This window comes from Ictidomys tridecemlineatus, chromosome X, assembly GCF_052094955.1.
Source record: "Ictidomys tridecemlineatus isolate mIctTri1 chromosome X, mIctTri1.hap1, whole genome shotgun sequence".
Lineage (NCBI taxonomy): Eukaryota > Metazoa > Chordata > Mammalia > Rodentia > Sciuridae > Ictidomys > Ictidomys tridecemlineatus.
Window position 1 is genome coordinate 15243382 of NC_135493.1, and position 72089 is coordinate 15315470.

The following is a 72089-nucleotide window of genomic DNA, read 5'->3' on the forward strand; positions in this document are numbered from 1 at the left end:
TACAGTGATGAGTTACTAGGTCACTTTCAGTAAATACTTGAATAGGGGTAGCTATTTCAAAGCCATTGTTGAGCTTGTTTCCTTAGACAAAAAAAAAAGAAAAACTGGCAGAGAAATGTCAGACAGCTGGCCTGACCCTCTGAAAGAAAATTGAGTAAAAGGGTTATTGATGAAATTAATTTACCACCACATAGATTCCAACAAAGGCTGATGTGATCCTAGAAAAATCAACAGGACCTTCTGCAGAAAAAAACTGAATGCAGACTTGTGCACAGAATTTAAAAATCAAAGGTTCTTATGGTACCCCATCCATAGTTTTCATGTATCAGTTTAAAAATAAATCTAAAGTGTAAAAAATAAATGAAAGGTTTCACATTTCAAAAGGAATTTGAAGCCAGACACCCAGACCACCAAAGAGTTTACACAGTGAGTACTAGGTGTCAGGAGCTGTCCAAGGTCACCTCCAAAATCTTTGCCACCTTTACAGTGAGATATGTTCCTATTCATCTTTGTCATAATAACCTCCCCTGGACTGGAAGGCCTTGAGGAAAGATAATGCTTGCTTCATCTTTGGACCTGTACAATGACACATAGAAGGAACTTAAGGTGTGTCCACTACATAAAGGGTTCATTACTTGCCCAAACCACTTAAACTTGTTTCTGCTCCTGTAATTTTAAAAAATTCCCTGCTAATCAAAGATGGATAGCTTAGGAGAATAGAAGGGCAGTTAGGGATCAAGACAATAAGGGCCTTGCATACCAAAGAGTTTGGATTGTGTTCTAGTTATAAAGGGAAGCTATTAGAGAATTTAAAGTGGAGAGAGGCAAGGAGTGTAGCAGAAGTGAGATGGTGAAGGCATGGATTAGGATGGATCATACCGAAAGAAAAGGATAAAAGAAGGGGGAAAGGGCAGTAGAGATGGACAGTGGACAGGTGCTGTAGGGACCTCTAGATCATGGGGCAGACATGGAATTTCATACTAAGTACAGTGGGAAGCTATTGGAAATTTGAGAACAAGGGGCAGATGTGACCTGTTTTTTTTTTTAAACTTATTTATTTTATTTATGCAGTGCTGAGGATGGAACCCAATGTCTCATGCATACTAGGAAAGTGTTCTACTTCTGACCTATGCCCAAGCTCTAGTTTATGTCCTTACAAAATTCTTCTGGCTGTTGTGGAAAAAATAACTGTAGGGAGCAAGAGTAGATAAAGATAGAAAAGTAGATTAAAAACTGTGAAGTGCAAGGGAGCTGCTCACTGACTTAATAAAAGCAGCTAAAGTACAACTACTTCTATGATATATGGATATATTGCAAAGCATTTTTTCTCAACTGATCTGAACATATGATTCAATAGTTTAATAGGTATATTTACTTGTGCCAGGAATTGATGAACCTTGAAAAATGACATTTGGTCATGTAGATACCAACTTGCATCACTCTGAGACAGAAATTTCAGAAAGCCATTTTAGAATATTCTCTAACAGAAATCCAGATCTAAAAAAACCAACATTGCTCATTTTTTATTCACTTAACCCACTCCCTCCAAAAGATTACAATATAGTTCATCCTCAGGGAGCTTCTTGTTTGAATTTACTTAGGAAACACCAGCTTATGAATTAGACTAACCTACATTTTCTTCCCCTGTGCCTTGCTGGAGTCTGGGTCTTTTTAAACATGTTTTAAATGTGTTTAAACATGTGGATCTCCACCTACCTACAAAGTCAACAGGAAGGGAAAAGAAGGATAGCCATGCAAAGTTGTAGCCAGACAGCCTAGGTGACAAGTGACCTCTCTCATCCCACCCTTGATTTAACATGTCAGGACTTTCACTGACAATACACTGGAGCCTGCAAGTATCTACAGGAGAGTAGAGGTTGGGTACTGTTTTTCATGTGGAGCTCGAATGAACAGGGTTGTCCCATTGGAAGTTCAGAGGGTTTTCTAGAATTCTGACCAGTGGGGCTGAAATGTCCGATTCCAGGAAAGTATTGATCCATTGTCTGGATGAAGGGAGGGCCTCAAGGGGAACTGGGGAAGGTTGGAGAGTGGAAGGGTATGAACCAAGAACAGATCCAGTGGCAGACGTGAGAGGACAAGAGGGGGTCATGAATGACCAGGGGGGATTCCAGAGTTTTGGAACTTGGGGGTGGTGGGACTGGCTCTGAGAGGCCTTTGATGTAGTACATGGTTGAAGTAAGGAGAAAGTGAAGGTCAATGGAAGTGAGAAGAAGCTCATTGAACTCTGAGCCCCAGGTATTTGTAGAATCATCACAAGGACACACAGAGGATTCCAAAGATTCTGACAAATGGCAAGGACAGAAAGATTATGAGCCAGAAGTCAAAGAGACAGAGGCAGCATGAATATTCCAGAGGCTTTTGAAGATGGCTAGAATGCTGGGTAGCAGGGGACTGGATGGATAGAAGCTGAGATGCCCAGATATGCCCAGCTCCAAGTCTGCACCCTGAATTTTATAGTGCAAGATACTGGGAAACTCTGTCCTGCCTGTGATTCACCTTATCTTTCCCCCAAAGTTGGAGGGGAGAGTCAGGTGAACTGTCAGGAAAGTTTCCAATTCCACAAGCAATTCCAGTTTGAGAATTTACTTTTCCCCTACTCTAAAGCCTTCTGTTTCCAATGGAAATACAGTGTAGTAGTTTTGCACTAGAGCTTGAAAATCAGGCTTTTTTTTGTTTGTTTGTTTAGCTTCCAATTGTGTGCTATAAAACAAATTAATTTTCATTCTCTGTGCCTGTATCTGGAAATAGGAGTCATAGACAGCAGCTATTTCATGGGTCCCTTCATTGACTCAGCAAATATTTGTTGAGTGTTTACTATGTATCGGGCATGGTGCTAGGTTCTAAAGACATAGCAAAGAACAAAGCAGATGAAAAGTCTGGCCCTTATAGATACAGATACATTAAAAGGCGAGTAAGTAAAATACACAAGATGTTAGATGGTGGTGAATGGTATCTATGCATTTATGGGAGAGGGCTAGAGTGTTGTGGTGGTGGGGGGTGATAGCAATGTTGCACAGAGCAGTCAGAGAAGGCCTTATTGAAAAGATGATCTGAAATAGATGAAGGAGATTTCCTGTGGATATACAAGGAAGAAGCCTTCCAGGCAGAGGGAACCACAAGCATGAAGGCTCTGGGTGGGATCATTCTGGCCAGTATGGGAGCAGCAAGGTATAATGCTTCAAGCTTTATGTGTAGCCTGGCATGGAGAGGTCCTCCAGCAAGGTCGGAGTGTCCAGGAAGTAGTAACAATATCAGGACTGCTTGTAGCTATCTGATCTGGCAGCGCAGATTAGCCTTCACTCCTTGGTAGAAGTGGAGGCATTGTAGCTGCTTTTCTGACAAGTAGCTCTTTTTGTCTTGGGCACAGTGAGGACTAAAGAAATTTGAGCCAACCACTTCTGCTGCCTGGGCTTCTCTCATTCTGCTAGGTGCAGGAAGCTGGGGGTAGGGAATTAATGCAGGGAGTTTCTAAGGGTTGAAGGGAGACAGATAAAGGGGCTGCATGATGCAAAGATGAGCCTCAAGCCTACTGTGTAAGTATGAGGAAGATAAATAGAAAAAGAATAAGTGGAAAATGGACCAAGTTCTTAATCAAATGCCAATTACTGACCCTGAGGCTTGTAGCTCCTGGGGAATATTTCTGTAAAGGAGATAGAAAGGGAAATGGAATGAATTTAGGTGTGTGTGTGTGTGTGTGTGTGTGTGTGTGTGTGTGTGTGTGTTGCAGTCTGGCTGGGCACAATAACTGGGAGGTGACAAGCAAGTCGAAGGTTGAAGCGGGAACTGCTTTATTGCGGGGAAACTCAGCGGGAACTGAGCGGGAACTCAAGGTAGCGGGCACCCAAGGTAGCGGGAGCCGCTTTATTGCAGAACAGCAGAGGTATATATACCTAACTGATTACACACAGCTTGACTCAATTAACATCATCTAGATACAGTAGTCAGCCAATAAGGAATCCTCTCCATCTTAATGGCTCAGTGGTGTTGCCTCACAAACCACTCCTCCTGGCAAACTGCCAGGTGCCATCTTGACTTGATCACAGCCCTCAACATGTGTGTGTGTGTAATGAGCTATTACCTCATGGGTTACAGAGGCTAAAAAGTCCCATGGTTCATTATCTGTAAGCTGGAATCAAAGGAAAACCAATAGTGGAGGTTCCAGTTTGAGTATGAGGGTTTGAGATCAAGGCATGCTGTGGGCAGGGGAGATCAATATCCCAGTTCAAGTAGTTGCACAGAAAAGGGAGGAATTCTCCCTTTTCCATCTTTTTGTTTTATTAGGCCCTCAGTGGATTGGATAAGGCCCACTTCCAATGGGAAGGACAATTCACTTTACCAAGTCTACTGAATTAAATGCTAGTCCCTTCCATAAACACCCTCATGGACACACCCAGAAATAATGTCTAACCGGATACTTGGACATCCTCTGGTCCAGTTGAGCTGACACAAAAATTTCACTATCATAGGGGGCTTTGCATCAAGAACATCTGGTGCGGGTGCCTTTGTGCTGGGCTTCTGTGTGGGGTCAGAGATGAATAAACACAAGAGAGCCCAGTTCTAAGCACTCTCCAAACAATGCCTCATTCAGTCTCACAACAGCCCCTTGAAGTAGGTGCTATCGTTTCCCATTTTACAGATGAGGCAGTAGAGACAGAAAGATATTAAGTGACTTACATAGGGTCCTATAACTAGTAAGTAGCCAAACTGGGACTCAAAACAGTCTAACTGATGTTGGTACCTAATGCTTTTCACTGGAACTTTCTTATGTGTAAGGGGCCGGTTTGGACTATGTGACTGCTTTTTTTGTTTGTTTGTTTGTTTTTGGTACAGGGGATTGAACTCAGGGGCACTTTTCCAATGAGCCACATCCCCAGTCCTTTTTTGTATTTTATTTAGACACAGGATCTCGCTGAGTTGCTTAGGGCCTCGCTTTTGCTGAGGCTGGCTTTGAACTTGCCATCGTCCTGCCTCAGCCTCCCCAGCCACTGGGATTATAGGCATGTGCCACTGCACCCAGCTCTTGACTGTCGTTTGAAATTCATCATTCATTTCCATTGGTTCCTGGGTACATAGAGGCTTGCCTGGCCTGCAGCTGGAGTTCTGAGAGGCTAAGGTTTTAACAAAGAGTTCTGACCTGAAACAATGAGAGAGGGGTGCTGCTACGATCTGAATATTTGTGTCTCTCCCACATTTGTATGCTGGAGCCTAGTCCCTAGTGTTGTGGTATTAACAGCTGGGGTCTTGGGGAGGTGATTACATCCTGAATGAGACTGTGCCCTTATAAAAGAGGCCTAAGGGAGCTCTTGTGCTTCTGCCATGTGAGGGTATAGCAAGAAGAAGTCTCCATCTATGAAAAAGAGAGTGAGTTGTCACCATATACCAAATCAGCCAGTGCCTTGATCTTGGACTCTTCAGCCTCCAAAACTGTGAGCAAAACATTTTTGTTGTTAATAAATTACCTGGTTTAAGGTATTTTATTATAGCAGTGCAAATGGATTGTGATAGGCACTAAGGCCAAAAGAATGACCAAAGTTGGAAATTCACAGGAGAGCAAAGAAACAAAATATGTCCAGAGGGTTGTGCATGAAAAGAAGCCAGCAGAAGGTATAGAAATTGGGGATACAGATGAGGCAGATGGGATGCAATGCATGCCAGCTAAGAGCCCAGAGAAGTGAAAAAAGAGGGAGACTCTTGAGGCCTGAACCCCTGCTAGGGGTTGTGTCACTTAGGAAGTGCAGAACATTTACCCAGCAGCACATTGGGGCTTAGCCTATTTCACCCTCAATGAAACTCTGAAAGTTAATAACATCATTTCCTAACATTTTGAGGGGGCACTCTGAGGCTCAGAGACATAAATGACTAAGTCAAGGCCACATAGCAAAGAAATTCTAGAGCTGAGAACTAACTCAGATCTGGCTGACCCCAGAATCTAGGTCTCCACTGGCCAACCTTCCTGATCTGTGCGTGGAAAGTACACATTGGTGAGTGGTCACCAGTGTCTCAGAGGCTGAGTGGCCAAGTAAGGTTCTACTGTCTAAAATATCTACACCATGCATGTCAGGATTCTTCTGTCCTTAGCCAATATTTCTCCAGGCAATTAAATCTACATCCCAAGGAAAAATATTCTAATTTATAATTCTAATTTGTAGTCAACCAAAACTTTCAGAAGAATCTATAGAGTTCAGCTCTAATTTTGCATAAGTGTTTAAGTGTAGCCTGAAGGAATACTACAGAGATTTTATTCATTTATCTCCTATATTAACTCATTTATAGCCTGTAGGAAGTATAATTAAAAATGAAGTGTCACAAAAAATTAATTTTAAAAATGAAGCAATGTTAGAGAGATATCACTTTTCAAACCCACTGATGATGGAAGAAAAAAATATGTCAGAAGTTCTGAAAACAAATGAGGATAACAAGCACTTGGCCTAAGGCTAAATACATCAGCAGGCTAGGTGGCTTAGAAGTCTGAGGTCTCAGAGGATAAGCCCAGACTCACTAAAAGTCCTGTTTTCAGTTTGGCATTGGTCTTGCTGGACAACCTTGGCAATATTTTGGACAAGCTTGGCTGAATGTTCTCTATTTGTCTCTCCAGATCCACTTTGCACACTTCTCTACCTTACTGTCTGCCCCAAGAAGCTGGCACACATGAACCCATCACCTGACTCCCCGATCCTCTCTGATCGCCAGTTGGGTTTAGTCAATGACAAGTACTGGCAGATGATTGAAGGGCGTAAGGAGAGAGACATTGGTGTCTTGATTTCCCTGGTTCCCTCACTGCCTGGGCCACATGCTGGTCATGCCCATGTTGCTTTATGAAAAGCCACACCTCCTGTTGCAGTACCTCTACTGCAGCTACGCCTTTAGTGGATCTTGTCTGTAATAGCTATGTGGTAACTGTTATGTGGTAGCAGTATGTGGCAAAAGCTGTCTGCTTTGACTAGTTCCAGGGTCTTTGCCACCCCTTGTGTTTCCCTTTATTCAACCAATAAACACCTTTGTAACTAGACCCTTCCCTAAACTCTCCTTAAATTACCCCTTTGTGTGTGCCATCTCCCCCTCCACACACACACACACACTCCAGTCAATGTCATGGTGAATACACTGACTCTGTGGGGCTCAAATTCTTTTTAGATAATGGTGTTTTGTCTTCCATTCTCAGGGAGAGTCAATTGCCCATTAAATGTTTAGAGAATGTTTTTATGTTCCAAATGCCCAGAGGATAAATAAGAAAGGAGAGATGTCCATGGTCCTATTAATAGGAGGAGATACTATTTTCATCCTGGGAGGGGAAAAGACTTCATTCCATCTCACCACACTTCAGCATTTCCAGTAGGGACTCCAGAGCTGGGGGTAGCCTGGACTGACTCACCAAGCCTGGGTTCTAGGATGGCAGGTTCAGTGCATGGTGTAGTATAGAGTATTGTAAAAACTGAACACAAACTTCTCTTATGGGAACCTTTATGTGAAAATTACAGCTATAATTCAATGTAAAAAAAATCCTGAAAACTTGAGTTATATGAAAAAGTGTATTAAAAGACCTAAGTATATAGCCTAGCATAAGTGAACATTTGGTTACTAGCAACAACAGTGACAATAATAATAGCATTGACTAAAGGTGGTACATAAAGGTGATTGCAATATGGAAGACAGTGTTTGAAAGGACTTTGCACGTCTTAACACAGAGAATACTCATAGCAATCTTATGAAGTGGATCTTATTATTAGCTCTGTTTTCCAAGTGATGAAACTGAAACATGAGTCTATTCATTTCCTGGGACTGTTGTAGCAAATTGCCACAAACTCATTATGTTGTATGAGATAAAATTATTCTCTGAGAATTTTGGAAGCCAGAAGTCCAAAATCAGTTTTATTAGATGAAAATCAAGATGGCAGCAGAGCCACACTCCCTTGGAAGTTTCTAGAGGAGAACCCATTTCTTGCCACCTCCAGGCTTGGTGGTTGCTGGAATTCCTTAGTTTGAGGACACAGCACTCCAGTCTGTGGTCATTCCATGAATGATCACATTGTCTCCCCCTTTGTCTGTGCCTAATCTCCCTCTACCTCTCTTAGAATACATGTGATTGCATTTAGGGACCACTCAGTATACTCTCAAGATTATATCAAGATCCTTAATTTGCCTATTTATTAATAGTGTTATTTGATTTTTTGGTGTAACTTTTTGAGCTCTTTATATATTCTAGATATAATCTGTCAAAAGGGTAGCTAGCAGAGATTTTTTCCCATTCTGTGGGTTTTCTCTTTACATTCCTAATTGTTTCCTTTTTTGTGCAAAAGCTTTTTTAAATTTGATGCTTTCCCATTTATGAATTCTTGGCATTATTTCCTGAGCTTTAGGAGTCCTATTGAGAAAATCATTGCCTGTACCTAAAAGCTGGAGTGTTGGCCCTATGTTTTCTTCTAGGACTTGCAGAGTTTCTGGTCTAATTCCAAGGTTTTTGATCTATTTTATGTTGATTTTTGTGCAGGGTTGAGATGAGGATCTAGTTTAATTCTTGTGCATGTGGATAATCAGTTGTTCCAGCACCATTTGTTAAAAAAAAGATGCCTTTTCTCAAATGTATGTTTTTGGCATCTTTGTCAAGGATCAGATGACTGCATATACTTATTAATTCTGATATACTATGTGATTTGGGACAAATCATTTCACCTTATCTTCTCAATGCTGGTGAAAATCCCTGGCCCGTGGCACATGAAAAAATAATTATTAAGATCATCAGGGAGGATGTGAAGGTACAAAGGAAGCTTTCTGTTTATCTCAGCCCATAATAACCATTCAAGACAAATACTCAAAGGAACAAATGCATGCATGAATGATAACACAAAGGCTGAGGAATGGAGCTCAGTGGTAGAGTGCTTGTCTAGCATGTGCAGGCCCTGGGTTCCATCCCAAGTACTACAAAAAAAAATGATAGCACAATATGTTCACAAGCCCTTTCTACTCATCTCCTTTGACCTCACAATAGGCTGACAGGTAGGTAATATGGACTCTTTTAACTCAATTTTATTCAGGCAAAATGACCTCAGGACTACTAATAACAATGCAGTGTCAGCGGACATTATGGCATGCCAGGGACTACGCTAAGCCCTTTCTGTAGGTGGGCAGTGAGTAGGTTGCATGAGATAATAATATAAGTGAATGAATTAAAAAGAAAATGTGGGTCTCTTAATGCTCAGAGCTCATGCTATGCAGAGGATGACCAAAGGCTCTGGATGTTCCTACTAGAGTTGTCTGGTGAACCTCATTTTTGTGGAATGTCAGGCCAGAGGTTGTACTTTGGGGCTAAGAACTTTTGTGTCAGTTCAAATGCATGTCCCATTGTTTGACATAAGCTACTACATCTCTCTGAACCTGTTTCCTTCTCTGTAAAATAAAGATGGTTGGCTCCTGCTTCACAGAGCAAAGGAAAAGATGAAGAAATGAAGCCTGTATACATACTTTGTGCAGGTCATGTCTTGATATGGGGTTCAGCAGTTACTATGACTATTGTTATTGTAAATATTGTTACCATAATTATTGTTTATTTTCCTCCATGGCCAACTTGTATATAGAGACATCACCACCTGAGTGATCTTGGATAAAGGTAACTTTCTAGTCAAAACCCAGAAAGACCTGATATGTCATACCCCAATCTATTCGTCCATCCTTTATTTCCCGTTGAAGGTTGGCTTCATTTCCCTAGGTTCAGTTGTCTTCAGGGGTGCCAGCTAGAGGTGTTCCAATGCTAGGCTAACTCTCTCTTTCCCCTGTATGCCCAACAACTCCTGCTTCCTGCCCAGTCGCCCACTTAGACACCATCCAAGGAACCATAGAGTTCTGGGCTAAATCTTCTTCCAGCAAAGAGCTGAGTTGGAAGCCTTGACTGTCCAAAAAGAATTAAGTCATCCTGATGCCCATGTGTCTTGTGCTGAGGGTAGGCCTGCAACCAGTCACTTCTACAGGACTTGGGTATTTGTCATGGGCATGGCTCTTGGGGCCCTTATTTATATCTTGTATAGTGCACCCACCACCATCCCTGCTGTTTCACAGGAGATGAGGCCTCTACTGGGACAAGTGAATCACCTTGCTCATCACCCTACACCGTCACCAGGCTGGCTAGGGACCTGGCCAGCTGTACAGTCTGGGAAGCTTTCCAATTCCATCTTTTAATAAAAAATCTAAGCTGCAAACATAATGCAGGGTGCCAAGGGAAGAGGATGTCTGTTCAAGGCTACCTTTGAAATCCATCCTGACCTTTTCTAATATTTTGTATATTGTATTTTATATAATGTAATTAATATTGCATAACAATAATAGTAATGTCTATTTAAGACTTGCTACATAATGAACATATGTTATATGCATTATCTTATTTAATGTTCACATTGACCTTATGATCCCTTTACAGATGCGAAAATGGAGGCACTTCCCTATGGTCACATAGCCAGTAAAATGTAAATCCAGAATACAAAGTCAAAATGCAAAATCCAGAGCATGTGCTCTTGATTATTAACCACTGACATGAGTTGAGATGACTGTGCCAGTTACTCTTCATTCCTTTTTCCCAAATGCATTTATTTTTATACTAGTGTTTGAACCCAGTGTGCTTAACCACTGAGCAACATCTCAAGCCCCTTTTAGACAGGGTGTTACTAAGTTGCTGAGACTGGTGAACCTGTGATCCTTCTGCCTCAGCCTCCTGAGCCCCTGGGATTACAAGCCTGTGCCACCAAGCCCAGCTTCTCAAATTTTTTTTTTAAAAACTACTTGTGAAAGGTCCTCAGTTTTCATCAGAGGCAGGCAGCATCACATGGGACTCTTGCTTTTTCTCATCACTTGTCCTTTGACCTTGCTTCCAAGTTCCCCTTTGAGTCAGGACTATGGCTTCCATTTACATGATGTGTGACCTGGACAAGACCACATGGCTGAAGAGTGAGGAAAAAAAATGGACCTGAAATGCAGCCTGTGTCCTGTTCACCAACTGACTTTTCTTCAGAATTGGGATCTTTTTCTAATTCACAGAAAGGTGCTACATTGGCTAGCCCAATTCCTCCTGCTCTGGATTGTGCCATGAGTAGTCTGCCACCATATTTTTCTATGTTTGGGTTTTTACAAGTAGCAGATTAAGTTATGGTGGCATAGCAGTCATTCATTTAAAAACTATTTATTGAGTCCCTATTATGTTCCATGTATTATCTGGATTCTAGGAATACGTGAGGAGATAAGATTGTCATGGAGTTTACAGTCTAGTGAAGAATACATGCAATCAAAAAAAAGAGCTAAATATAAAAGTACAAATTATTATAAACTATGCAAAAGAAAATAGTTTGATCCTGGCCTGTAACAGTAGCCACGGCTGTCCTCACCATCGTGGCACACAGAAATGGTGCCAAGATCTGTGAAAATCTGGTGGATGATTGTGAGGTTCATTCAGAATTATTGATGGTAATTTATTCCATGCAACAAGAGTGGCGGCTGGATGCAGTGGCACACCGCTGTAATCCGGTAGACTCAGGAAGCTGAGGCAGGAGGATCACAGGCTCAAAGCCAACCTCAGTAACCTAGTGAGGCCCTAAACAACTTAGTGAGACCCAGTCTCTAAATAAAACATAACAAAAGAGCTGGGGATGTGGCTCAATGGTTAAGCACCCCTGGATTCAATCCCCAGTACAGAAAAGAAAAGAAGAAAGAAAAGAAACAATAAATAAATAAAAGAAAGAAAGACTAGTAGAGTATAGGAAGGGGAACAGGGGGAGGGAGGAGAGGAGGGAAAGACTGGGGACTGAAATGGAGCAAATAATTCCTAGCATGTGTGACTATTTCAAAATTAACTCTAACATTATATATGACAATAATGCACTAATACAAACATAAAAAGAAATAAATAAAATGACAAGTAAATATAAACTCTGCAAAGGAAACTATTTAATTAATTATGGGAGAGTAAAACAGGAAAGGCCTATGGCCAATATGTGGTCAGGGAATACATCCCTGAAAGAGGGATGTTAAAATGGAGAATAAAGGATCAGTAGGCTATATCTAGGTGTAGAATGGAGACAACCACATTCTAACTAGAGGTTACAGTGTGTGTGGGGTAGGGTGATAAGCAGTCCTGGCCTGACTGAGACTAATGGATTCCTGAGACATGAGACTTTTGGTGTACCACTGAGGAAGTCCTGAGATAACTGGCCTGAGTTAGTAAACATAGTGGGAAGACTCTATGGTAGGAAAGAGTTTGATGTGCTCAAGCAATTGAAATAAATAAATAAGGTTGTTAGTTTAGGATGCAACACATGAAAAGTATGAGTTAAAGGTAGTGGGCAGGTGGAGTATCTGGCATGTAGAGCCTGGGGCACTATGGGAAGGAGTTGGGCTTTTCTCCAAAGGACAGTTGCTAAGGGGTTTTAAACAGTGGTATAGCCTCATTTGAAGGGCATGTTTTTTTTTTTTTTTTTAAAAAGCTGCTGTGTGGAAAATGAATTATAGGAGTACAAGAATGGAGTTAAGGAGAACAGTTAGGAGATTATGACAGGAATCAGGTGAGAGGTGATGGTGGCTTGGATCAGGGAGACAGTTGAAATGGTAAGCAATGGGCTTCAGAATATAGAATAAAGAGAGTACCAGCTGGGCTCAGGTTTACCTCCTGCAAACAACTTTTTATCCATGGGCATTTGTCAAAAACAATCATCAACTGTTTAATGAAACTGGTTCCTGGGGTAGCTATATAAAATTTGGAACAAATAATAGAGTGACTAAAATGTTTTTATTTAAAAGCTATGAAATGAGGTGCAAAGGACATGGCTCAGTGGTTGAGTGCTTGCCTGGGATGCATGAGGCCCCAGTTTTGATCTCTAGCATTGTAAAAATAAAAAGTTGTGAAATGAGATGCTCATAAAGGGCTTTGAAGAAGTCCAATGTACTTGTGGGAATCTAGAAGGCCATATACATGTGTAGGACTGTGGACATGCACAAGGTTGTGCAAATACTTATACCAAACCTAGGAAGAACTTCCTTATTCACCTCTAGTTGACTTGGAGTGCTGAGCAAACAGGAAGTGAAGACTAATGTACAGTTGACAACTTCCTGCAGGAATGTTGAAGGCTTGCTCCCATCATGTCCATGCAGCTATTCAACAAAGACTGAGAGAATTGATGCTTTTCGATATTTAAAGAAATCTCTGTGCAACCATTAGACGTCTACCAGGCTTACCAAAAAGAGACTTCAATAGTCACACATCACAAAGAATACAGACTTTGTTTTGAAAAGTCATCAAACAACAACGATAACAATAAAGAAGAACAACAAACCCTGGTGAAGGGAGTTGGAGGAAAGCAGAAGACTCCCATGTTTCAGAAATGAGGAAAGGAAAATATTTCAACAAAGAAGGGATGATTAACCATGCAGCACGCTGCCAAGAGGTCATATAAGATGAGCTCAGACAAATGACATTGTAGTTTTTAAGTTACTAGTGACTTTGATAAGAGCAGTTTCAGTTACACAATGAGATTGGAAGCCTGATTGGTGTGGATTGGGGAAGTCACAGAGAGATAGATGTAGAAGAAAGACTATGCTTCTGCTTGACTCTATTTCAACAGAGGCCGAAGCTTTGCCAAGTAGAGTAGGTGAATAGTATAAAAAGATTGTTGGATGTTTTCAGATCTTGTAGAACACAATCTTCACAGTCTCGATTCTACTTGCTGCCTTAGCTGCAGAGATTACTAGCAAATTGGATCCTTTCTTTCAAGTCCTTCCCCTTTGCATCATAATTTTGATCATTTGTAAAATGATGGCTTGAAGCCAGGTTGACATATCCTGAAGTCAATCGTGTGACTTCTTAATTGTATATTTGTTTGGTGAACATAAAGAATTTTGTGGTCAAATATGATTGGGAAACACAAGGCTAAACAAAATTAAATAGATTCTCTTTTGACAGGATTGCCCAGAACCTTTAATAGTCTAATATGATTTTCACATCCCCAAGAGTGGGATACAATATATATATCATTTCCTAATATAATTAAGAAGTTCCCAGATTTATTGGATGATCTATAAATAGCCCATGAAAACAGCATTTCAAGAAACATGTTTTGAGAAATGCTCAATCTCTAAGGACTCTTCTAGAGAAAATTTCCTTTGACTCTTATACTAATATAGGTATAATACATTCATTAATTTATGCTTGAATCAGTTCAAAGTATCAAAGTTATTACAATAACAACAGCTGTGATTTTATTGCATGCTTAGTATGGATGAGATGTTATAAAAAGTGCTCTATATGTATAAAGAGGAAAACAAAATACCCTCTACCTTCTAATTCTAAAACTTCTTTTTGGGAGGGGCACTGGGAATTGAACTCAGGGCCACTCTACTGCTGAGCTCCACATCCCCCTGAAACTTATTAATTCCTCCTAGGCCATCAGTTCCAAGCTTCAGTCAGACACTTGCTTATTCACAAAGCCCAATTCTAAGCTTGAGGACTAAGGGAAAGAGACCACTGAATTACTCTATATAAAAAAGTGGGGAGTTGGACTTGGTGGCACATGCCTATAATCCCAGCAGCTCTGGAAGCTGAGGCAGGAGGATCCCAAGTTTGAGGCCAGCCTTGGCAATTTAGCAAAGCCCTACACAACTTAGCCAGACCTTATTTTTAAATAAAAAGTAAAAAGGGCTGGGAATGTGGCTTAGTGAGTAAGTGGCTCTGGGTTCAATCCCTGGTACAAAGAAAAAAGAAAGAAAGAAAGAAAGAAAGAAAGAAAGGAAGGAAGGAAGGAAGGAAGGAAGGAAGGAAGGAAGGAAGGAAGGAAGGAAGGAAGGAAGAGGGGAAATCTGGTTCCTAGGTTTCCAAGACAGAGAGAAAAAAGTGCAGAGAAAGGTGAGATTCATGGAGGAGCTGCCAAAGGACTTGGAAGGACATTTTCAATTTTAAGCTATTTGCTGTTCTGCAATGCCTTCTTTTCCTCTCCCAACCTTCAATAATACACACACACACACACACACACACACACACACACACACACACACACACACATACACACACACACAGGCTTTGTGAATTGGTGCTAATATTTTGGGGTAGTATTGTTGATGTAGAAATAGAGTTTGAATTCCAAGTTCACACCTATATAACACCAATATGAAGAACAGAAACTCACAGGTGGGAGGAAGCTAGGGGTAGAGGTGACCCCACAGAAATGTGCAGCAGTCCTGAGGAGGGAAAATGGGAGTTTGAGATGTTATCATCTATGTCTTAAGTTTAAGAAGACATCAGAAGCTGAAACCGGTATTCCACAAGCAGGATTTCCTTCAGTTCTCACAACAGCCCTGGGAGGTTGGTACCATTATTTATCTCTACTTTTCACCTGAAGAAACTGAGTCAGTGGCAGCTCAGACACATTAAGAGACTTGTCCAAAATCACACAGCCTGGCAATGGCAGAGTCATGATTCCAGACCAGATCAGTTTGACTCAAAAGTTCATGAATTTAACCACTTTCCAAATTGTCCCCCAAAAGGGATCATGCGTAGAGCGGCAGTGGCATGAAAGATGTGGTATCTGGTTTGAGAGTTGGCTCACTGACTAAGCCACAGATCCCCAACTGCCAATGGATCCTTTCTTAGATAGACAGCACAGGAGAACTCGGGTTTCTTATGGGGCTATTATGAGCATCACAGGACCCACCATAGCCACTATCCTTGTTCTTTTTTTTATTTTTTAAATTTTTTTAATTTTTAATTTTTTTGCTTGTTCTTATTTAAAAAAATCCATATCCCCTATCAAGTCTTATTCTTTTAGTCTGAGTCAGACAATAACTCCCTGATGCCCCAATATAAAATTCTCGAATGAACCAAGTGTCCTTCTCCCCTGCTATGCTGGACACTTGCCTCAAGGATCCAGCATTAACCTTCTGTGCATCCACAGTGGCTAGCAAACGTGGGGCTTGGCATATGTTGGCTGAATGCAATTACATTTTAGCTCCTGTCAGGTTGAGACCCCACCCCAGTCTGGCACACCTCACTTTCTGTTGATATAAGGGTACTCAGCTTATTTTTCTTAGTGGGGACACAAAAGGGTGGATATGGAGGCCCGAATAATTTTATTTTACTTTTAATCTTCAGGGGCCTAATTCTCTGAAATCAGCTCTTTGGTCTGAAAGGACAAAGCTACCTTAAATAGAAAGTCAGCCTGGTATAGCCAAGTGTCATTATATTAATATGCAAAGCTACCAGTCAGCTAATCTCCACAAACCATTTGTTTCCTTAATTGCCCTCTTAGGGCAAAAGTGAAAAAAAATAGGGAAGATGAATAACAATTTTATTTAATTCACCCTTTCCATTCTCCCCGACTCCACTTACTGATGCAGTTCAAAAGCTGGCAATTTTCAGCTTAAACTGTCTAACCACCTCTCATCCAGACTCCACCGCCCCCCAGCCTCCCTCACTTGCATCAGCATCTGTCTCTCTCTGTCTCTGGGCTCTGTCCACTGACCCCACTCAGAGCAACCTCTTAGGGCTCTGAATCTCAACAACATCTCCAAAGGGGGAGAAGGGGATACCAACAAAATGACATTAGGAAGCCCAGTTTAAGTCCTGAATTTCCCAGACAACTGGAGAACATCAAATTCTGAGCACTGGCTCTGAAGTAGCAGGCAGCATTTGAACTGTGCCTCTACCACTTATTAGCTCTGTGGCCTTGGACAGGTCACTTGAATTCTCTTGGCCTTGGATGCCTAATTAGAAAAATAGGGCAGGGTAAGTGCCAGGACATAATAGTATCTGCTGCTGTGTAGGGCTGTTGTGAGGACTGACTGAGAGAGAGTGCTGCTTAGTGACTCTAGCTGTGGTCTTTTTTTTCCCTGGTTATGTCAGGTAACTGCCAATGGAGTCCTCTTTTCCCACTCACTGCCCAGCCAGACCACAGGAAGCAGGGTGGTTAGAGGTGTTGCAGATGGCAATTTGGGTGGCTGAAAAGAGAGAAGGAGTAAACATAATGATTTCCATGAACTAGCCATCTAATACCTTATTATTCCCCAACTCCAGTTTCAGGAACTTCTCTTTTCTAACTCCAGAACCTGACCTCTCAGCAGCCAAGACTTTTCCAGAAGGCAATTTGCATCTTAAAATATCAAAGCTGATCCTCCTAAAATGGCAAATCAGAAGAAACTCCTCCATAAAGGGCCTCATTTGAGCACAATTTACCCCTCCAATGTACACTTCAAGGGTAGCTCGGCCTGAGGAATGGGGCCCTAGACTCACTAATGTGTTATGTCCTAAGAATTATGTGTATATGAGCACAAACCAGGAACTCAACATCAGGAAAGGCCTCTGGAAATCATGGAGTCAGAAATATGCCTGCAACTAGTCTATGGAGATCCCACCATTTCTTCCTAAGGGTAAAAAGTCTTCATCCTGAGGGACAGCCTTCCCACAGACTCATGGACTCCACAATTTCTGTAAGTGGGAGTGTTAGTGTTCACCTTGACGGGGATGTTGTAAATATTAGGTAACATAAATTATATTATCAATAAAGATTGATTCCCTGCCTTTTCTCCTGACTCATTCTTAAGGAAGATCTTGCAAGAAGATTCCCACTTATGCCAGGTGCAGGGGTACATGCCTGTCATCCCAGCAGTTCAGGAGATTGAGGCAGAAGGATCATGAGTTCAAAGCCAGCCTCAGCAATGACAAGGCACTAAGCAACTCAGTGAGACCCTGTCTCTAAATAAAATACAAAATAGGGCTGGGGGTGCTGGAGTTGTGGCTCAGGAACAGCATGTCCTTGAGTTCAATCCCTGGTACCAAAAATTAAAAAAAAAGAGTCCCCACTTATCTGCAATGGATCAGCAGTCCTGGATTTGATTCCTGGGTCTATAATTTATTTCCATGTGACTTATTTTTCAGGGTTTTAGTTTCCTCATCCATAAATTTGGGCTGATACCAACAGTTACCTTACAGGCTTATGAGACTTAAACAAGATAATTCCCACAAAAGATCTCAGCACAGTATTGGCACGTGACAAACACTCAATGAAAGTTTTCTTAAAGTGAACATGACCATTTGTTTTTTGTGTTCCTGAGAAATTACATCAGAGATCACCAGTCACATTTGTTTTCCCTCTCTGAGAATTTTCTATCATTTTTATCTGTGCCACTGTGCCTACTCTTGCCAGCTACTAGGTGGAGACAAGTGAATCCCACTGTTTGGGTCATCCGGCCCTTCCTGTTCCAGGAGCCATGGTCAACACCAGCATTTGGGCAGCCATTGCAGATGCTGCCACAAATCTCTTCACAATGTGGAACTGTAGCCCAATTCACCCACAGATGACTTCATTGGGTTTCATTATTGGTGCTCAGGGAATTGGCTTAATTACAATTTTTAATGATACACATGTTCATACAACTTCTGTATTAGCTGCCATCTCTTTGAGTGCTCTTTAGTATGTAATAAACATTACCCGTCACTGAAGCACAGATCTGATTTCTCATCTTCAATACATTAGGATCATTTACAAACCTCTGATTCCATTGACATAAGGAGGCTAAGCTGAGACCTTGTAGTTGAGGACAGAATGTTCCGTACCCTAACCCATTAACACCAGAGCATGGCAACCTTCTGCTAGAGGCATCTTCAGACTTGAAATCTATTCTTGGAAGAGGGAAATGGGGGCTTTGCTCTCTTACTCACAGGTAACTGTGATGGGCGAATCTAGAGGCAATACCTGTGCATTTTGAATGTGACATATCTTCATTCAGATGATACAGCATCAGCATTCATGCACACAGAGTAGTGGTGATTGAATTCTGTCCCTGAATTAAAAAAAAAAAAACACTGGTTAGAAACTCAGATCATGAAGGATCTGCAAACCCATTCTAAAAATACGCAAAGCCAGAGAAGCAGAACTACTGCACCTGATTCCTGCTGTACCACCAGACTTTTTGTGGCACGGAGAATGATCTTCTTGGTGATGTTTCTGCATAACATGGGAACACGACATTTTTAAATTAAAGCAAAGTTCACACAACATAGAATTCATCATTTCAAAGCATGCAATTCAGTAGCATTTTGAATACTCACAATAATGTACAACCACCAGTTCTACCTATCCCCCAAATATTCCATCATCTTAAAGGGAAACCCAACATATATTAAGCAGTCACATTGTATGTTCTCTCCCCCATAACAGTCCCTAGAAAACATTGATCTGCTTTCCATATCTATTGATTTTCCTATTCTAGATATTTCATTTAAATGAAATCATACAATGTGTGACCTTTTGCGTATGGCTTCTTTCTCTGAGCATGCTTTCAAAATTCATACATGTTGCATCATTTATCAACACTTCATTTCTTGTGTTCAATAAACAATAGTCCATTGTGTGACCATAATGCATTTTGTTGATGTATTCAACAATCAGTGGTTTCTGTGAATAGTGCTGCTATGAACACTTGTTTAAAGCCATTTGAGTATCTACTTTCAATACTTTGGGATACATAACCTGTGGAATTTCTGAGTCATATGGTAATTTCATGCTGACTTTTTGGGAAAACACCAAACTTACTTCCAAAATGGCTGCACCATCGACAATGTACAAGGATCCCAATTTTTCCTGCATCGTTGTCAACATTTGCTATTTTAATTTTTTAAACTGGTAGAACATAAATGTGTGAGTTTATTTCTATATTCTGTTTTATTCCATTGATTTGAATAACTATGCTATACCAGATAACTACTGTACCTCTATAGTACATTTAGAAATTGTCAAATGTGAGTCATCTAATTTTTTCCATGTTTTATTTATTTTCACTATTCAAGGTTTCTTGCAATTCCACATGAGTTTTAGGGTCATAGTTTCTTTTAAAAAATCTATTAGAGTTCTGAAAGGTATTGCATTGAATCTGTTGATCACTTGGGTAGTATTACCATCTTACCAATATGGAGTCTTCCAATCCCTGAATGCAGGATGACTTTCCATTTATTTAGGTTTCCTTTATAATTTCTTTCAGGGATCAGGATTTTGCAACTTTGCACAGGGACTTTAACAAAACTGTGCTGAGATGAGTTGGGTCATCTCAACACAGAGTCAGTTGGGCTGGGACTGGCACCTTCTTGGATCAACACAGGCCAAGTTTAGCACACGCTGCCAACAAGAGTGGATAGGCATGAACATCAGAATGTTGATGATGTTGACAATTTTCAAATGGAGAAAAGGATGTTTAGGATGAAAGTATGGTGTCTTAAGAGATAATAGGTTTACTATTCAGCAGATACCAGTTACCCTTTGTGTTGGTTCCAAGGTAATGGCTCTCAGACTGGGGTCTGGTGCACTAAGGCTGGTCTCAGGTAAGATACATGGTGAGAACATCAGCACATCTGGGAGAACTTCCTAATTATAGCTAATAAACAAATTGAATGCTGCCCCAAAGAGATCTATGTAGAGTGAAACTGTTCTTTCCATGTATCCATTCTTCTGAGGCATTATGTAGAATAAGATGGTCCCCAGGATCTTCTGTTCCCCCAACATGCCTCACAAAGAGCATCTTCTGAACTATGTACCAAAACCACCAGCTCTGCCATTTAACTGCTCTATGGCCTTGGGGATCATTTAAATTCCTTAAGATTCTTTGGTCTTCTGCAAAACTGGAATTTTTGTGATCTTCCTAAGTCACACGGCTGTTGTGATATGCAAACAAGAGGCAGAAGAAAGAGCTTAGGAAACTCATAGTATCAATTTAAATATCAGCAATCATTGTTGTCCCCATTGGGGATCTCAGCCGCCCTTGGGGGAAGATTTTAACCATCATGGGACCAATCTGCTAAAGAATGGATTTGTGTGCGCACAGAGCTCAGACTACAGGAATCAGACTGGAAGAAATTTTAAGAGAGAAATTCCTTCTCTCTCTCTCTCTCTCTCTCCCTCCCTCCCTCCCTCAATGGGGAAGATACAAAAGAAATAAAGGAAGGAAGGAAGAAAGAGACAAAGGAAAGAAGAAAGAAAGAGACAAAGGAAGGAAGGAAGGAATAAACAAAGAAAGAAAAAGAAAGGGCTGAACCAAAGTGAGAGAGGGTCTGTAGTTTTCCTGTAAAGAAGACCAAGATACAGTAAGCAAACAGATATGTACTGAGTGTCTATTGCATGCCAGGCACCTCATGAACCCTGTCTAGTAGGATGTATAACATTCCATGGGGTATGAGATGATCAGTCTGGTTTGAAGGCTTAAGGTTACTTAGGAGAGTACAAGATGACTAAGACTCAGGCCACGTCCTTTATGATTTAGGAACATCAACTAAGTAGGTAATGTAGGATCCAAATGTATCCGTGTCTATACATACACGAATACATACACAAATACAGTAACATGCAGCAGAAAGTTACATTTAAAATCACCCCAAATCCATTTACTAGAAGAACCTGGAAGCAGAATACAATGCACAATTCTTCAGAAAGTACTCCTGCAGAGAAATCAGTACTCCTGAGTCTTCTGGGTTTCTTGTTCCAATAAGGCAGAGTAGGAAAGCCTTTTTGGGGAGAGTATTTGATTTTAATTTCATTTATGTGTTCTGACATCCTAGTTGGGGTGCAAGTTGGGTAGAAAAGAGAAAATAAATAGCATATGAAAATAAAATGTTACATTGTTAATAATGCTACAAGGAAGAAGAGGCAGGTTAAGACAGACATAGTTTGATTAAAAGGAAGTCCCACTTTATTTAGGGTGTTCAGGGATGATTCTGACGATGATAAGGCATTGAACAGAGACCTGAGGAAACGAAGGCTCAAGCTATGCAACTACTTGAATGAAGAGTCTTCCAGGCAGAAGTTTTCTTCAATAGCCATTCTGTTCCAGTGTTGATCCAACTCTTGATTTTTTGTCTTTCTCTTTCTCATTTCCTCTCTCTCCATTTGCTCCCTTCACCAAATGGTAGGTTATTTTTCTCTTGATCTTTAGTGTTTTCCCCTGTATGTCATTTGCATTCACACTATGGCTTCTCTATATTTTGCAGCTCTGGGTAGCCCCTTCCTCTCACCTCACCAAACTCCTGTTCCTGGGGTCTAATCCTTTCACTTGACTGATACCCGCTCTCCCACCATAGGAGGTCACACACCAGCGCATATCCTTGTTTAGTTTGTTCAACTACTAAGTAAATCAAAGAGACAACTAAGACCATAGGGACAATGTTTAGCCCATCCATGGAAAAAGGCATTTCGAAGCAGTGCAGTATCACCATATTATGGGTAATTCACATGCTGATTTATAAATGCTTACCCTTGATGGGAACAAGGAAGAGCTCAATATGGATGATCTGGATAAGTAACTGGCTGGCTGCTTTGATAGATGCTTATAATAAGAAAGGCCACAGAGAAGACAACTGTTATCAACTTCACTGAGGTTATACATAATACATAATAGCACTGGCCTTGACAGGGCAGACTTTCGTTGGAGCACAGAGGAGGGAGACTTGACAATGAGACAATTTTCAGCAAATATTTATTGAACACCTATGATAAGCCAGGCACTTTTACTAGACCCTGGAAATAAAGCTGTATGAAAGTTACAAAAAGTCCCTCACCTCTTGGAGATTTCCTTCTAGTCATTTCTGTCTAACAGGAGAGCCAGGCAATAAGTACATAATAAAATAGATATATAAAGTAATGTCAGTAATACAATATTATGAAGAAAATTTAAGAAACATGCAAAGATAGAATGGGAAGGGGTACTATTTTAGATAGACTACGAAGGGAAGGGTTTTCTTTCTTCTTTTGGTGGGAGGGTATTGGGTATTGAACTCAGGGGTGCTTTAATCCTGAGCTACATCCTCAGACCTTTTTTTTATAGGATCTTGTCAAGTAGCTTAGAGCCTTGATAAGTTACAGAGGCTGGCCTTGAACTCCTGCCTCAGCCTCATTGAGTTGCTGGGATTACAAGCATGCACCATTGTGCCTGACTACGGAAGGGCTTCCTAAAGCAGAAAACTGAAGGATGTGACAGAGAGGGTCACTCAAATATCTGGGGGAAGAACCTTCTAGACAAAGAGAACAATAGCAAATGCAAAAGCCCTGAGGTGGGAACAAGCTTTGTATGGTCAAGGAGAAGCAAGGCCAGTAGGCAGAGCAATAATTTTCAGTGAGGCACTAATGCCCCCTAGAGGAAATTTTGAAAATGTAAGTGGACATTTTTTTAAAAAAATGTTCCAGTGATGGGAGGAGCCAATGTGGAAGATGAGAGGTGGTGGCGGGAAATATCATACTTCATTTTGTTTGGAACATTACTGAGAAATGTGGAGAAAAAGAGACCCTTGTACATTGCTGGTGGTAATGTAAATTGATAGGACCATTATGGAAAATAGTATGAATGTTTTTCAAAATATTAAAAAGCAATCCTACTTCTGGGTATATATCCAAAAGTTATGAAATCAGTATGCCAAGGTATTATCTGTACTCTCATATTCATTGAAGAATTATTCACAATAGCCAACTCATGGAATCAGTTTTGGTATCCAACAATAGATGGATGGATAAAGAAAATGTGGTATATATAAATAGTGGAATACTATTTGACCTTAAAAAGAAGAAAATTCTGTCAGTTGTACAACTTGGATGAATCTGGGGGACATTTGCAAAATGAAGTAAGTCAGGCACATAAAGACACGTATTCTGACTCACATTTGGAATCTAAAATAGCCAAACTGATAAAAGCAGAGAATAGTTTAATGGTTACCAGGGACTTGGGGGAAGGAGCTGAATGGGATTAGGAGAAATGCTGATTAAAGGTTACAAAATTTCAGTTGAACAGGAGGAATAATCTTTAGTGATCCATTGTACAGAATGGTGACTATAATAAATAATAATTCATTCATGTGTTTTTAAAAATTACAAAAAAGAAATGTTTGCTCATTTTTAATAAAAAAAATCTTATCACTGGTAGTAATGCTGTTCTATGTACTTGAATAGCCCCCTAGAGTGTGCTTGTAACAATCAGCATTTTGATCTGGCACTTTGACTATGAAAGAAATAAGGTCAGAAAAGGAATAGAGAGGCCAGACCATGTGGAGCCTTATAGGTAATGTCAAAGACTGGCTTTGACTCTGACTGAGATGGGAAGTTGATGGAGGGTTCTGAGAAGACTGGTGACATTGACTTTGGGGTACAAAAATGGGAGCAGAGAGAGAGAGAGGTTGGAGGTTCTAACACATAGTCCTGGGAAGAGATAATAGAAGTTAAAGCAAGGTGGATGCAATGGAGGTAGTGAGAGTGGTTGAATGCTGTCTATGGGTACCTGCAAGTACAGCAAAAAAAAAAAAAAAAAAAAAAACCAACTTGGAGAAGGCAGATATCAAGCTGGGCCTTGAGTGGATGAAAGAGGACACTAAGGTGAAGACGGGAAGGTGGGGTTGTGCATAGTATGTCTTTAGGACAGGAAGAAAGTCATAAGAAAGTAAGATTGTAGTGGAAGCTGGAAGAAGAGGAAGAGTGGCCAGGCAAGATGGCGTCCTATCACCTTCACAGGCAGAAGCCCACTAAAGCCCAAGCAAAAGAACTTTGAAATTGAAACCCTTGAAGACTTCAGAACGGGACTATGAGCTTTTTGGCAACAGGGGCCCTGCTTTCACCACTTGTCACTGTGCTTCTAGCCCAGGGGTTACACAAGGTAAGACATTGAATAGATGAAGTAATGTGTGATAGACCTTAGGGAAGTTAGTTTTTGTAGAACTAATTGTAAATGCAATTATTTTCAAGATTTACAGGACATTTCTGTGAAGTCCTAGACTTGGTTAGAAACACGAAAACAAGAAATCCAATTAACTCTAGAAATGTACAAGAAATATACAATGCTTGTCTGGCTGTGCTTTGCCATTTCTGCAAAGATTGCTTGCCTATAAATGTCAGGACGAGTCTTCTCAGATGATCAAACGGTCAGAAGTTCCACTTTATGATTCTTTCTCCTCATCAGGATTCTTTGCATGACCACATTTCAGTAAGCCTCCTGAACCTTGTCTGGAGCCCATTTGTGCACTTTCTTATAAAATCCAATTTTAGTAAAGTACCTTGCTAAGTCAGTTGAGGAAGAATTCCTCACCCTCTGTGTGTGATAGCACCCAATATCTGATTGGGTTCCTCATCCCCCAGGTGATGTTTGATCACCTGGCCTACCTTCAGAAAGAAAATTATTAGGCAATTTAGCCAGAGTCCTGCTTCCTGATGTTGCCTTTCAGCATTTTTTCATTCATTGATTCCCACCCTGCTCTGTAGCTATAAATTCTCACTTACCTTTGCTATATTCAGACTTTACCCTAATCTCTCTCCTCCAGTGCAAAATCCCATTGCAGTTTTCCCTATACCTATTATAATGGTCTTGAATAAAATCTGTTTGTCCTTTAAGAAGTGTCTTTGAATATTCTTTCTTTAACAATATCCACACATTCTCTTTAACTGCATTGATGCAGGAACAATATCAACAACAAAAATCAACTTTTGTAACACTATTGATTAAAAAAACTCTATTCAATGAAATTATGGTCAAAAGAGGTTACCATTCTTTAGATTCATCAAAAGTATGAGAAGAATCTACGTGATGAGTGGATCATTTCCATAAATTGAGAGCAAAAATCTGAGTCAGGCTGTCTTACTTTCTTGAAATAGATCAAAACCCTCCTGTGTATGGTTTGCTATGGTGCCATCAAGTGCTTGAGCTGCTGAGGTTTTCTCACTATCTAGGCACCCTTCCCTCAGGCTGCACCAGAAGCTTCTTAACTTGGGGCTTAAGATACTAATGAATACTTTTTGGCAGTCCATCAATTTTGGAGGCAAGCCTATCTAAGAAATACAACCAAACTACTCCACCACTTTCACCCTATTAGTAGGTACACTCCCTACTACTACTCTCATCAGTGCCACTACCCGAGGGGAAGGAAGAAGAAAACTGAAGCACTCTGATAGCCTTGGACCATCATGCTTCTGGAAATTCCTCCCCATAGCACAAATCCATTAGCCAGTAGGAAAAAGGTTCGAGCCATATTTGGATAATATGAGTGATAGGCACTGCCTTGTAGAGGAAGCCAGCATAGCACAGAGAAACTATCCATTAGTCAAGCACTTCTATTTCATTGTTGTTTCATTTTATTCACAGCCTAGGTACCTAATTTGGGATTTCATTATTTAGTCACATAGATCCTAAGTTATAGGCTAACCAAGTTACAGATGATAAATTCTCCCCTTCATGTATTTGACAAACTATTTTTTTATACTTTTGCCTATATGGGGCAGGCTCTGGTGATATAATAGTAACCAAGATAGACTTGTACACTCACAGAAGTGATAAGAAATAAGCACGTGTGATGAGCACTGTCAAATATCAAGAATACAGTGCCATGCAAGTCCACAGAATGGGGACCACATCTTATCTAGGGTTCAGGGGGAGTTGCTTTCAGTGAAACTTTGGCTGAGCCCTGAGAGATAAGTAGAATTCAAATGGATGAAGAGGAGAACAACCACACAATATGTTATGTGGAGAGAAACAACAGGTGCTAAAAGATGCTTAGCCAGGGCTGGGGTTGTGGCTCAGTGGTGAAGCGCTTGCCTAGCATGTATGAGGTCCTGGGTTCCATCCTCAGCACCACATATAAATACATAAAATAAAGGTCCATCTACAACTAAAAGAAAATTTTTAAAAAGATACTTAGCCCAATTTTGTAAAGACTATTTTATATATGTGTATATAATTTTTTTTGTGTATATAATTTTGTAAACACTATTTCATATATGACTGAAAGACTAATCAGAACAATATTGGAGGAGGAAAAGTTTATTTGGAGGCTAGCAGTTTCACAGGTCTCAGTCCACAGACACCAGGCTCCATTCCTTGGAGATCAACATAAGGTAGAACATCATGGTGGAAGAGTGTGGTGGAGGGAAGCAGCTCACATGATGATTTCAGGAAGCAGAGAGAGACTTCACTCCCCAGATACAAAATGTCTACCTCATAGCCATGTCCCCAATGCCCACCTCCTCCAGCCACACTCCATCTTCCTCCAGTTACCACTCAATTAATCCCATCAGGAGACTGATTCACTGATTGGGTTAAGGCTCTTCTAACCCAATCATTTCTCCTCCAAACCTTCTTGCCTTGTCTCACCCATGAGCTTTTGGGGGACATCTCACATCCAAACCATAACAATACATATTATATATATATATATATATATATATATATATATATATATATATATTTCTGAATTTTCCACTCCAAAACCACATATAAATTATATATATGTAAATGTGTGTGTATATATATATATATATACACACACATATATATACACATATGTACATATATATATATATGGGTTTAGAGTGAAAAATCCAGAAGGACATACTCCAAATATTAATAGTGTTATTGCTAGGTAGTAGGTTCATGAGTTATTTTTAGTTTCTATATAACATTCCATATTTTCCAAAATTCCTACTATCAGTATATTTTACACTTGCAGTTAGAAAGTAAAGTTTGATCATATACAAAGCAAACCTGCCTGCCCCAGCCATTCCAACCCTGCTGACACAGTGACTCTGTCCTCCAATGAACTCGTTCCTCACAACTGCTCCTTGATTTCAAGCTGCTGCTGGCTGACTCACCCCTGGTCACTTACTGGAATCCTCTCTTGGGAGCCATTCTGTAGCTCCACATGCTGCATCAATCAGCCTGTCGTCTCTCCTGTCTTCTTCCATTTTCTGAGCCCCAATTTCTTTCAACAGCCCTATTTTTCTTTCCTCCCTGTAGAATTGCCATCAGATTCCACCAGCAGGCTTGTCACAGAGATTGCTTGAATAGTAACTCTTGAATGCAACAAACACCATTAAAATCTATTCTCCATCACGAGCACTTCCGGCTCAGCAAAGAAAGCTGCTCTCAAGTCCATATGATTTTGAAAGATTTTCCCCTATAATCTGTGGCCCACTAAGAATATTTGCCCATTTCTTTGTTAGCTCCTCCAGCTAATATTTTGTTTCCAAGGCAGTAACAGATTTGAAGCCTTCCTCCCAGGTCTATTTGACATCATGGCTACAGACAGGACCAAACCTCAAGTCTGGTAGGCTCACACAGGAGGATGTGCAGAAGATGAGCTGCACCTCTCCCTTTTCTTTTGCAGTCAAGAACAGCCCACATTTGGCTATTCCAATTCTCTGGTTTCAAGTGCACTGGGTTGTCTGGAAAGTTGCCTGGAACCAGCAAAAAAGAGGTAGAGGCAGGGTGGAGGCAACAAGCTCACTCTCACCAATAGGACTCCCTCCATATGCCCATTCCCTGCTGCCAATCCCTAGCGCACTCCCAGCCCTGTGTTTGACAGCTGCACAGCTGCTGAGCAATTAAGCCTTATCATTCAGACGAATTTGCAAAGGGACAGAGAGAAAGACTGTCTCCTCCTGCTCAAGCCATGGTCTAGGAAGTTGTGCAGAATTATTTTATGGGAAGCCAGAGGCAAGAAAGGACAGAATACTAAGTGAGTTCTTTTAGAAACTGCTGAAAGTTTATCATAGAATCAAACAGTCCTAAGTTGGAAGAAGACTTTCATAAATATTTTCACTGTGACTTATGATGCTAATTTGCTGTCTCGGAAAGATAGGAACAGAGTTATGGTCTGTTGGGCCCTCACTTGATGAATAGAGGTGTTTATTTCTCAGGCTTCCAGCTCGGCAATAGGAGGCTGCTTCAGACGCCATGAGATGGATAACTCATAATGATAGCTACAAGCACAATCGACTACAGGTAAGTCAGCCAAGTCAAGGCTTACCACCCTTCAGCTGGCTAGCATGGAGCCACAATACCAGTGCTTAATGGTGTTCAACTCAACTGGCCACTCTTATTTTCCAAGGTACTCCCCTCACATTGTGATCTTGTTGAATCTCAACCTCTTTCTCTTCTTCAGCAATCTTTGGGAATGTATGGAAAAGGAATAGATATGAAAAGATTTGTGCATACAAGAAATGGACTGTTCCAAATGAAAACTCATAATTTTGGGGAGAGGTACCGAGGATTGAACTCAGGGGCACTTGACCACTGAGCCACATCCCCAGTCTTATTTTGTATTTTATTTAGAGACAGGGTCTCACTGAGTTGCTTAGTGCATTGCTTTTGCTGAGGCTGGCTTTGAACTTGATCCTCCTGCCTCAGCCTCCCGAGCCACTGGGATTACAGGCATGCACCATCATGCTCACTGAAACCTCATAACTTTATGCTGAAGAGCAATGATGGTTTGAGTTTATATTCACAATTGAGGTTTTCATTTTTTTCATGAAAAGGGACATTTACCTCATGCATGTGCTTGATGTTAAATGCTGCCTCTCAGAGTAGTAACTTTAAAATTTTGATTACCTTTGGTGAAGGAATTTCAAAGACTTGAAATATTAGCTGGCTCATCCAGCAGCTACATTTGTGACCTGTGAAAAGTTATTAAAGTTAAAATTGAAGAATGGAGATTTAAGGGGGGCTGTTTTCTAACTCTAGACTGATTTTCCCATTGATTTTTTTCAATCTTTTTTGGAGGTGAGGGGGCATAAAGGATGAGTGTATCAGAATCCCTAAAGAAGTAATAGAGGTCATATATAAAATAAAATAACAGTATTCCTACCACTTTCAAATATCGACAATAGAATATCAAGTTTTGAAAAATCATACTGAATGGAGAGACTGCACAGAAGATATAGCAGACAATACAGGAAGTCTGAGGAAGAAAAGGAAGTGCCTCACCCATATCTATGCTCTTGATACCAGGAGAATACATGGCAGGCTACTGACAAGTCAGCACAAATCAATCCACACCACTGGAAACACTCTCCTGAGTGCAGAAAACTAGCAGGGCACACTTTTGACTCAAAGTGAGTTACTGGAACCATAGCTATCCTGTGTTTTTTCTTGAGAACAAAGGTCAGTTCTTGCCCAAAACTCTATACCCAATGCCTAGTATGTAACAGCTTTCCAGTAAACAAGTGCATTTTATACACATTGTGAGAAAAACCAATATGCAATATCTTAACTGTGTACTTAATCTACTTTATACCATATTTTCCTTGTCTTTATGCTCAAGAAAACTACTTATTTGAAGAGCAATAAAAGATATTGCAAGAAAATACAATCCATTTGCATTTAATATACCTAAATAATAGACATTTAGATCCAGTTTCAACTGAACACAGTCCTTCTGAAACAGTAGTACTGTAGTAGGCACCAAATACATATTTCTTGTATGAGTTAATGTAGATGTGAATTCAAAGAAAACATGTTCTAAGAAAATACCTTCAAAATTATAGGCCCTACTCCATACTTGATTTTTTATCTTGTATTCAGCTTCTTGTTCAGAAATGAGCAGGTCAATTAAGACAAATCAAGTCACTTAAAAATAACATCAAATCACTTTCAACAAGAAAAGGTGGCCTGCATACATAAAGTTGAATATGCTCACTTCCTCCCCTCCCCCATCAGACCCATCCAGGAACATTGAAAAATCATTCCAAGAGCCATATTATATCCTAAGAGCCAATGGGGGAAAAATTAGTTGTTGGGAGTGAAAGGAAAGCATCAGTGTTCGTTTGTATTTTCATGCACAAGAATATTCTTCTCAGTATGAAGTCCAGTTATACTACTTTCATTATAAAACCAAACAGACTTTTAAAGAAATAATCAAATGAAAGGTGATTTGTTTTCTTCCAATGCTGATATTTACATATAACCATTTGCTCAATCTGAAGAGCTTCCTCATTTCTCCTCTGACTGTGGGGCCATCTCCTAGACGGTTTGCATAAGTAATGCATTTATTTACTAATCTTCAAAGACTCTCTATTTTTCCTGCCTTCCCACTGTAGTCATTAGGGGTCACAACCCTGCAGGAAATATGGGCTGCCATGGTAACACAAAATGTCTGCTGCTGGGCTTAGCGTAATTCCTCCCTAATAGAAAAACAACGAGCAGTAAATCCCATCTTTGATAAACTGGCTTATTGTTGTATGGAGCCTCTACCTGGGAGGTGGAGATCCCCCAGAGCAGTTTTAAATGATACAAATGCAATTCGCATCTAGATTGATTTCTCATTTTGCAAAAGGAACTGGGTAAAATTGTACCAGGTCAAGTTAAATTCCTTGTCACATTTAAAAATCATTGGTACTGCACTCAGTCATCTATTGGGCACATTTATCAGATGTTACTTGTCACTATTCCGGGGAAAGGAACAAAGCAAATAATTTCCCCAAGTCACTTTTAATCCCCATAGAGAACTAGAAATAAAACGCACCACCTCTGTCATTTCCAACTACTTAGCAATGATGGCTGTTATGTTAGTTTACAGTCTTGTATACCAAAAGTGAGGTGAATCTACTCAGGGACCGGATAGGAGAGAAAGATATTCTGATATTGACCTCAAAGGAAAATCATATACAACAGCAGGAAAAAGCCTTCTCATTTTTATTTGGGAACAAAAGAAATGTAAAGTAAAAAAGAAAGAGCTACTGCCCAATTATTTTGTTCTGGAAGGAGAGTGTTCAAAAAAAAATCTTGAAAGTAAGGATGATTAATTAAATAAAATTACACTACAACACCAAAAAAGCACAGTTCTTGTCAGAGTACATACCCATCAACATGTATGCCTTTGAGGATCAATCAGTCACATGGTCACCCTCTTGGACATTGACAGGAACATTTGTTCAAGAGATGATGAATGTTGTTTCAAACAACTTTGATTTTCCCTTAAATCTCTAAGGCAGATGTAGAATCTGATGTTTGGGTTGACTGCTTTCTATTACATTCAAAAACTTACCCTATCTTCCATCCAGGCTGCTGGACTCACTATTTTTTTCTGAATATACTATACTTGTCCTGTCTTCACATTATCGCATACACTATACTCCTTATCTATAATGCCTTCCTCCTCAGTGTGGTAGTAAATAACCCCACCAAAATTCTATGAATCCTTCATGGCCTACTATCATACATGTAGGCATTTAATTACAGTCTGTCATATACAGGTTTGCCAACTGTTTCCTATAAACAGATGTTGCCTGTACAAGATTTCAAAGTCCCTGGGGACAAGCATCAAGAGTTCTTATTGCTTCCTTTGGCTTCCAGGCTACCAGGATACACAGTACCACAGGGCAAAGAACTAAGAGTAGTCACCAGCTACCAACAAGGAACCAAGGCCCTCCATCCAGTAACCCTCCAGGAACTGAATTCTGCCAACAACCACAAAGCTTAGAAGTGGATTCTTCCCCAATCCAACCTTCAAATGAGACATCAACTTTCATTGTGGCCTGTGAGAGACTCTGAAGCAGAGGACTAGATAAGTCATGCCTGAATTTCTGACCCACAGAAGCTATGAGATAATGAATGTGTATTCATCTAAACTACAGTTTTAACTATGTCCTTCTCTAGGTTAAAACTTTCCAATGACTTTCCATTGTTCTATGGACAAAGACCTTGCACAACTGGCTTCTACCCATGGCTATATCCTTATCTTGCACTAATTTTACATGAATGCCCTCCTCTCTACTCAAAATGGTCTGCTTTCTGTTCCTTATGCTATGTTCTATCTGAACTCAGAGCCTTCCAATAAGCTGTGGTCACGTTACCTGGCTAGCTTCTATTTATCCTTCAACTCTTATACTATAGCTTCATTCCATCAAGGAGAAATTTACAGATTTTCCTGACCAGGTCAAGCATGGCATTCCATGCCATGCTCCCATGGTACCATATGCCTCTCCTTTCTAGGTCTAGTCATGTTTATCTGTGTAACTCATTAATTTTAGAGTCATCTCTGTAAGACTAAGATTTTTCCTGCTTTGTTCACTGCTGTGTTCCCAGCACTTAGCACATCATAGGCTTAGCACATATATTTGAAATAATATATATTTCAAATTTATCTTTAATTGACAGATAAAATTGGATGTGTCACGTACAACATGATGCCTTAAAATATATATACATGTGGAACAACTAAATCTAGCTAATTAACACATGAAGTATGTCAGATATTTATTATTTTTGTGGTGAGAACACTTATGGATTTTCAAAAATACAACATGTTATTAATGTTGTACAATAGATCTATTGAACTTTTTCTTCTCATCTAATTGATATATCTTTTGATTAAAATTTATCCAACCCCTCTTCAACCACCCCAGGCCCTGATAACCACAATTCCATTCTGTACTTGTATAAAATCAACCTTTTTATATTCCACATATGGATGAGATCATGTAGTATTTGTTTTTATGTGCCTTGTTTATTTTGCTTAACACAGTGTCCTTCAGGTTCAACACAAATGTCAGACTTCTTCCTTTTTATGGCTGACTAGTATTCTATTTTGTATCAATATATTTGAAATAAATGTTGAATTGAAGTCAGTTCTTTTTTTCAAGCTTCAGTTTCCTCCCTCACCTAGTGAAAGATAATGTATTTTTCTCTTCCAGTTCTGACTTAGTTTGTGATTCGAAGTTGGACACCATCCCTACCTGCCAACCCCCAACTCTTGAGGCTGCTACCCTTCTTGGCTACTGCATTTCATTCACAGAGATTCCTGAAAAAAAGGAAAGATACTTGGTCCACTTGTCTAGTTTTAGAACCTGAGCATTAAAACTCAGAAGAAATATTAGCAAGTGCAAAATATTTTTGTTTTTACAGTCAAAATAAAATCCAAAGAATTGGAAAAGATTCTAAATCCATGCAAATATATGAGTCCTTTGTTTGCTCGATTGGTTGTTTCTTATTTAAATCTGATTGTTTTCTAAGAACTGTCCATATCTTTCCTGGGGTAAAAGCTGCTTGTGAGTGCAGCTCGTGTTTTGATGGCTTAGCTCAATGAATACTCAATAATGACATTTATAAATCTCTTTGGGGGAAGATCATCAAGAACAGAGCTTGAAATGAATACAGAAATACAGCTTTGAGTAAGAAATTCCTATAAGGTCATATGTGCAAGCATCTAAGAGAGAATCTGCTCTAGCCTCCTCACTTTACATTAAGTAAACTGAAAACTAGAGAAGGAAAGTAGCCTGTGCAAAATCACAGAAGTAGTCAGTTCATCTACCAAAAGAAAAATAATTCAGTGCAGAATTGGGACTAAAAGATAAGCTTCTTGATCCTCAATTTACTTCATGTCATTTCTTGTTCTCTCTCTTTCAGTATAAAAAGCTGGTCATTTTCTTCTGAATCTCTTTCCACACTCCAATAAGTATTTACTTGTATGCCCTGCAGATAAGAAAGTTTTTAATAAAAAGAATGTTAAAGAGATACACATACTGAAGATTAAATTTCTTTGAAGGAAAATTAAGTACAACACACTCATGACAGTCAGCAAGGGCATCCAGAAAACTTCGTTTCCCCCTCTCCAGTTCACAAATCCCACAATTATGTAATTGGCATATAATTTCCTCCATAAAACTTCTATTTTTCTCCTAAGAACCATCACATTTTACTAAGTCAATTGCTCCATCACACCAGCCTTGAAGTGTGTGCAATTCAAATTTATGCCTCAGCAAAATTACAAATTACTACATGTCATGAGCCTTGAAGCCTCACTCATAAATAGTTGAAGATATGAATGTTATACCAAAAATGCCCAGGGTCTACTGATTCTTTAAAGTGACAGCCTCATCAAACCTGGATAGATATTTAAGTTACTGGTCCTAATTCAAAGGAGAAACTATATTATATCAGTGTGAAATTTAGAAAACTAGTGACTCTAGAGTTCATGTGAGAGCCAAGAATACATTAGGTAGGACTAGAAATGGGAGAATAAGGAAAAACAAATTCATCCTGATTATGGAAGATCCTTTCCTTTCCATCCTGCCTGATTATTGGGATCTATTTTGTCTGTAGCTCCAAATCGAACATTTGTACCTAGTCATGCTGTTATTGTGGATAGTCACAAATATCTGAACTAGGTCCCTGCTTTGAGTCCAGATGAATTCGCTGGAAATTGGCAAATACCAATACAAGGGAAGAGAGGATACCTAACAATGCTCAAGTGCTCAGGAAACCACTTGAGCCACGTAAGATGAGGTGGGCTGAAGCAGGTGAAACCCAGAGAGTCTTTTGCCTACTTCAGGTTTTATTATTTTATTTCTTTAGAAGGGAAAAGAGTTTCCTACATCACCCAGCATGGGAGTTTATTACATAAACGGGCCTTGACAGACCCCTTTTTTGGGGAAAATTTTATTGCAGTATAAATTATATATAGAAATGTACACAAATGAGAAGTAATTCATGTGATGAATTTTCAAAAATTAAACACATTCTTGTATCCAGCACATACATCACAAAAATGATCATGACCAGCACCCCAGAAGCCCTCCAATTCCTCTTCCCAGTTGTTTCCCCTAAAGGTAAATCAACACAGCATTTGTAAGCTCTGGTCACCCCATTATTGGGTATAACTGTGTAGATAGAACATCTAGGAAATAATTAGGCAGTTTCATAGTGGTTGCATGTAGTTATTATGTGACAGGAACACATGAAATCATCCACTCACTGCTTCTGGGAACAATCAAATGGAATAGATGTTCAACAGTGTCGGAACGAATGAAGGAAGGGAAAGAAGGAATCTGAGGGGGCCTCTACAGCCAGGTCCTTGAGGGAAATTGGCAATTAGGTAAAAGGTGAAGGGGATAAGAGGTCTGAGTGGCAGACCTGATTAAGATTAACATAAACCATTAGGTTAACCCAGAGACAAATAGGAGTGGCACTTGAAATTTGCATAAATGCTATACCCAGCCGCAATCAAGTTTCTGTAGGAAAAAGAAAATTGACAAAAAACCTTGTAATCCGAAATGAGGAAAACCAATGGCAGGCCTAAATTGCCTTTGTCTGGCAGAAAAGCTGAGAAAAGAAAGGAGATTTTAGACAAGATTTTTTTAAGTTTGCATTGAGGGTAAATTGGATGGTGGGACTTTACACTCCCATCCCCTCCTTTTAGGGATGGCTAATCACATGGGCCCTGACAGTATTCCTGCAAGCCGTTTCTTCCTCTTAGGTTCCTTTGGTCTTGTGAGTGAGGAACAGGGTATTCATTCAGGAAAACATTCCTTGTCTTTGTGCCAAGCACTGGGCTAGGTGTATGATGGTGAACAGCCTCAGTCCCCATCTTCATGGGGCTCACAGTCTGTGCGGGTAGGCAGCCAGGCCCAATCTAACATTTTACTGCAACAATCAGGCATAGTTATGAACCACACAGCATCCCTCTGGAAGGTTTCTTCACCTGAATGAAAAGCTGGCCTTGTCCCCCTCAACACTCCATCTATCCCTGTACAGGGAATCTGATCTGGGGTGGACATTCCGTATCCTTTAGACCATTGTATACTGCCCATCCTGCATCTTAGGAGAAAAGGACCATTTTCCAAGGCCTGCTGGGGGCCTGTGAGGAAGGAGCTATGACACCTAGTTCTCAAAATCCTGTGGATGGGAAGTCATCACTATTCCAAAGAGAGCTCCTCTAGAGTGACTATCTTCTTTTGTCCCTTTGCCCCAGCACATACCTAAGTCCTGGGGACATGGACTCTTATTCTCTCTTTGCCTGCTGTGCCTAGACATAATAATGTAAAGGCATAAGGTCCACAGCTCTTTATTTAAGTAAAAAACGAACTATAGAAAATTGCTTGGGATTTAAAATCTAAGGTACATCTGTTTAAGGAGTTCTCAGCAACTACATGTAGGCTAAGACTATTCTAGAAGACAAGGGGAATTGCTGGGTAACACTGTAACAATAAAAGCTGCTGTGTGTGTGCCCACATACGCACACCAAATACCTTGCATAAAAGCAAAAAAAAAAAAAAGTGAAGAGCTATTATGGGATAGGACTTATTTGAAGATTTTTCCCATATTAACTCACACTTAGTCCTCACAGCAGCCTCTATGAGTTACATGTTATTATTCCCCGTTTTCCTTTTTTTTTTTTTCTTTTTGCTACCAGGAACCATGGAGTCACATCCACAGCCATTTTTTATTTTATTTTATTTTGAGACAGGGGTGCTTAGGGACTCAATAAGTTGCTGAGGCTACCCTTCAACTTGCCATCCCCCTGCCTCAGCCTCCCAGGTCCTTAGGCTTACAGACATGTAGTGCCTCACTCAGCTATTACTCCCCATTTCACAGACAAGTCAATGAAAGTTTCAGCAAATCTCTTCAAGTCATAGAACTGGTGAGTCATGGAAGCTGCAATTCAAATTCAATCTTTTCAGATTGCTGTCATGTGGGCTCTGTGCAGTATCCCACACTGACTCTCTCTCTCTCTCTCTCTCTCTCTCTCTCTCTCTCTCTCTCTCTCTCTCTCTTCTCTCTCTCTCTCTCTCTCATGCATGATATCTTTAAATTCTCTTACCTATGAGGTAGGAATTATTCCCTTTCAGAAGAAGACACTATGGGTCAGAATCACTTAGGTTCCCATCAATTGCAAATAGCAGAGCAGTTTTTGAAGCAAAATTTCATCTTGAAGCTAGCAGAGCATCTTATCTAACTCAAGATTCAGACAGAGGCAAGGATGTGTTTGGCCTGACCTGAGTAGAGTTTGTAGCCTCAAGTTATCACCAACTTCTCCATTCGTCAGTCCACTAGGAGAAATGAGGTCAAAGTCCTTGGAGACAAAGATGAGAGAGCAACACTGAACTGATTTCATGAAGAACGGGCAGAAGGGGATGTGTTTTATTTATCCAAAGAATATAGTACAATGGCTAAAATAGTGGGCATGAGAGTTCAACTAGCCTGGTTGGAATCTCCATCTTTTAAAAATATTTATTTTTTAGTTGTAGATGAACACAATGTCCTTATTTTATTTTATGTGATGCTGAGGATCAAACTCAGGGCCTCACATGTGCTACACGAGCTCTCTGCCACTGAGCTCCAACCCAGCCCCTGGAATCTCCATTTTTATTACTAATCAGCCATGCAACTCTTAAGAAAGTCACTTAACCTCTCTTTGTCTGACTTTTCATCTTTAAAATGAAGATCATAGTTCTGCAACATATTGCTGTTGGGAAGGATTGAAAAATTAATGAGAGCCATTTATTGTAATACTGTGATAAGGTAAATGCCTAGCAAATGACTGCTTGTGTTAGTTCTAGTTCTCCTTCTTGTCACTTCCTCATTTCCCCTCCCTAAGTGAAAGGCATATCTGGTGCTATAGAGGGCATCAAGGCAATGACAGGGAGACATAATGCCCAGACATACCAAATGGGCTACTTCCAATTGCAATATGGATTTTTCCAAGTCTAAAATCATTGTTGCATAGAATGGCTGTAAAATGAAACTCTAAAACAATTTTTACTTTTGAAAATGAAAGATGTTGAAGAAGTTGGTTTTTTTTTTTTTTTTCAGCTCTCGAGAGCAAACTGTTCCTCTGGTCTTCAAGAGTGCTTAGCAAAATGATAAATGATTACACATAAAACTGGCTGAAGATTGCCCTTTAGGTTCACAAGATAATCCCTTCCCAGAAAAAAATTTATGTTGAATGTTTGATGGCTTCTTGGGTACAGAAGTACCACCTCCTTGCTGCCTTAAAGATAGTTAACTAAAGTAGGTGGGAAGGGCCAGGGCAGGCCAGCGGATGCTGTAGCCAACCACCTTGTTAGTTCCAGTAGCTTTGAACTGGAGCTATTTGGGCTTGTTTTGCTGCAATCAAGGGTGGTTTTGTGAAGGCCTGCTTGTTGTCTCTTGCCTTTCCTCTGAAGATGAGAGCATAGTTATGGACTGACTGTACTTCTAAAAGCCCTGCATCTTTTTATAGCAGCAGCCAGAGTAGCCACTTCCTTTTCTCCTGGCCCTCATCAAAGTTGCAAACACCACTTAGGACTGAACTTGAAATCAAACATTATTACTGATAATAATTTTTAAATGCTACTTATTGTGCTGGGCACTGGGCAAAACACTTCAGTTACATTAGCTCATTTAATGTTCACAAAAACCCTGTGGTCCTTCATAGGACCCTTGATTTTATAGACGAGGACACTGAGGTCTAGAGAGCTTAAGTAACTTCTGAAGTTTTCATTAGCTAGAAGAAGCAGAGCTGGAACCCATTTTATTTTGATTAAAAGTAGAACAATGCTTTCTTTGGAAAGGAAAAGAATTGTCTGGTTGCTGATGATTGCTGCCATTTTGGAAGGTAGCTGTTTGTGAATGTACCAAAGCACTGAGTTGCCCTTCTAAGCATCTCTCAGCAGTTCCTTCCGGAAAGAGTTTGGAGAGGGAAACTCCAAAAAACAAATGTGAAGAAGAATAAAAATGGAATGATTTTAAGATGCTTAAAAGTATACCATTTATACATGCCATGTTCATGTTGTCCCAGTATTAAAGTTACAAAAATATCTTATGTATCAAAAGAAATTATTTTAAAAAGCATTAGATCAGAAAGCACATACATAATGATTATAGAAACACAAAAGTGTTTCCATGGAAGAGAAATTTAAATGAATTTTAATGAAGAAAGAGAGAAGAAAAAAAAAACAGAACACTGAATGCTTTTATTGGAAATGAGCTACACTTGAAGAATTACTTTGCAAGCCCCTGAATTTCAAGTTCTAATAGCTGTCAGATAGCATTGTCACATTGTGGAGGAAAATGTGCTCACTCTCTGCAGATGTGCCTATTTCTGGCACTTACTAGCTGAAAAATCACTTATAAAGAACTAGGTAAAGGATAATATGAAAGGCCTCAGGATTCAGGAAGTCCTTTCTCTTGGATTTCATTAAATCTAATGAGTCAGATCAGTTTGGACCCTTCAAATTTTGTGTATAATATTTTTAAAACACCTATCAAGTCACTAATAGGAGGGAAAAAAACACAATATCCTGCCCTCTCTACACCTACAAGAAAGCTCTTTAAAAGAGAATCAAATCCTTTTCAAAAGCATGCCTTCGGTGGCCATTTTATTTATCATCAAGTACTTGACTTTGGCTCAGCTGAGAAGCATAGTGTGCAGCCATGCTGAAGGCCTCTTGTCTTGAAATGAGAGCCTAACAAGGAAATTGCCATAGCTTTTGTATCACAAGTCAGTGTGAAAATGTCATGACTTCTACGAACTCAAAATGACTCAGCACCTAAGACATGCAAGATTCACTATACTAAGTGTAGGATTGGGTTCAAAAAAAGAGAGATAAGGCCCAATCTCTGCACCAAAGGACTTTGTCATCTAATGAAAACACATGGAATTTACAAAAGGGGAGTCAGAAACCTTGGGCAAGTCTCTCTGGGACTCTATTTTTATAACTGTAATGTGATGTTGGATAATATTCTCTAATTCTGTGAGTGTGAATACTCCAGGAATAATATGGATCATATCTGCTGCAAAAGCTCTGAGGAGGAGAGAGGCTAGTATAGATAAATATATTCTATGTCTCTCTTACTCCTAGAACAACATATACATGGCATTGTGCTGACTGGCACCTTGAAATTATTAAAAACTAGGAAAATGAAAAATGACACTTTTCAGGCCATAGTCACAAGGATATAAGCATCTCATGTGATTGTTCTGTACTCAGTAATCTGCCAAGGCTCCCATAGTCAGTCTGTAGAGGCCACATTTATATATACAGACATCCAAAACATCAGCTCAGATAACATTTTACTCATGGTTGTTTGGGGTTTTGTAGATGGAGTCTCCAGATCAAATGAGCAAAATGCACATATAAATTTTTTCCTTCTAATTAGGAGTTTTTAGGATTTGCAATTCTGAAATCTATTGGAATTGATTTCCTTCTCCCAATTCCACTGATAGAAATTTTCCACAGATTGGTATTTGTGGTAACTCTAGTCATAAAGAAAATATCGTGTCTTCTCTGCCCTAGTAATTTCCTGAGGGCATATTGTATGCTAGTCATTGTGCTGCATTCTGGGGTGAAGGGCTCAAAGAAGAATTATACTCTGCTCTTGCCCTTGAAGATTTCTCTGCCTGGTGGGGAAACCAAAGATGTAGACCAGAAGTCAGCAAACTTTCTGTTTGTTTGTTTTCAATTTAAAATGGGGCCTCATACGCAAGAAAGGTTGATAATTATTGATAATCACAGTGTGGGAGATTTAAACTCAAATGCTCACAGGACCAGGTAAGTACCAAGGCCATCCAGGTATAAACTGTGGCAACGTGGAAAAAGTTTGCCCTGTGGGATGTGAAAACCAAGACTCAGTCCCAATGAGTGTCTGACATGCAGACATGATGATTCAGGGTTGCCAAAGATTTTCTCCCACCAAATCCAGAAATCTTTATTTTTTAAGCTGTGAAATCTCTCCCAATTTTTAAGTGTTAACAACTAATATTTAAAAAATATTTTTAATACTATGCAAAGGCCAAATAAGCATCATCTGTGAGGCCACTGGAGAAGACTACAGGCTTCCAACTTTAACAGCAGGAAGCTGATGGCTTTGCAACTAGCTGGCCATTTGACTTAGTGAGGCTCACTTAGCTTCTCTGAGCCTTGGTTTCTTCAACTGAAAAATGGGGATGCATGTCTACTTTCTCAGAATATGATAAGGAACCTGATGAAATTAAAAATATGAAAATGGTTAAGAAAAAAATTTATTACAAGTACAAAGCACAGGACTCCTGAGAGATTCCAGTTTAAGTTGCTCTGTCTAACCAGCTCATTGGAAATCAGAACAACAGTACCAGTGATTTAAAACAGATCTGAAATGTCTTTTTGTAAGGTGAGGTGGAGCATTTCCATATAGACAAACTTATTTGCAAATGCACCCGAGCGAATCCACATTGATATGAACACTGCATTAATGGGTTTTGAGTAAATAATAAAACTACATTCATGTGCATCTGATTTGGCAATTATTGAGAATCATATTAGGCCCCATCTGATGCACAGGGCATAATTGGCCATTCTCAGAACTACAGATTAGCACCTTCGTTCTCACTATTCAAACCAAGAGAATTCAATTTTATAAATAGAGAGATTGGTATTGTCTCCACATCAGTTCAGGGAAATGTTTTAAATTCTGAAGTTTGGAACAACTCTTTAATTTAATTCTAGGCATTCCTACTCCTTATCACATTACTCAAGCAACACTGACAAATAACACCACAATTTATAACAAACAAGTGCGTGAAGGCCGGTTCAGCTAGAAAGTCCATTGTGAATTTAGAGATTACAGCTCTGCCGAATGACAAGCCAAACCAGCCCTTGAGTTTTATCTCAGCTGTTCTGCTTGTCCATTTTAGAGAGAAAATAAAAACATGTAGGTCTATATGATTTTTCTAGAATCCAATTCGGTTCTGTGGTTTCAGTTTATTGCCCCCAACATAAAAATTCAACTTTTAGAAGGTACTGCAGGAACCTGGTTAGGATGCACATTTTTTAGTCCCTGAAGTGAGTTCTTTTTGGCAAGATTCTTCTGCAGAATGTCTGATTTTTAGAATAACATAGAGATTCATTTGAAAAGGAAATTTTGGTATTTAATTACTTGTTTTTGAAAATTCTTGTTTGCATTTAATTCCATCAGGTTTTCTATACTTCTTGAATGTCTTTATAATGAAAGAGGCCAAAATGTCCCTTTCACCCTTCATGTAGAGATCAAGCTAGATTGTGGGGGAAAAAAAAAAGGTAAAACTTGTGATTGAAAACTCCCACAGATTGTCCTGTGTAGGTAAATCAATTTGTGGAAGAAGAAGGTAAAAAAGACATATCTAAGGGATCCTAGCAGCTGTGATTTCGATTATTTTTTTTCTTTTTTTTTTTTTTTTTTAGTCCAGACATAGCTTCGCTAAAGAAGAATATCCCCATCAGAGACCTTTCTGTGTTTCAAGGTTCTTTCATAAACTCTACTTGGCTACTAATTTGCTTCCATGGAAAGATGACTTGCAAATACACAAAAATACATCATTAAGCATGTGGATAGATAGATTTTTAAACACCAGCAAACTGACTTTTGGGAGAAAAAAAGCTAAAATAAAGGCAGAAAAATACTTTGCGGCTTACTGATGTGAAATCTTGTCACAAGAAACGACAGACAAAAGAGCTGAAAAACATAGATTGGAATTTGACCTACTTCTTACTATTTTGCCTATTCTGACCTCATACAGATGCTGCCATAAGATTATTTCTTCAAAGTGGAACATGGTTTGAAACTCAAGGCAAGAACTACTAAAGCATACATTGAGGCCATGACAAAACATTGGTTATTAGTATCATGCTTAATGGCATGTTCAGATTTTTAGCTATTCTGGCTTTCTGTTTCTCTAAAAATGTACAACACCTGAATTAATCAGTCATATCAACTCTTTGTCAAAGTGGCAGGACTTTAAGAGTATATAGAGATAAAATATATCCATTAATATCTATACAGTATTTTGTACAGAAATAATTTACAAAGCATTACCCTGAAAAAAAGAAAATTAATTCCACAAAGCAGAAGTAACATAGTGCAATTATTAATAACAAAGTAACTACTATTTTTTTAAAAAATAGAAAAAATACATTTTTGAAAACAGTGTTTGTTGATAATTTTTTAAAATATTACATGATCAGACCAAACATCCTTTATGATACATGTTGGGGAAAAACAAAAAGCAACAGTAACTTTTCTTCCTTGCATTTAAACGGACATTTCAGTACATGCTAATCACTACACTGGTGATAATAAAAAGAAGAAATTCAATGATCCTATTCTATTTTTATTTCAGATGAACAACAGTCATAAAGACTTGTGTATTGCCATGTTTTAAAATAAAATTACAGCTCTCTTCCAGCATTACACATCACAATTTATTGTACCTGAATAATTACTCAGTTGAATAAAGTCCATGTTTCAAATAAACCTGAAAGACGTTTGTTTTTTAATCTAATTCTCCCAGTTAAACAATATACTAATTAGTCACATATTTCATAAAAGTTATAGGGATGAAACAGCAGCTAGTAAATTGCTTTTCATTGCATAATACATGATTCCATAAATCACCACAAAGCATAAAACAAGGCTGGGTAAAAATTGAACTATAAAACATGATTTCAACTAAATTCATCATTGTATCTTCTTTATTTTGTCTCAAAAGAAGCTGTGGCTGGACATGTAAAAATTAAAGGAGAAAATATTTTCTGTGAAAAGACATCTCATTTTGTTTAGATTGCAGCCATCTTTGGAAAGGGTACAGATACAGAAAAAAACAGGATCATGCAGCCACTGATTTCCATTTTTAAGAGGAATTATTAGCTAACCAACCAGTTCAGATTTGATTACATATGAAAGGTCTCTATTTCACATGGGAAAGGGAAAGGGGCACGGGATCAGGGTGATGAGAAAAACAACATAAATAGCACTTAATCACTAACAAAATTAGAAATTGAACTGGTTTTTAGTCTTCATAGGTGACATTAAAGCAAAAGAGACATCTATTAGCATTGCATATATTTACCACCATATTAAAAATATTTTATCTTGCTCAGTTTTCTTCCACCTAGTTCCCTTCACTAAAATCATAGAAACAAGGTAGCATTAACCAAACTGTGCACTTTGAAAATCTTTCTGAAAAAAAGCTTTCTGTTGTCTTTATTTAATCCTCCTGAATTCTGGGAGCTATGATAGTCAATCTCTAAATTAGCTACTCTTTTCCATAACCCACAGATCCCCACTTTTTGCAACCTCTAAGTAAAGCCAATAAAGAATGCTGATATTTCCCATGCAGACACACATACACAAAACAAATGTTCTTACATTTACCAAGTGTCTTATACAACAAAGAAGAGACAATTTTTTTAAAGACACAATAACCCAAAACTTCCATGAAAAATACTATATTTATGTCAATAGCATTCTAGTATTCTAATAAGACAAAATAAGTGATTTTTCTTCACATCATTTTTTTTGTCAAATAAAATATGTGTTTTTTACTTGGCATTTATGTTGTCAAACTCCAAAGATATGACTCCGCACCAACAGAAAATTCCATTCAGGTATTAAAAGGGTCTTATCAAAATACTTGAAATCACTCAATCGACTTTTTAAAATAACAAGTTTAAAAAATCAATGTATGCAATACTTACACTAAAAACCTCTTCAAACTTCACAGAATTTTATTTTTAGACTCCGAAAACATAACTTCTTTAATACCCTGGTGCCCCCTTTTGGTGTAGCGAGACAAGGCTTTTTTTTCCCCCCAATTTAAAAAAAAATCATATCCACTGTATGTATTCACTCACAAGACATAGTGTTTAACTTGGGAAATGTCGATTCACACTGCAGATGGCTCATGGTTATTAGAGCTTTTGTTCTGCCTTTACTATTACCAGTTATTGATCTAAAACATGTGCAAACAAACAAAGCTAACTCTTTGAGTGGGAAAGGAAAAGCGTCCTTTCCCTTAGACAATTGGCATAGCACCGCTCAGATTCCTTGAGTTCTCGTCCCAGTCTTCATGGTAAATAAGTGACCCATTACCTTTGCTACAGGACATTCAATGGCTCGCTGACGGCTGCATTCAGAAGATATTTTTTGTCCTCGATACGTTTATGCTGTATGTCTGTCTATCATCCTGAGGAAAGAAAGGCTGGTGAGCATGTTTAGATCCCAACATCTTATTGACAAACAGCAAGCCCAAGCATAGAGACACAGTCTAACAAACAGGCTTTGTCCAGAAGGGAAATAAAAGTTAGCATTTTAAAGAGTTTGATCAAAATTTAAGAAAAGGAAAAAATTAAATATCCTTACGACTTTTCATATGTTAGAGCTGGTAATTGTGCCTCAGAAATAAGTTCTTTCCACGTTCAACAGCACTGTGTGAAGAAGACGAGCTGATTTCCAGCAGGGATATTGAATCCTTCCATCTGAAGGACCAATCAAGTGTGAAGTACAGTATAGTTTTAGATTCAATTGAAAGGAAAAAGCTTGACTACTAGTTCATAGCATGACAACTTTCATGGATTAGTTCAGACCCTATTCTCCTCCCTGAAAGGGTATCACAGCATGAAGACAGTTTTCAATGCACTAAACTTTAATAGCTGAGTGGGGAGCCACAGCTTCCCTTTGGTCTCTATAGAAACAGTATAGCCAAAATTTGAGGCAAAATTAAGGTCTTTGGTCTTAGGTGCTCTATCTCCCCTCAGAGGTTTCTTTTCACAAACAGACTTTGGCCCTTATCAAATGTACACTCTTTTGGGGGCTACTGTAAAAGGGAAGAGGCAAAACCTACTTCATTATTTTCCGCTCTGAACTCTACACAGGCGGCCACTTCAATGAAATACCAGTGAGCCAGATGTGTGACGCCTGGTGTCAAAGGCAGGTGGAATCATCTCGAAGGAAAGACTTTGCTTTTTGTTGTGTTGGTGGTGATTTCAGTTGTTGACAGAAAGCACTCGCTGCTTATCTTTGTAACCATTGCATTGTGCCCATAGCACTCAGGCCTGGGTAGCCCCCTCCCCTCCCTCCTCTCCCTCTGCCTTCCCCACTCATCTCAGCCTTTGGGATTTTCCCATAGCAGCCTCCACAGCATTCCCTGATTTGTTCTTCCACCCCCACTCCTACATCATAACTGAGTACATTGTCAGAAGAAAGAGGTGCTGCAACAACACTGAATGGGGTGGTAAAGAGACTCAAACATTTCATTAATAATTAACCATCCTTGGGCTGGGGATGTGGCTCAAGCTATGGCACACTTGCCTGGCATGCGCAGAGTGCTGGGTTCGATCCTCAGCACCACATAAAAATAAAATAAAGATGTTGTGTCCACCAAAAACTAAAAAATTAAATATTAAAAATTCTCTCTCTCTCTCTCTCTCTCTCTCTCTCTCTCTCTCTCTCTCTCTCTCAAAAAAAAAAAAAAAAAGAATTAACCATTCTTGTAGGGCACAGTGGAAAACGCCTGTAATTCCAGCAACTCAGGAGGCTGAGGCAGGAGGATCAAAAGTTTAAGGCCAGGCTTGGCAAGTTAGTTAGTCTCAAAATGAAAAATATAAAGGGCTGGGGATGTGTGGTTAAGCACCTGTATGTTCAATCCCCAGTACCTGTCCTCCCCCCACCCCCACCCCCAAAATTCACCTCTAGTCAAAGACAACAAGACCCCAAAACTTGAGGATTTTCTTTTAACAATGTGACTTTACTTCCCATTCACATCTGCGTATGGCAGGGTTACTAAAACATGTTTTGTTTTGTTTTTTTCTTTCTTCCTGGTTACAACTTCATCCTCAGGTTCAGGACTTCTTTACTGATCAGAAAATGGAGACTCTCAATTTGTCCTAGAAAGCAGACTCCAAACTGTGGTGAAGAAATTGAAGATTACTTTCCCTAAAGTCTTAAAACTACCAAAGAAAGATGGAGACCAGAAAGATGATCGCATCCCTCAGTGAGACTGATGGATCCAGATACTGATGAGAAAATTTCTAAGGAACATGTATTAGAAATATCAGAAAGAACTTTCTTCAGAAACTCCTATCAATGGCATGAGAGAAGAACTGACTTGGAAATCTATCAAATCACCCTTTAAGAGCCATTGGTGGAGGGGCTGGGGTTGTAGCTCAGTGGTAGAGCACTCACTTAGCATGTGTGAGACACTGGGTTCAATTCTCAGCACCACGTATCAATAAATAAAACAAAGGTCCATCCACGTCTTACAAAGAATTTTTTTTAAAAAAAAGAGCCACTGGTGGATTCAACCCCACACTGAGGTCCCCTTGTATAAAATTTCACATTCACATGATGCCAGCAAGAGGACAATGCACATGTTGTTTGGTAATTGGACTTCTAGAATTCTCATGGACTTCGAAGCAGTTCAAAATAATTTTGATAGTGAAAGAACAACGTGTTCACAACCAGCATAAAACAACATGGGCCAAAAGGACAACTGAAGAAGCACTCCAAACGTGAGGCAACTACTTGGGTTATCACCCAAAAGGAAAATTACACTATTGATAATAGGCAATAAATAGAAAATGTCATTTTTTACACTTGAAAGTCAAGAGGCATTGGAGAAGCAACTGAAGAGAAAAGGAATAAGAAAAAGGCAGGAGTCACTGGCAATAGAAACAGCAGACATTTGATGATAGGACAGAGGAGTTTTGGTCATGGTGGCAGGGACAGTGAGATGCATGATGTCCAAAAGTTTCTCAGGCACCTCCATCAATTAAGGTAACAATCAAGGTAACAAACTTATTTCTGCACCCTTGGATCCCATCCATGTATAGTTGCATGTATGGAGTACCATGTTTAAGAAGACCCAGAAACATTTGCATAATATCTTGTAGAAATGGTTTTGTCAACAACTATTTAAAAATTTAAAGTCGGGCCCGGGTGCAGTGGTGCATGCCTATAATTCCAGTGACTTGGGAGGCTGAGGCAGGAGGATCAAAACCTCAAGGCTAGGCTCAACAACTTAGTGAGACCCTGTGTTTAAATAAAATATAAAAAGTTCTGGGTATGTAGCTCAGTAGTTAAATGCCCCTGGGTTCAATCTCAGGTACCAAAAAGATAAATAAAAATAAAAATAAATTAAAGTTGGTATATAAACCTCAAAGTACCTAGAACATTGGTCAATTCACAAAAGCTCTTCCACTGAAGCTATATAGCCAATCTACTCCTGGAATGTTTGTAATTTTTACAATTTTTTTTATTGATTGAAATTACTTTTTAAAAATGGCTTAGCATTGAGCCCTGTACACAGTAGTTTGTTGTATGGATGAATAAATCATGAAGATGTTGATAGCCAGATAAGTAAGAGGGTTTCATTTGACTGCATTCTTTAAATAATCTATTCATGTATTAATTATTCAATCATTGTTTATTGACTGGTAACACACTGTGGTGTGTGTGTGTGTGTGTGTGTGTGTGTGTGTGTGTGTGCCTGCATTGTAGGGGTTGCCTGTGTGGACAAGTTAACATAATTCTGCCAGTATCCATCAATTTAGCATCCATCCATTGAGCATCCATCAAACTAATAGAAAAACACAAATGGCCAAGAAACATTTGAAAAACTATTCATTTCAATATTAAAAGAAATGGCAATCAAAACAATGAGATGCATATTAATAATTACTTACACGGTAGTTGGTCTACATAGGCAGCCTTTAAGCAGATATTTTGTCACTCTTAAAAACATACATTTAACTATTGGGTTTAGCCATTCAATTTCTAGGAATATATTCTAAGGTAATAAGTAAATATGTGCACAAAGAGTAAATTGTAAGGGTTTCATTGCATTATTATGTGTGTTCATGAAGGAGAAGATAACTTGAATCAGGGGCTGAATACATTTTGCTAGTTATCTAGTGGGATATGAAGCACCTAGAGAAACCACTTTTGATAATAATATTCACATGAAAAGATGTTCAGAAAATACTAACCGGGAAATAACAAGTCTAGCAAATCTTTATTAACTTTGAGGATCAAAGTAATTCATATTTATTGTAATTCAGACAATAAAATTGAAGAGAGTTGAAGGGAAAAGTCCACTGTGATGTGAGAAATAAGCACTGTTGGCAGTTTGGTATACATACTACCTGATTTATTTCTTTTGTACACATAAATGTTATCCATAAATCAAACAGAAGTCATGGAATGAAATCATGAACTACCTTCAATATTGTTTTCATCTTTTCTGTTTCTTTAAGGAACAGAACAATTTTAAGCAGTTACCTAGAATTCCCATCCCATATAATAAGCAAGGCTTTCAACTTGAAGTTCTAGCTACTTGTCCTACCCCAGCTAGAACCTGCTACAGGTGAAGGGTCTACAGCTGGTAAATGGACTATGGTTCTCTCTTTCTCTACCTCAGACCTTTAGCCTTTCTTCTCATCTCACTAACAGTAGTTTTTGACCATGGATAGAGTAACAGATAAAATACAGGATAATCTGTTAAGTTAGAATTTGAAATAAACAATGAAAATTTTTTAGTCTAAAGCACATATTGCATGGTATATAATGCTAAATGCATAATACTAAAAAAGTATTTACTGGTAACCTCAAATTCCAATTTAATTGAGCATCCTGTATTTTGATTTGCTATGTCTGGCCACCCTGGTTAAGAGGCAAAACAAGAAGAAAAATGGGTAAGGGAGACAGGAAGTTCTTCTTTGACTAATTATATTGTAAACTGGCTTTTCATAATCTGGGCCTACAGGGTATTCAAAGCTGACTCATGGATGCTTTTGTGATTTCTTCTGAGACCTCATATGACAGAGGACCACTAACTGTGTATCTGTCCCACCTGTGTGGCTCTTGTCCAATCCCTGGGTTACACTCACACATCCCTTGCTGTGACAGCTTCTGAGAAAGCAGGCATACCTGAACACACACACACACACACACACACACACACAGAGAGAGAGAGAGAGAGAGAGAGAGAGAGAGAGAGAGAGAGAGAGAGAGAGAGAGCAAGAACAGTTTTTATTATTACAGTGCTAGCCAGTGATTCTCCTTGTTTCTTGGGGAGAAGGGCTCACAGCACAGTGTTCTTCAAAGAAATCTTAATTATAAATGAATGCACTTTCAAAGTTACAAAAAAATTTCAAGCATCAGATAGAAATTCCTTAACCTTCCTTTTGCCCAAATCTATAGACCTACCTGCACTTCTTCCCATTCTTCTCTCCTATTCAAAGGGAAAGGATGTGACTCTTCCAAGGTTAGTTGTGCCACCCAAGCTCTAAGTCTCAGCTACCTTCTCAGCAACTTCACTTAGACTATTTACTTTTCTCATTTAAATAATAATTTCCATATGGTTTTAAAACTTCCACCTTAAAAAATTCCCATCTGACTTTCTTTGTTAGCAATTATACAAGATTTTGTTTTTACTACATAGTCAAAATTCTTTTTTTTTTTGATGGTAAGAACTCAATTATATTCTGCCTGTGCAAATTTAAAGGGGTTCAGAACTTTTGGCAAAAAATTGGCAATGCAGAGTTTGCATCTTAGTGCCCATTACTTTTTTTTTTTTTTTTTTTACAGTCAGAATTCTTGAAGAAGCTGTTTAACTTGTTACTTCTATTTCCTCATCTCCAGTAACTTCTCACTCTGGCTTTCACTCACATGTCTCCATTGACACTATTTTCTTCAAGATTGCCCATGCTCTCCATACCATTACTTTCTACTGGATACTTTATGGTTCCTGTCTAGCTTGATTTTTAATTAACATTGTTCAATAGAAGTTTCTGCAGTGATAAAAATAGTTTGTATTTGTGCTGTCTAGTACGATAGCCACTAGGTATGTGGCTACTGAGAACTTGAAAAGTAGCAAATATAACAGAGGACTAAATTTATAACTTATTTAATTTAAATTTAAATAGTCACACATGACTTTTAACTACCATATTGGCCAGGGAAGCTCTAGGCTGTGTGCCACTCCCTTCTCCTTGAAGCATTTTCTTTTCTTTGGCCTTTGTCTTATCATCCCTCTTCATGCCATATTTTCATCTGACTCTTCCTCTTTCCTTCATAAATCTCTATTTTCTGGCTTCCTAAGCCAGAATTTTTACCTACAGAAGAATTTCAAGCAAATATCAACTCTTACATTTCATGTGGATTTATTCACGGTCAACAACATTTTGCCACTTCTAACACACCAAACCCTCTCTTTCATCACTTTCCATCTATATGCATATATAAATTGTTGTTATCATTACTATTGCTTTTGATGAGCCATTTAGGAGTAAACTGCAGATATTCTGTACTTCTTTCTGTGGATATTTCCTTGTGAATCTCTTGGGAACAAATATATCCTCTTGGATAAATCTCTTTAAATGATTGGGTGTGGGAAATTTAGCACTGATATAATATTATTAGCTAATATACAGTCCAAATTTTGCCAAACATATCCTTTTACAGTAAATTTTTTTAAATAGATTTCTTTTTTTTAACCTTTATGTATTTTTATGTGGTGTTGAGGATTGAATGCAATGTCTCACACGTGCTAGGCAAGCACTCCACCATTGAGCCACAACCCCAGCCCCAGCAACTGTCTTTCAATCTAGGATCAGACACTGTGTTTAGTTTTCATGACTTTCCTAAGCCAGCTGACTTTGTCCATTTGAATTTGGCTATCCCATCAAACCTCTATTTCAAGGACAATAAAACCACCTTTCCCAGACTCAACTATCTGGAACAAGTCAGCTTGGGATGAAAACCCCAAAAACCATTCCATAAAGAGGGCTCAAGAACTGAAGAATCACCCTTTTGTAATATTCTACTTTGTGGGAGGAATAGTGCTAGTGATGAATTTACCTAAGCTGAGATACTGCCCATAGTGACTGTGGGGTCTACTCACAGTATCCAGGAATAGTCAAAATCAACCCTCAAGCTGAGCTCTACTTCCAGGTGGGCTGGGCCACCTTGTCTATCCTCACCTGAAATTGAGAAATTCTTCAAGAAGCAAAATTACTCCTCCAGACCAAGCACTATATTGGAATATGACCACTAACAGGTTGAAAATGCCTTTGGAAAGCAATCATCTCAGGTGAAGTGACTGTGACACTGTATTTCATGTAGCAGATGACATCATCTCAATAATTACTATACAGGAGAGAAGAAACTTTAATATTGTTGCTCATATACCCAGGGGAACCATTTCTAAAGCAATCATAGAAAATAGAACATACCTCTGGACAGTGTGTACTAATAAAGGCTGGAACAACTTTACAAAAAAAATAAGTTTATATAACCAGACTTATCCAGTCTCATGTAATCAAACTACCTGTTTAACATTTGTTTTTACAGGCATCTGCAACTTAATGGCCCCAAACAGAATTCCTGAATCCATGCCCTGAAAAATCTATTCCTTTTCCAGTCTTCTCCATTTAAGTAGGTAGAAAGAATTCTCATCCACCTAGTCAATAAAGCTAGAAAGCTGGGGAGACTCATCTACTCCCATAATGCCAATTGCCATATGCAAGCTAATCATTCTCAAATTCATAGCTCTAATTGTGGAAATTTAGAAGAAATTCAGTCATAATACTTATATTACCTACAAAAACATGGTGAATGGAATTGGTGGTTCAGGTGGTAAATTCCTGTATAACTTTTGGAGAATTGCCAAGCTTCCGCAGCAGCAGTAGCAGTAACAGCAGCAACAGCAGCAGCACTATTTTACATTTTCACCAGTAATGTACCAGGCCTCCAGTTTCTGCACATCCTCACTAACACTTATTGTTGTGTCTTTTTTTATCCTAGCTACCATAGTGGCCATGAAGTAGTATGTCATTGTGGGGTTTTTATTGGTTCTTTTTAGTTACACATGACAATAAGACTCATTTTGACATAATTATAAAAGCATGGAATATAATTCATTCTAATCCAGTCCCAGTATGGCCTCTTCCCCTCATCTACACCTTCCTCCTGTCCCCTTCCCTCTACTCTACTAATCTTTCTGCTATTTAATTATAGTTTTTTAAATTAGTGTCTTGTGGATGTTCATGATAGTGAGATTCACTGTAGTATATTCATATATGTACAAAGAACAGTTAGGTCAAACTCATCCCACTGTCTTTGCTTATCCCATACTGCCTCCCTTCCCTACATCCTCCTTTTCTACTCCACTAATCTTTCTTCCATTATTTTTAACTCTCTCTTATTTTGGATTTGTTTATGCATATCATAGAAAACTTTTGAAACTGGACTTTCTGGGTCTGGCTTATTTCATTTAACATGATAGTCTCCAGTTTCATCCATTCACCAGCAAATACCATGATTTTATTCTTTTTTTAAAGCTGAGTAATATTCCATTGTATATATATGTCACAATCTCTTCATCCATTCATCTATTGAAGGGCACCTAGGTTGGTTCCATAGTTTAGCTATTGTGAATTGTGCTTCTATAAAGATTGATGTGGCTGTGTCACTGTAGTATGCTGATTTTTGGTTATATATTGGGGAGTGGGATAGCTGGGTAATAGGGTGGTTCCATTCTTAGTTTTTTGAGGAATCTCCATACTGCTTTCCAGAGTGGTTGCACTAATTTGAAGTCCACCAACAATGTATGAGTGAACCTTTTTCTCTACATCCCCACCAACATTTAGTTACTTGCATTCTTGATAATTGCCATTCTGACTAGAGTGAGGTAAAATCTCAGTGTTGTTTTAATTTGTGTTTCTGTAATTGCTAGAGATATTGAAGTCTTTTCATATATTTGTTGACCATTCATATTAATCATTTATCAATTGAATTTTTTGGTGTTAAATTTTTTGAGTTCTTTATATTTCCTAGAAATTAATGCTCTATCTGATGTGCAGGTGGCAAAGATTTTCTCCCACTCTGTAGGCTTTGTCTTCATGTTCTTGATTGTTTCCTTTGCTGTGAAGAAGCTTTTTTAGTTTTAAATAATCCCATTTATTGATTCTTGATTTTAATTCTTGTGCTTTATTTTCATTTCCCTGTTGATAACTGACTTAGAGCATCTTTTTGAGTGGTTTCTGGCCATTTGTACATCTTCTCTGGAGAAATATTTATTCAAATATTTAGCTTATTGAAAAGACATTTTTATTTGTTCTTAATTTTAGGTTTACAGAAAAAGTTACAAAGATCATACAGAGTTCCCATAGACTCCTCAATCAGCTTCCACTAAATACCTCTCATTAACTACAGTGCAGCTGTCAAAACTAGTAGATTACCACTGATACTGTTTACTTAACTTAACCATAGGTTTTATTTGTATCTCACCAGTTTTTCCACTTAAATGCTTTTTATTTTCAGGTTTCAATACAGAATATCACACTGCACTTAGTTGTCATATCTCCTTAGTTTCCTCCTGCCTGTGGTAGTTTTTTTTTATATTTCATTATTCTCATGTCCTTGATAGTTTGGAAGTGTACAGGTCACACATTTTGTGAAACAACCCTCAATTAGGGTTTCTCTGGTGTTTTCTCATGATTATACTGACATTGTTTTTTAAAAATAGTTATTTTTAAAATAACTCAGATGTTAAATGCCCTACTTAATGCCTCATATCAGGGAGTGCATGGTATTAATTTGACTTTTCAATATAATGTTAAATTTGATCATTTGGTTATGGTATATGATACCAGTTTTCTCCACTATAAAGTTCCTATTTCTCTCTTTCCATATTCATTCACTGGAAGTAAATCACTAAGTCCAATCCATACTAAAGGACATGGAAATTAAGCTCTACATTCTGGAGAGATGATAATGTGCATAGATAATTTGGACTCTTTCTCTAAAGAAAATATGTCACTTGTCCTTCATTTATTCATTCATTCAATTATTTATTTATACCAGTATAATTTATGGGTATTTATTTTATTCTTTAGGTTATATATATTCCAATATTATTATTTGTTTTGCTGCTCAAATTGTCACAGTCTTAGTCATCTGGAGGTCTTTTAGGTTAGCTCCTATGTCCCTTGACAGTGTCTTTCATTTTTTTCTCCCTCCCTCCCTCCCTTCCTTTTTTTCTATCTTCCTCCATTCCATCCTGGCTGTCAATCTTTATTTTCAGCACTTTCTGTCACTACATGACACACAGAGCTCATCTTGTATTTTCCTACTCCAGCTCTAGAAGCAGCCATTTCTCCAAGGCTCCTTTTTTTTTTAACTGAAGAACGATATTTAGAAAATAAGATCTGAGTACCGAGGATGCTAGTTGTTAATGGGCTTTCAATTTCTAGGCCATTTCAGTGGACAGAGCAAGAATATATATATATTCTAAAGAAAGTATCATACATATCAACATTTTTTATTTTTTCTCTCTATATGTATATATATTAAATATATTAATTCATAATGTCTCCAACTTTAATCTAACATGAAACTATTCACTTTATCATCCTTCCTTTGCTTATTGGTAATTTTTTTCTGATCTCTCATTATCTACATTTACATTATTATCTACATTATTTGTTTAACCTCATAATACTTGTATAGTCATTTCAGAATTGTTGATTCATATCTCCATGAGAAAAAAATCTAACAACTACAATAGAATGCTCACGTACAACTCTTTTTGAATTTAGTCTGTTTTCTGGGAAAATACCTTTTCAGATTTATGTATGCCAGCTTCTTCTTTTCCCTATCCATTTCTGGGAGGCTTATCTTATACATTTGTAGCACAAATAGATTCTTTTGTCACCACCTGCACAGTCTGGTCTATATCCTGAGATTCCCCGATGCCCTGGTTGGCTTTTTCTTTTAACTAGTAAGTTTTAATTTTTTTAGAGAAAATTGAAGAAAAAGTACAGAGTTCCCTTATACCCATACCCGAACACCTGCCTAGCCACTCACATCAACAACATCCCACCAGACCATTAAAATTTTTATAATTGATTAAATTACATTGATATATGAATATCATCCAAAGTCCATAGTTTGCATTAGTATTCACCCTTAATGTTGTAATTCAGTGAATTTTAACAACTGTATAATAACATATATCCACTACAGTCATATAAAGAATAGTTTCACTGCCATAAGCATCCTCTATGCTCTGCCTATTCATCCCTCCCTCCCTTTCAACCCTTGGCAACCACTGAACTTTTTATTATCTCCATAGATTTGTCCTTCTAAGAATGTTATATAATTGGAAATATATAACATACCTTTTTCAGATTGGTTTCTTTCACTTAGTGCTATGCATTTAAGTTGCCTCCATGTTTTTTCATGGCTTGATAGTTCATTTATTTATAACATTAAATAATATTCTATTTTCTGTATGTACCACAGTTTCAAAGGTTGCTTCCAAGTTTTGGCAATTATGGATAAAAAAACACCATTAAACATGCAAGACTTTGTGTGTGAACGTAAGTTTCAACTTATCTGGGTAAATATCTTAGGGGCACAATTGCTGAGTCATATGAGAAGAGTATGTTTTATTTTGTAAGAAACTACCAAATAATCTTCCAAAGTACCTGCTTCATTTTTGCATTTCCACCAGCAATGAATGAGAGTTCCTGTTCTTCCAAGTCCTTGCCAGTATTTGGTGGTGTCATGGTTTTAGATTTTGGTCATTCTCTGGCTGATTATTCTTTTTTAAATTATTTATTCTAATTTGTTATACATGATGGCAGAATGCAATTCATTTCACATTACACATATAGAGCACAATTTTTTAAGTCACTGATTGTACACAAAGTAGAGTTGCATCATTCGTGTCTTCATACATGTCCTTAAGATAGTGATGTCTAACTCATTCCTTCTGGTTAATGATTTAAAAAATGTTCATACACTAAAGTTCCTTTTTTTGCAGTGTATAGTTTCAAAGATTTTGACAAAATCAGAGTTATTTATCTATCATTCTACTACCACACATAACAGTTTTGCTAGCCTAAATTATTTTTATGTGGCCCCCAATCCCCTGATAATCAACAGTCACTTTCAATCCATATAATTTTGTGTCTTTCCATAATGTCTATAAATGGAATAATAAAATATGTAGCTTTCTGAGTCTGGCTTCTTTCACTTAGCAAAATGCATTTAAGATTTATCCATGTTGTTGCAAGAAATTAATTACCAATTTCTTTGTGTTGCTGAATCATATTAAATTGCACAAATGTGCCACAATGTTATTACAGTGTTATCAGTTCAGAGTCTACTAAAGAGACAGAACCAATAGGGGAGATATATATATATATATATATATATATATATATTTATTTATTTATTTATATATTTTCTGTATGTAATGTGTGTGTGTATGTGTGTGTGTGTGTATATATGTATATATCAAGGCATTGGTAATTTGGGGGGGGGGTTTGGTTGGGCAAGTCCATGATCACAGGACATGTCAGCAGGCTGGAAACCCTCAGGCTGGGACCTACAATGCAAATCACAGGTGGCATTTCTTCTACCTAGGGGAAACCACAGCTTTATTCTCAAAAGTTTTCTAAAGAGCAGATGAGGTCCACCCGATTATAAAGGTGAATATTCTGTACTTAAAGTCAACTGAATGTAGATGTTAATCACATCTACAAAAGAGCTTCACTGTAACACCTTGATAATTGGGTATATAGTCTATGCAAGTTGACACATACAACTAGCTGCACACAGTTGGTTTTTCTCAGTTCTTTGTTGAAGATGTCCCTTGAATTAGAATAGAATTCCCTTAGAATATAACGGATAAATACATTATAGTACATTATATTCATACAATGGAACATTACAAGAGCAATGAAATGAATGAACTCCAAACAACTAATACCATGGATGAATCTCTCACAAAAAGAAGTTCTACATAACATAATTCATAGTGGATGATTCCAGAAGATTACAGTTACAAAACTAAACTGACTTAGGCCAGTATAAATCAAGACAATTATTTTCTTGAAGGATCAGTTTCTGGAAGGAGGCAGAAGGAGGGCCTTCTAGGCATGGAGTTAGGCTCACACAAGTGTGTTCACTTTCTCGCAATTCATGGGATTATACTTTTATGACTTTGGTGCTTTTATCTATAGATAGTATATTTAAAATAAAGTTCAACAAATGTCCTTTGAGGATTAGAGGACCTGGGTTCACATCCTGACACTGGCACTTAACTATTCTAGTTGTGTGATATTAAGAAAGTTTCTTACCCTCTCCAGCTTCAGGTTCTTCATCTGTAAAATGGAATAAAAATTTTTCAAAAAAGTTATTGTGAGGGTTAAATTATATAAGAGAAAATGGGATTTTATTTCCTAAATAGTCTATATGCTTACCCTGATTTAAACATTACATGCATTAAGACATACACATGGTACTCCATAAATATGTACAATTTATATTTTTATGTATCAGATAAAATATTTTTAGGGCCAGGTGTGGTGGCACATGTCTGTAATCCCAGCAACTCAGGAGGCTGAGGCACGAGGATCATGAGTTCAAAGCCAGCCTCAGCAACAGCAAGGCTCTAAGCAACTCAGTGAGACCCTGTCTCTAAATAAAATTAAAAACAGGGCTGGGATGTGGCTCAGTGGTTGAGCGCCTCTGAGTTCAATCCCTGGTATGTGTATATATGTATGTATGTGTATATATAGTGACAACAGTGCATATTTGGATGGGTTATAGTGCAAAGAGAAAGGATATCCTATTTCTATCTATTGAAACTTGGCACAAGGTCAAAGACAATAGCCAGAATATATTGACAAATGATTACAGCCTCAAGGGGACTCAATTAATAAAAAGTACACATTAAATGTGATTATGACTAAAGTATGATTCAATACTAAGCACTCTCTAGGTGTTAATGTACTTAGAATGTGCTTTTGTGTACTTTAGTTAGATTTCTACATGATCAAGGAAAAGGTATACAATAATCTCCCCTTATCTACAGGGAATAAGTCCAAGATTCCCAGTGGCTGCCTCAAACCATGGATAGTACTGAACCCTATATCCTGTTTTTGCGTATACACACACAACTATGATAAAGTTTAGTTTATAATTAGGCACAGTAAGAGATTAAAAATAGTAACTACTAATGAAATAGAACAATTGTAACAACATACTGTAATAGAACTGCCAGTTATGATTCTTCTAGAGGCTTGGTTATTCAGTTTTTCTAATTCCTTGGGCCACTCATCATCCTTGCAGCCAATCTGTCCCCTAGTGTTAACCAAAATTAGTTTCTATATTGCCTGCAACCAAAGACAGCTAAATGCTACAACAGGCACTTTTAAAAAACAAAGGTATTTTTTAAAAAGCAAAAACCAATAACTACATAAACACATAAATAAAATAAAAGCCAAAGTCCTAGAATTTTTGTTTTATTGTTTTTGTTTTGGTACCAGGGATTGACCCCAGTGATGTTTAACCACTAAGCAACATCCCCAGGCACATCTCCCATGTTTTTATCCCCAATCTTTAAAATTTTTTTGTTCTTTCTAGATATACATGACAGTAAAGTGTATTCTGACATATTATACATACATAGAATAAGTATAACTTCTTCTACTTACCATCCCATTATTGTTGTTGTACCTGATGTGAAGTTACACTGGTCATGTATTCACATAAGGCTATGAGAATCTTAATCCAATCAGTGAATTTATTCCCTAATGGCATTAACTGGGTGGTGGCTGAAGGAGGGTAGGGTGTGGTGGGGGGCATCTTTGGGAGCGTGGCTTTGGGGTATATATTTGGTGAGCTGAGCTTAGTCTCTGCTCCTGATCATCATGTGAGCTTCTTCCCTCTGCCACACTCTTCCACCATGATGTTCTGCCTCTCCTTGAGCCCTGAGGAATGGAAGTTGCTGTCCATAGACTGAGACTTCTGAAACCATGAGCCCCCAAATAAACTTTTTCTCCCCTAAAATTGTTCTGGTCAGGTCTTTTTGTCACAGCAACTAAAAAGCTGACTAAAACACTGGCCTTTGTATTTTGTGAGATAGTATATTTCAATGAAAATTTTGATGAAGCAAGGGCAAAACTAAGAGAAAGATGGGCGGATGACATTAGACTGGGAAAGAATACAAGAAGGCTGGATATTCACACAGATCCAACTGCTCAGTTTCTTTCACAAGGGAGAGCTTTTTCATAAAGACAGCTATGTGTATTTAAGACTATACAGAAATACAAGACAGAAGGGGGAAAGGCCCCACCAGCTTCATCCTCACGTCCCTAATTCTCTCAGCTTTGGGAGGTACCCCCAATTTCACAAGCAAAATCCATCTCTAAGCATTGCTTAGAACTGTACCTCACACTTAATTCTTCATGAAGATGGTGTTCGATTGTGTTAGATTGGTGACACTGGTGTAGAGCACCTATACTGGATGAAGTCCCATCAAACCACTTCAGAATCAGTAGAGAGAATCTGGGGCTGGCACAGCTGGCTGCCTTGCAGTTACTTATAGTGGTGAATGGTTAGCAAGGCAGGATCCTGGAGCAAGTGAGCCAAGGTGGAAGAAACCAATTCAATAGCTGTGTGAAGAGTACATTTGGTGGTGTCATTGGTTTAGTTTTTATTCAATCTAAACCAATATTCCTTCAGCTAATAATTCTGCTGATAGTGCATTTTAATAGTCAGCAGGGATTTGCTTAAATGCCCGTTGTGCCTACTGAAAGAAATAAGAAAAGCCAGCAACAAGTTGGGCCTCAAGGCTGGCTGCCACCACATCATCACAAATCAATTAACTGTCAAGGAAACTATTAATTTGCTCAATAATCATCATTAAATAGGACCCCCTGTCTTCTTTCTGAATTTAATGGGAATGTTTCTAATATCTCAACATTAAAAATGAGGTTTGCTGTGTTTTTGTTGTTGGTATATATTCAGTGTTAGGTTAGGAAAGTTCCTTTCCATTCTTATTTGTCAAGTGATGTTTTTCCCCCTTATCATGGAATAGGGTTAAATTTTGTGAAATGTTTTCTGGATCCATTGAGATGATCATGATTTATCTTCTTTAATCTTTTTATTGGGGGGAGTACTGGGGATTGAACCTAGAGGTGCTTAACCACTGAGCTATATTCCCAGCCCTTTTTATGTTTTGAGACAGGTCTCACTAATTCACTTAGGACCTCACTAAATTGCTCAGGCTAACCTCAAACTTGCAATCCTCCTGCTTCAGCCTCCCGAACCACTGGAATTACAGGCATGTACTGCCATGTACAAGTCCTTTAATCTTTCAATGTAATGTCACAAATTAATACATTTTTAATGTTAATCTCTTCTTTTTCCTTTTGGCTTAAAGAATCTTTGGTCATAATATATTTTGTTCAATACCTTACTTGATTCAGTTTACTAATTCAGTGTGCTCATTTTGGAGATGTATATCAAGTTTGGAAATGAAATCAGCCTTAATTTTCCTTTCTTAAATAGTCCTAAATCAGGCAAGGAGAACTTAGAAAGGAGTTAGAGAGCTTTCTTTTCTTTTAAATTCCTAGTAAAGTGAGTATATAAGATGATGATTAGCATTCTGTTAATTCTTTGTAGAAATCATTAATGGAGGTATATGGGTCTGATGGTATATTTGTGGAGAGATTTTTTTTCTTTTGAAATTTAGAAGACAATTATGGTTCTCTATTTCTTCTTTAGCTTGTCAAGTCATATTTTCCTGGGAATTTATCAGATTTATGTATGTTTTAATTGGCATTAAGCTTTTCATTATAACCCCTTACTACCTATTTAATTTCTGATGCCACTATAGTTATTTTCATTCCTATTCTTCCTTATTTATGCTTTCTATCTTTTCTCATTATTAATATTGCTAAAATTGTCTATTTTGTTAGTCAAAGAGATATTTTTCTTTAATGACTACCATATATTTAATTTCCATTTAATTATTGTTTTAAATTTTTTTAAAAAAATTAATTTTTTTTAGTTGCAGATGGACATAATACCTTTATTTTATTTATTTATTTTTATGTAGTGCTGAGGATTGAACCCAGTGCCTCATATATGCTAGGCAAGTGCTCTACCACCGAGTACAACCTCAGCCCTAATTTTTTATTTTAATAACTTTTTTCTTCTATTACTACAATTTATTCATTTGTTATTATTCTAATATTTTTGTTCTTATTCTAGTTTTTTAAACTGAATTCTTAGCTCATTAATTTTCAATCTTTCTCACTTTTATAGAAGCATTTATGTTGTAAATTTTGCTTCTAACTACCTCTTTACCTGTATCCTTTAAGTTTTCATATATAATATTTTCATTATAATTTAGCCGAATTTTCTATTGTAGTTTTTAGGAGAATTTTCAAAAAATAGCCCAAAATAGAGGAAGAATGCAATTACCTGATGTGTACTCATCACAATATTTTTTATTGAGGTAAAATTCATATAACATAAGCTTAAATATTTTAAATTACATAATTCAGTAACATTTAATATATTTACAATGTTGTATAACCATCACCTTTACTTAAATTCAAAATATTTTCCATCACTCTTAAAGAAAATTCATGCCCATTAAAAAGTCATGCCTTGTTCATCCCTCTTCCCAGAATCTTGTTGTGCATATTATGAAAATTATTAAAGACTCATTGATTTTTACATATTTTATGAATTTTGAACCATCTAAGTCCCTATACTTGTTACAGTTCAAATAATCCCATTTCTGGTGAGTAGGAATCTAATCCTTTCAGATTACTTCCTGTGTCCCAAACCTGAATGAATTATACTTCCAAGGAGCCCTTGGTTTCTAGTGTTAAAAACAGAAACTACAATATGAGTGCTAATGGTGCTCATTGCTACTGGATTTTATTATTTCTACTTGTTTTCAGTGAAAAGAACTAGGAAACTGGTATATGTAGACCCTGTATAATTAAGGTTACAGGGTTTTGAATTAATCATTTTAATTGTATACTTTTCTGTCTCTTTTCTTGAAAGTCTCAGATCCTAATGATGTTAAAATGTTACATTTTTTGATATTTTCAAAAGAACAATATTACTACCAAAAAAATAGACTACTTAATGAATCTTGAAATTTCTTCATGGATCTTTTGGCCCATTGGATATGTTCCACTTGGAATGTACACTCAAAAGATTATGTTTTGATGTCTCTTGAAATAATTATTTTTCCTGGGGTGCTTATTTTATGTAGTTAGGATTCCTTTAAATTTTGATACTGACAATTGTCATAATAAAGTCTAAATCTGTTTGAAATCTCTGTTGTCTTTGTAAAAGAGGATCTCAGAATATTTTAATCCCAACTTCCTGTCTTAAATAATTTTGCTTCCCTTCCTTTTTATGTTCCTTCAATTAGTAATTATTATTGCATTTTGGTGAATCAAAGTTATCATTGATTATAAGATGTAGTGTTATTTTATCTTCTTCAAAAGAAAGAAAAAGTGCTTCCAATTAAACCAGGACATATCAACATAAAAGGTATATCCCAATTTTAGAAATGCTAAAAAGATCTTTAAAGTGCATTTTATGATCAATTAAATATATTATTATAATTATTATTGCTGTTTGATAGAATCATTCCTTATTTTAGTTTTACCATTTTCCTTTCCTCCCAATTGTTACATATCACTCCCTCCTTTTGAGTTATTTTTACAGTACATCTTTGGTAGTCCTTTTAGTAAAAATTTATGAGTGGTAAAAACTCAAACACTTTGCCTGCAAACATTTTAAAATTTTTTATTTAAATTTGATTTTATGTTGATTTCATTGAAAGTTTGAGCTTTTTTGGCAGGTACATACAGCAATTTTTAAGGAGTCAAAAATAAAAGAAATTTAAAAATTTACTGAGGTAAAACTTTCATATGGTAAGCTGCATAAATATTGAGTACAGGTTGATCAAATTTTACATATGCATAAAACTTTATAGCCACCATTTATTTTCTGAAAATGTTTTTAAATGGCATAGAATTTTAGCGTGAAGTCCTTTTTTGGCTAGATATGGTGATATTTTTCCATTGTGTTATGCGTTCAGTTGTTCTTTCATCACTTTCCTGTTTCTTGGAAGGCAATTAATCTTTCCCTCTCAGGTTGTTTTTAACATTAGTTTGTCTTTAGCATTCTGGAGTTTAAGAATTTATGTCTAAATATGGATTTAATTTTATTTCTCTTGACTGAGATTTGTGCTTCCTGAGGTGAAGACTGATATATTTCAGCTCATCTGAAAAACTGTTAGTGGTTATCTTCTTAAATATTGATTCCTGTCAATTCTCTATATTCTCTCCCTTTGGAATCCTAGTAGATGGTATGTTGGACTTCCTTACTCTATCTTTTATGTCTTTTAAAAGATCAACTTATTAAGTTATAATTAACATACTTAAAATGCATCCATTTAAAGTGTATATTCTTATGAGCCATAAGTAATAGTTATAGTAGTATACTCATCATCATGGTCAACATATAGATCATTTTCATTATCCTAATAATTTCTCTTGTGCTCCTTTCCAAACAAATCTATTATACCCAGCCCTATTCAATGACTGATATGAACTATTCTATCATTTATTGATTAGTTTTGATTTTCTAGAATTTCATATGAATTGAATCATACAGTGTGAACTTTTTGGTTGTGACTATTTTCAAATATATTATTTGGAGATTTGTCCATGTTTTAGCATATCTCACTAATCTGTTGCCTTTATTGCTGAGTAATATATTATTATATGGATATGCTACATTTTATTCATTTTTGCACCTGTTAATGGACATTTAGGTCATTTCCTGTTGTGACCTATTATGAGCAAAGTTGCCATGAACATCCATGCATGGACATATGATTTTATTTCTCATAAGTAAACACCTAAGTGAGTTCAAGAGATCCACCCACTTAGCTTTCCAAGTAGCTGACACTACAGGCATGCATCACTCCTTTTGGCTTCAAATGCTTTTCCTGTGTGTATTGAGATGGCCTTCTGTTTTTACTCATATATTTTTAATATGATGAATTGCACTAACTGATTTTCAAATGGTGAGCCGATCTTGCATTCCTGAAATAAACCTACTTGCTCATGACATGGAATCATTTTTATATATTGCTGGATTCAGTTTTCCAATATTTAAAACTTGCATCTATAGTTTTCAGTTCCTTCTTCATTTCTCTTTTGTGAGGACTTCCTTTACTTTTTGTAAGCCTATATATGCATTTAAAAGTGTATTAGATAATATATTACTTGGCATTTATTGGTTTTGGTATGTTTATGCTTATGAAAGGAAAGAAGATAAAATATGCTACTTTATTAATATTATGTTCTTTTAAAAATTAATTTCATTTTTGATGGGCACATAGTATTTGCACATATTTATGTGTTGTAATGTGATTCTTGTATACATTAGGCAACGATCAACTCAGGGTAATTAGCATGTCTATCACCCTAACTTTCATCCTTTCTTTATGATAAGTACATTCAAAAGTCTTCTAAATATTTTGAGATATACAATGCATTATTGTTAATTATATTCACCTTGATGTGCTATTTAGGTCAATGAGTACAATGTTATTGTTAGATAGTAGAAATAAGTTCTGTAAGTACTAGATTCTTCAGTGGAAACTGGCATAGTGTGGTTGGAATGGAAAGTTTATCTAAGGAAACAAAAGGCATCTAGTAATTTGAAAATAAGATTTAGAGCCAGGTATTTTGGGTTTCAAATATTGGCTCTGCCATTTCCTTTGGGCACTCACTTTCTTTTGTTCATTAACCAAATGCATATTAAAAATAAAATTCTATATTTCAGAATATCAGCTACTGGTAACTGCTAACTATAATAAAAACACATTAGGTTAAAGTGCTGGAGAATGATATAGGAAGGAAAAATTGGCTAATTTGCACAAGTGGTCTGAGAGGTCTTCTTCAACAAATTACCATTCCAGTAGAGACCTAAGGGAAGCAAATGAACAACTCTGGATTTCTTGGAGGAAGGACATTTGTAGCGGAGGCAATAATAAAATGGGAAAAGACACAAAAAAGTGTCCCATGGCAGGAATATTTTAGACCATTCAAGAAAGACTACAAGCAAAGTGCTGTAGCACACACCTGTAATCCTAGCAATGCAGGATGCTGAGGCAGAGGATCACAGGTTCAAGGCCAGCTTCAATAACTTAGCAAGACTCTGTTTCAAAATAAAAAACTAAAAAGAACTGGGGATGTAGCTCTGTAGTAGAACCCCTGGGTTCAGTTCCCAGTACCAGGAGGAAAGAAAAGAGAGAGAAAGGGGAGAGAGGGAGGTGGAGGGGGACTAGAGTCTAGAGTCACTAGAGAAGAGTGGATGAGGGAGAAAGGAACAGATGATTGGGTCAGTATAGAAGAGGAAACAATAAGTCTTGATATAGACTTAGATTTTACACTGAGTGAAATGGGGACCACTGGAAAGTTTCTGAACAATGAAATGATACAACATGGTGGATTTAATAGTATCCCTCTGGAGTGGTTGTGTTGAAGAACTGAGATACAGAACAATGGTCTAAGTGGTGAGATATTCTGTATTCTGGACATATTTTGATAGCAGAGTCAACAGACTTCCCTGATGGATTGAATGTATAGTTTAGAAAGATGAAAGGAATCAAAAGTATCTCTAAAATTTTTGACCTGAAAAACTTGAAAAGTGGACTTATAAACTGCTGAAATTGGAAAAGACTGCAGGAAGAAAAAGTTAAGGATATGGAAAATCAAGAGTTCAGTTTGAAATAAGTAATATCCATCCAAATGAAGATGTCAAGAACACATTAGGATATACAACTATAAACTTCATGTGAGAGGCTTAAACTAGAGTATAAGCTATACTAAATGTATAAATTAGGGAGGTTAACAGAACCTTCTTCACAAGAGTTTTGCAATATATGACACTACATACACACACAAAAACAGCACAAAGGCTTTCACATGGAAAGCATTCAATGAGTGGTAGTTATTACTATGAAACTGGAAGGAAGGTTGAGACCAGATTTTGAAAGGTCTTATATCTTTATCTAAGAAATTTAAATTTGTTCTCAAAGCAACAATAAACCAGTAAATGTTTCTGAGAGCAGGAAAATGACATTATTAAAGTGGTACCAAAACAGAGGGTCAAAGTCAAAAAATATTGAAGCAGGCTATTTGATCTAATGGCAAAAATGCCTCTGGAATACTTAGAAAATACTTTTTCAGCAGTAAGAGAGCACTGTTCATAATGCAAGGGGATTAACAAGTAACTTGTAGGTGACAAATTAGAAGTACAAAAACAACAGGGGAGAAAAAAACAAGTAAAAAAAGTGTCCTAAAGGGCTGGTGATATAGCTCAGTTAGTAGAGTGCTTGCCATGCATGCACACGGCCCTGAGTTCAACCCCCAGCACCATAAATAAATAAATAAATAAATGTTGTTAAATAAAAAAGAATCCAAGTCAAATAAATATATCTTCAGATTAAGAAGATTTATGTGGGAAAATGAATCTACAAACAACACAAAAGAAGTAGACGGAAAACAAAAATAAATTAGGGATAGGGATGACCTGTGTATTTTGAAGTCATGGGGAGGAATTAGAGAAGATAAGATGTTGGACAAAGAGCAGGTAAATTAGCAAGTTCCCCAAGCAGTCAGAATATGGGCTCAATAGTACAAACAGAGGGAGAGCTTTGAGGAGCTTAGCTCACCTAGTGGTAACCTCTTCAAATCCTTACCTGGAATAAGTACTCTTCAAGGCCAGTGGCTTACCTAGCCATAAAATCTATAACATCTGTATGTTTTTCTCCCAGAAAGACTGGCTTCCTTACCACTCCTCTCCCTAAACCACCTTGGCCTGTGATATGAGACCTACTTGTCATGGTAGCCCCATACCACCCCCACTGATTGAAAGCAAATCTAACTCTTTCTCTACTAACCATTTCCTGTCATTACCACCCCACAGAATTCTGTCCCGACTCTGACCTTCTTCAGCATTTGTCTGTACTCCTCATTTGGTCTTTATGTGTTACCTTTTATTGTTATTTATCTTTAGCGTGTATCTTCTCTCTCTTCAAGTGGATTATAAGGCCTTAAGGGCCTTATTTATCTTCGTATTTGCAATAATGAGCACACAAGAAGCGCTCAATAACTGGCTGTTGTTGATGATGATTACAACAAATTGAATTGAGAAATAATTTCATCAAGCTATGGGAGTCTGGTGAGTCACCCTTATCACTATAGAGAGAGACTTATCAAGGAAATAGAAGTGCTCACATTAGCCTGACAGGGCACTCTTCCCCAGGGTTATGCTGAAGTCATAGTACTTCTTTTTCTCCATGTTTCTCCTCCCATTTAACTATTCAAACATATGACATCCAACTTTTATAACATGCTCTGACTTCTGGACCTTTAACTAATTAAAGATTGTTTGTTTCCTGAGAAAAGTTAGGGACACACTTTAGGCTTATAAAAACCATTCTTTGGACTATACAACTTACTCTAAATAACTTACTCTATATTCATGAGGTATGAACCCTGGCTAATTTCACAATAGGCACACATCTCTGTTTATCTTTTTGTTTCAACTTTTCTAATTTCCAAAGTCTAGCTGTGGTCTCCCTGGGTTGCTATTTATCTAATTCCTGGGGCCAGAAAGTCCAATTAAGTTTTTGAACTAGAAATGAAGGGGCATTATAAGTGAACATGGGGAGAGGGACATGATACAAGTAACTTCATACTATCTGATTATTCATGATTTATATATAGCCTATAATAACAAAGACAGCTTATGAATTTCTTTCTAATGTTTGAATGAATTATGTTTGGGGAATGTCTCACCAAACAATTCTGAGCGAGGCAGAGCTTACTTCTCACCGTAGACCAAAAAAAAAAAAAAAAAAAAAGCCTGTCCAAACACTTCTAGTAGCTACAGTGTGAGCACATGGCCCATAGCATGGCCAATCAGAGGCATGCTACCTAATGGCACACAAAAGCAAAAGTGGGGAAAAAACTATATTGGAGACAATAGCATTGTCCATTGTTCAGGGATAGCAATTCAGTTCAGGGATCAAAAGCAGGAATGCACCAGTATCTCTACTTTATAAGCCATGTAGCAAAATTATGGCCATGATTCTCACTACAGAGTAATCCTTGTTCCTATTTTGTGATCCTGATTCTCCTGCCTTTACAGCAATTCTTTGGATAATGTCCTTCCTCCCTCCAATCCATATATTTTTTCAATTTTTTTTTAGTTGCAGTTGGACACAATACCTTTATTTTATTTATTTATTTTTATGTGATGCTGAGGATCGAACCCAGGGTCACACATGTTCTAGGTGAGCATTCTACCACTGAACCATAACCCCAGTCCCCAATCCATACATTTTTGTTTTGAGAATTTTTAAATATTCAGGAAGTTGAAAGATTATTAAATTCCTGCATACTCTGCACTCATTAACATCTTACTAAATCTGTTTTTTCTTTCACTGTGATATGTACACATATGTGTATATACATGTGTACCTGTGATATATGATGTCACATGTGTAGGTATATCATATATCACATGTATTAAATATTTGCAAACAACTTATGGACATTATGACATTTTATCCCTAAATATGTTAGCAAGAATCTTCTAAGAACAAGGACAATCTCCACATAACTACAACAACATTACTAAACCTTACATATGTAATAATCATTCTATAAAATCATCAAATTACTGTGCATATTCAAGTTTCCCCAATTGTCCTCCAAATGCCCCCTATGCTTTTTTTTACCCACTCCAGGTTCCAATCAAGTTTTGTATATTGCATTTAATGTTATGTCTCTTTGGTCTCTTAACCTACAGTGATCCCTTCTCCCTTTTTATTTTCTTGATATAGACTTTTCCCCCCAAGAATTAGGCTGGTTATCTTATACAATATCCAACATTCTGGATGTCTCTGGTTATATCCTGATGATTAGATTTCAGTTAAACACTCTTGGCAAAAGTATTTTATGTGCACTGTTGTGTAGTTATTGTATCACACCAACAGGAATATAATTTCATGTTAGTGATGCTAAGATTGATCACTTAACAAAAGCAATGAATATCACAACTCTCCATTTTAAAACTATGTCATTCCTTTTGAATTGGTAAGTGGTTTGTGGGATGATACCTTGACACCATGTGAATATTCTTGTGCCCAAACTATCTTTCACCCAATGGTTTTAACACCCAGTAATAATCCTTGCTATATTAATTATTACAATTAGAATTATTTAATTGTATTTTGCCCTGTAAATAATTAATAATTAGAAAATAGTTTCTAATTCTATTATCTCTCATACATTTGATAATTAGCGTTACTTTAAAAGGAAGAGCTTTCCTTTCACCGTCAACTTCCCCCTTCTCCCCAACACTTTTGACTCCATCACTTCAAACTCATCAATTATTTTTGTTCAATATACTACAAACCATTACCAAGATCATTGTTAGTGGCATTAAAATTCGGTTAAATCTAGCCCATGACAATCCTTTGAACCAACTCCTGTGTCCTTTGACTAGAACCCACAAGTCTCTGAATACTTCCTTTCTTTCTGGCACAAGAAAATGTTCCAGGTTCACCTTGTACCTTCCCTACTCCAGCCCTAGGATCAGTCATTTCTCCAAGTATTCCTGGTTCTATTTTAGTGGAGTATATAGAAACCGATATTTGATCCCTGGATGTGCACATTGCTACTGGAGTGTCATTACTTCTACATCCTTCAAGTGACTGGAGCTAGAAAAACTATATAGATATAAAAATGAATTCATAGTGATATTTCTGATTAAAATTTAACTTTATGGGGCTTTCTCTTACATTCTGTTACTTTATACACATGTATCTTTTCTTATATTATTAAAAGCTTAGTTCTTAATAACATCGACACATTTACTTAATTGCTTCATACTACAGTATACCAAAAATGCATAAATATAATGGACAACTAACAGTCGATTTACTAAGTAAAGTTTATGATTATTTTGCAGCTCTTTTAATCCTTAGAACATATTCTACTGATGATATAGACAGGCAGAAAACTGTATTCAAAATTTTGAAATAAAATTTAATTATATTTTTGCCCTGTTATAAATATGTTTAGTTAGGTTGATTTGTTTTTATTTGTAATAAGTTTTTAAAAGTGATTTTTGCATCCATTTTTATTAAATTTTTAGAAATATGTAAAACATTTACATGTTTAAAAAGTCAAAATTATGTAAAAAGTTATCATTATTTCATTCCTATCCTCTTAAATCAGTTTCTATTAACTCCCTATAGATTCTATCTTTCCCTTTCTCCATTTGTTTTAGGAACACACACACACACACACACACACACGTATATATTCTTTTTTCTTCTTATTTCTTATATAAAAAGTAGTATGCTACATTCTGCACTTTTTCCCACCTAATATACATCCTGGAAATCATATCATATCAGTTCATAGGCTGGGCCTCATTCTTTTATTCAATTGTTTCTACTCCATTTTACCCCATGTCCTAATATTTTTGTCTCTCCCACGGAACCTTAGCACTCTCTCAGGTTGATAGCAGATAAATTACGAATATTTTCTAATTGGCTAAAATAAACAATAATGGTGTATTAGTAAGGTTTCAGGATACAAAATCAACACAAAATTAATAGCATTTTTATACCTCAATAATAAATTTCTGAGAAAGAAACCAAGAAAGCAATATCATTTGCAATAGTTATGAAAATACATAAGAATAATTTTAACCAAGAAAATAAATGATCTCTACAGTGAAAATTACAAAACATTGATGAATGAAAGGTAATATGACACAATCAAAAAAATGGAAAGACATCTGATGTGCATGGATTGGGAGAATTGATATTGTTAAAATGTCCATGA